Source organism: Triticum aestivum, chromosome 7B (assembly GCF_018294505.1).
Source record: "Triticum aestivum cultivar Chinese Spring chromosome 7B, IWGSC CS RefSeq v2.1, whole genome shotgun sequence".
Lineage (NCBI taxonomy): Eukaryota > Viridiplantae > Streptophyta > Magnoliopsida > Poales > Poaceae > Triticum > Triticum aestivum.
The window spans coordinates 235,600,400-235,672,488 of NC_057813.1; the positions used below are offsets into that span (position 1 = coordinate 235,600,400).

Here is a 72,089-nt window from a genome sequence, read left to right on the forward strand (position 1 = left end):
GAACATGTTATGAAGCATTTGGTCACCAAGGCGGAACAAAAAGGGTGCCACGGCGGCGAAACAAAAATGGTGCCACGGCAACATATCGGTTCCGGTAGCTCATGGAGATACCGGTGCAAAAAGAAGTGAGCGTGAGCGAGTCATGCAAGATGGTGGGGTGCTCCCGGCTTCCGGGTTCCCACGGGACGGTGGCACGGCAAAAGAGGGGCATCGCAAGGACGATTCGATCACGATGCAAAACTCGAGCATCTCATCGCGGTCGTCGTCTCGGGGTTATACCTTTGAAGCGTGCATTCGGGGCGGAACGCGTTCGTAGTGGAAGTAGTCGTTCACGGAGCGGTCATCGTCGGAAGTAGAGAAGTAGTCGTTCAAGCGTCCGATGGTAATAGTACTCGGTCGTTTTGAAGAGGTACTTGGGGTCATTCGAACTTGCCGATCTCGTCATCTCGAAGGGGTACTTGACGTTCTTAGCGATTCCGAAGACGAGGTAGAGGTACACTTGTTGTAGGGGTACTTGTCGGATCCACGGCGACGGTAGAGGTACAAATGTTCTCGCGGTACTTGTCGGTCCAGTCTTGGTGTAGATGTACATCGCAAACGTAGTGGTACTCGCGGACTTCGGCGCCGGTAGTCGTACACGGTTCGTAGGGGTACTTGGCGTTCTTGGTGATTCCGAAGAAGGCGGTAGATGTACTCGGCGAATCCACAAGGCGTGCACGGGTCGAAGTGGAACTCTTGACAAAATCCACGGGACTGACTTGGCATGCAACGAGCACGGCGCGATGGGCATGAAGGGCGGCGCTGGTTCTCTGCTCCAACGAAGCAGAACGACGGGCGAGCGGGCGGCCGACCTGGTGTCTTAGAGCAGCGTGGAAAGGCGGTGGTGAGCGACCGGATCGGAGGCAGAGGAGGTCACGGGAAGCTGATCCGGCGGGATCCGGGCGAAGGAGGGCCGACCTGGGCGCAGGTCGCCGGATCGGGAGGCGATGGGCCTCGGCAGACCCGAGCAGAGCCAGGAGGAGGAGGTCGCGGGCGACGAGAGGGTGCAGTAGTTGCTGTTGCTGTCAGTGGCGACGAACTTGGAGGCGGGGCGGCGTGCAGAGCTGCGTGAAGGAGAGGCGGGGCCATGGTAGGCCTCGTTGGCGGCGGAGCTAGGCTTCACCGGAGCAGGGGGGCCTCGGGCGTCATGGGGCAGCGCTTGGAGCTCGGGGCAGAGGAGGTGGAGAGGCGCGGGACGAGGACGAGGCAGGAGGTCGCGCGAGGTGGAGGAGGAAGGGCGAGGCCGCGGCGCTGAGGAGGTGGTGGTGCTCGCGGGCTGACGAAGCAGGGAGGCGCAATGGAGGTCGTCGACGCGGAGAAGTAGCAGGCGAGGCGCGGCCATGGCAGGACCCGACGGATCCGTACGGGGCGGCGCTGGAGGGCGACGCGAGGCAGTGAGTGGAGGGAGGAATAGACGAGGGGGACCGAGCGGGACTGCGAGCGAGAGAGGTGGGGATCGGGCGATGGGTGCGAGCGATGCGGCGCTGGAGGGAGGACGAGGGAGATGGAGATCGAGCGGAGGGGAGGCTAGGGTTAGGTAGCGGCGTGGCTGGGCCTTGGGCCTAGGGAGACTGGGCCGGCCTGGTGGGGAGGGGAATGGCCAGAGGCCTGGCTGGGTCTCTCCCTCACTCTAATGAAAAAAAACAGAACAGAGAAAAGAAAGAAAGAAAGAGAGGTTAGGGAAGAAAAAGCGCAAGGGGATATTTTTCCCGGACTCGCAAAAATGCGCTTGTTCCAAGAAAAATAGAAAGGCCACGATTGAAAGATTTAAATTCAAACTCATTTGAAATTCAAATGGGTTTGAACTAGGACTTGATGAAAGGAAGGTCCAAAAATGTTCGGATTTTTGGTGGAGCTCCGGAAAATGATGAAATAAATATTGGCAAGGTTGGAGACCAAACTTGAAGCAGAAAAGGAACGAAATTATTTTGTAAGTGTGTTTTGGTGATTCCAAAATAGTGGAATATTTAATTATAGCTCCCTAATAATATTGAGAGGCTTTAATATGTTATAAAGAGAAATCACGAGTGAATTCCCTCAATTTAAATGGATCGAAAAAAAATCCATACGATTTATTTAGTAGAGGTTTTAAAAATTAATGATATGATGGCATGACGACATGATGCAATGCACATGATGCAAGGATGAATGCAACAAATAAAACAAATCACACGACGAAACTCGGAATAGCTGGAAGTCTTCTGGAGCGTCGGTCTCGGGGCGTTACAACGGCCCACCACAGGTGCCTTGTAGGTGAGGCAGCCATGCGCCTCACAATTGTCGTGTTCACAATTATGGAGAACTTGGAGATTTTGTAGTTGATCATAAAACAACTTCAACTAATATCTACTAATTAGGTCTTCTAATCTATAATAATTAAAAAGTAAGTAGAGTTCCTTTTCCTCCTCGCAAAGACACCTTCGTCCAACTCGCCTCATGTTAAATATATGGTTTGTGCATGTATATTGTATAGCCTCGCCCACCTTCTAAGCATTATATAGTTGAGGTTGTGTCTCACCTTGTATTCCATATATACGTGCGCTATACACCGATCAATACATCGTGAAGCATTGCCAAACTCTCGTTTCAACATGGTATCATACCTAAGATCCTAACCCTAACCCTGTGCCGCCGTCGCCGCCCAACACCACCGCCGCCGCCACACCCCGCCGCCGTCGCCGCCGCGTTCCCCACGCCGCCGCGACCACCGCCCCGTGTGCGCCGCCGCCCCGCTTCCACCCCCCAACCCGCCGCGCCGCTTCCCGCGTAACGTCGCCGCCCTCGTCTCCCCATGGCCTCCCCTGGCTCCTCCGGCACCACCCGCAGCCGCCGCACCAATCCGTTCGAAGGCCCCGACCCCGTCGTCATCCGCAACCTCAACATCCTCGCTCGGGTTCCGTCATCCTCGACCACCTCACCTCCACCTACTATGCATGGAATACATACTTATCCCTTGTGTTTCGGGAGTACAACATCCGGGATCACATCAATGGCTCCATGGATTCCCGCTTCATGGAGGACGATGAGGAGTGGATGTCCATCGACGCCACCCTCATTTGTTGGTTCTACACCACCATCTCGAAGGACCTCCTCCACACGGTGGTCTCCGCCGACGATGATGCTCACGCCGTTTGGACCAAGCTCAACGGCCTCTTCACCGACGACGCGCTCCAACGCAAGGTTTTCTTGCACAGCGAGTTTTTTGGGTGCCAGCAGCTTGACTCGTCTGTCGACGATTACTGCATGCACCTCAAGAAGCTTGTTGACGAGCTCCGTGACCTTGGTGAGACGGTCTCCGACGAGCTCCTCCTCAGCACCCTCATCACCGGCCTGAACGACGATTTCGGGAACGCCGCCTCCAACATCCCCCTCATCACCAACCCGACGTTCCCCAAGATCGTCGCATATCTGAAGTTGGAGGAGAGGCGGATGCGGATGTCACGCACCCGGGCCACCCACACCGCCGGTACTCGCGGTGGTGCGCCGCCCACTGCCCCGCCGAGGCCCGCCCCGGGCCCCTTCCAGGTGCCGTCACCCGGGTTCCCCTACCCGCAGCCGCATCCGGCCCCTCCGCAGCCCCCTGCCGAGCAGCAGCAGCAGCAGCAACGCCACGGGGGCCGTCGTGGCCGCAGTGGCCGCAAACAGCAGCAGCCGTAGCTCCCACCGGCGCCCTGGCAGGCCGGCCAGAACCCCTGGACCGGGGTTGTGCACGCGTACTCCATGCCTGTACCGTGTGCCCCCGTTTTGGGCCTCTTCGGCACCCGCCCAGCCTCTCATCGGGCCCTTCACGCGACCCCTCAAGCGTACCAGCCCGTGCCGCTCTACGGCCCCTCTGCGGCCTATCGGCTGCCTCCGGCCGGTGGGTTTGTGGCGCCAACGCCTCAGCCGGCGCCGGCAGCCCCGGCTCTCCCGCCGGTGCCTTGGGACCCCGCACTCCTAGCGGCCCTCCACACCGCTGAAGGAAATATGCCCTAGAGGCAATAATAAAGTTATTATTTATTTCCTTATATCATGATAAATGTTTATTATTCATGCTAGTATGCCTCTACTTGGCTAGCTCGTTGATCAAAGATGGTTGTGTTTCCTAACCATAGACATGAGTTGTCATTTGATTAACGATATCACATCATTAGGAGAATGATGTGATTAAATTGACCCATTCCGTTAGCTTAGCACTTGATCGTTTAGTATGTTGCTATTGCTATCTTCATGACTTATACATGTTCCTACAACTATGAGATTATGCAACTCCCGTTTACCGGAGGAACACTTTGTGTGCTACCAAACGTCACAACGTAACTGGGTGATTATAAAGGTGCTCTACAGGTGTCTCCGAAGGTACATGTTGAGTTGGCGTATTTTGAGATTAGGATTTCTCACTCCGATCGTCGGAGAGGTATCTCTGGGCCCTCTCGGTAATGTACATCACTATAAGCCTTGCAAGCAATGTAGCTAATGAGTTAGTTGCGGGATGATGCATTACATAACGAGTAAAGAGACTTGCCGGTAACGAGATTGAACTAGGTATTGAGATACCGACGATCAAATCTCGGGCAAGTAACATAACGATGACAAAGGGAACAACGTATGTTGTTATGCGGTTTGACCGATAAAGATCTTCGTAGAATATGTAGGAGCCAATATGAGCATCCAGGTTCCGCTATTGGTTATTGACCGGAGACGTGTCTCGGTCATGTCTACATAGTTCTCGAACCCGTAGGGTCCGCACGCTTAAAGTTAGATGATGGTTATATTATGAGTTTATATGTTTTGATGTACCGAAGGTAGTTAGGAGTCCCGGATGTGATCACGGACATGAAGAGGAGTCTCTAAATGGTCGAGACATAAAGATTGATATATTGGACGACTATGTTCGGACACCGGAATGGTTCCGGTAAGTTTCAGACATTTATTGGAGTACCGGGGGTTATCGGAAGCCCCCCTCCCTAGGAAGCTACTGGGCCTTATGGGCCTTAGTGGAAAGGAGAGAGGGAGTCCAAGAGGTGGCGCATGGCCCCCTTGCCCCAATCCGAATTGGGAAAGGGAAGGCGACGGCGGCCCCCCTTCTCCTTCCTTCTCTCCACCTCCTCCTTCCCCCTTCTCCTACTTGGAATAGGAAAGGGGGGGCAAACCTACTTGGAGTAGGATTGCCCCCCCCCTTGGGCGCGCCTCTCCCCTTGGCCGGCTCTCTCCTCCTCCCCCCTTTATATACGGAGGGGGGGCACCCCATAGACACAACAATTGATCATTGATCTCTTAGCCGTGTGCGGTGCCCCCCTCCACCATAATCCACCTCAATAATATCATAGTGGTGCTTAGGTGAAGCCTTGCGTCGGTAGAACATCATCATCGTCACCACGCCATCGTGCAGACGGAACTCTCCCTCAAAGCTCGGCTGGATCGGAGTTTGAGGGACGTCATCGAGCTGAACGTGTGTTGAACTCAGAGGTGACGTGCGTTTACTTGATCGGTCGGATCGTGAAGACATACGACTACATCAACCATGTTGTGCTAACGCTTCTTCTTTTGGTCTACGAGGGTACGTGGACAACACTCTCCCCCCACGTTGCTATGCATCACCATGATCTTGCATGTGCGTAGGAATTTTTTTGAAATTACTACGTTCCCCAACAGTGGTATTAGAGCCAGGTTTTATGCATAGATGTTATATGCATGAGTAGAACACAAGTGAGTTGTGGGCAATACAAGTCATACTGCTTACCAGCATGTCATACTTTGGTTCGGCGGTATTGTTGGATGAAGCGGCCTGGACCGACATTACGCGTACGCTTACGCGAGATTGGTTCTACCGATGTGCTTTGCACACAGGTGGCTGGCAGGTGTCAGTTTCTCCAACTTTAGTTGAACCGAGTGTGGCTACGCCTGGTCCTTGAGAAGGTTAAAACAACACTAACTTGACGAACTATCATTGTGGTTTTGATGCATAGGTAAGAATGGTTCTTGCTCAGCCCGTAGAAGCCACGTAAAACTTGCAACAACAAAGTAGAGGACATCTAACTTGTTTTTGCAGGGCATGTTGTGATGTGATATGGTCAAGACGCGATGCTATATTTTATTGTATGATATGATCATGTTTTGTAACCGAGTTATCGGCAACTGGCAGGAGCCATATGGTTGTCGCTTTATTGTATGCAATGCAATCGCCCTGTAATTGCTTTACTTTATCACTAAGCGGTAGCGATAGTCGTAGAAGCAATAGGTAGCGAAACGACAACGATGCTACGATGGAGATCAAGGTGTCGCGCCAGTGACGATGGTGATCATGACGGTGCTCCGGAGATGGAGATCACAAGCACAAGATGATGATGGCCATATCATATCACTTATATTGATTGCATGTGATGTTTATCCTTTACGCATCTTATTTTTCTTTGATTGACGGTAGCATTATAAGATGATCTCTCATTAAATTTCAAGGTATAAGTGTTCTCCCTGAGTATGCACCGTTGCGAAAGTTCTTCGTGCTGAGACACCACGTGATGATCGGGTGTGATAGGCTCTACGTTCAAACACAACAGGTGCAAAACAGTTGCACACGCGGAATACTCAGGTTAAACTTGACGAACCTAGCATATACAGATATGGCCTCGGAACACTGAGACCGAAAGGTCGAGCGTGAATCATAGAGTAGATATGATCAACATAGTGATGTTCACCATTGAAAACTGCTCCATCTCACGTGATGATCGGACATGGTTTAGTTGATTTGGATCACGTGATCACTTAGATGATTAGAGGGATGTCTATCTAAGTGGGAGTTCTTGAGTAATATGATTAATTGAACTTAAATTTATCATGTACTTAGTACCTGATAGTATTTTGCTTGTCTATGTTTGTTGTAGATAGATGGCTCGTGTTGTTGTTCCGTTGAATTTTAATGCGTTCCTTGAGAAAGCTAAGTTGAAAGATGATGGTAGCAATTACACGGACTAAGTCCGTAACTTGAGGATTATCCTCATTGCTGCACAGAAGAATTACGTCCTGGAAGCACCGCTGGGTGCCAGGCCTGCTGCAGATGCAACTGACGATGTTAAGAACGTCTGGCAGAGCAAAGCTGATGACTACTCGATAGTTCAGTGTGCCATGCTTTACGGCTTAGAACCGGGACTTCAATGACGTTTTGAACGTCATGGAGCATATGAGATGTTCCAGGAGTTGAAGTTAATATTTCAAGCAAATGCCCGGATTGAGAGATATGAAGTCTCCAATAAGTTCTATAGCTGCAAGATGGAAGAGAATAGTTCTGTCAGTGAACATATACTCAAAATGTCTGGGTATAATAATCACTTGATTCAACTGGGAGTTAATCTTCCTGATGATAGTGTCATTGACAGAATTCTTCAATCACTACCACCAAGCTACAAGAGCTTCGTGATGAACTATAATATGCAAGGGATGAACAAGACTATTCCCGAGCTCTTCGCAATGCTAAAAGTTGCGGAGGTAGAAATCAAAAAGGAGCATCAAGTGTTGATGGTCAACAAGACCACCAGTTTCAAGAAAAAGGGTAAAGGGAAGAAGAAAGGGAACTTAAAGAAGAATGGCAAACAAGTTGCTTCTCAAGAGAAGAAACCCAAGTCTGGACCTAAGCCTGAGATTGAGTGCTTCTACTTCAAGCAGACTGGTCACTGGAAGCGGAACTGCCCCAAGTATTTGGTGGATAAGAAGGATGGCAAGATGAACAAAGGTATATGTGATATACATGTTATTGATGTGTACCTTACTAATGCTCGCAGTAGCACCTGGGTATTTGATACTAGTTCTGTTGCTAATATTTGCAACTCGAAACAGGGACTATGGATTAAGCGAAGATTGGCTAAGGACGAGATGACGATGCGCGTGGGAAATGGTTCCAAAGTCGATGTAATCGCATTCGGCACGCGACCTCTACATCTACCTTTGGGATTAGTTTTAGACCTGAATAATTGTTATTTGGTGTCGGCGTTAAGCATGAACATTACATCTGGATCTTGTTTGATGCGAGACGGTTATTCATTTAATTCAGAGAATAATGGTTGTTCTATTTATATGAGTAATATCTTTTATGGTCATGCACCCTTGAAGAGTGGTCTATTTTTATTGAATCTCGATAGTAGTGATACACATATTCATAATGTTGAAGCCAAAAGATGCAGAGTTGATAATGATAGTGCAACTTATTTGTGGCACTGTCGTTTGGGTCATATTGGTGTAAAGCGCATGAAGAAACTCCATACTGATGGACTTCTGGAATCACTTGATTATGAATCACTTGGTACTTGCGAACCGTGCCTCATGGGCAAGATGACTAAAACGCCGTTCTCCGGAACTATGGGGCGAGCAACAGATTTTTTGTAAATCATACATATTGATGTATATGGTCCAATGAACATTGAGGCTCGTGGCGGGTATCGTTATTTTCTCACCTTCACAGATGATTTGAGAAGATATGGGTATATCTACTTAATGAAACATAAGTCTGAAACATTTGAAAAGTTCAAAGAATTTCAGACTGAAGTGGAAAATCATCGTAACAAGAAAATAAAGTTTCTACGATCTGATCGTGGAGGAGAATATTTGAGTTACGAGTTTGGTTTACATTTGAAACAATGCGGAATAGTTTCACAACTCACGCCACCCGGAACACCACAACGTAATGGTGTGTCTGAACATCGTAATCGTACTTTACTAGATATGGTGCGATCTATGATGTCTCTTACTGATTTACCGCTATCGTTTTGGGGTTATGCTTTAGAGACGACCGCATTCACTTAAATAGGGCACCATCAAAATCTGTTGAGATGACGCCTTATGAACTGTGGTTTGGCAAGAAACCAAAGTTGTCATTTCTTAAAGTTTGGGGCTGCGATGCTTATGTGAAAAAACTTCAACCAGATAAGCTCGAACCCAAATCGGAGAAATGTGTCTTCATAGGATACCCAAAGGAGACTATTGGGTACACCTTATATCACAAATCTGAAGGCAAGACTTTTGTTGCTAAATTTGGATCCTTTCTAGAGAAGGAGTTTCTCTCGAAAGAAGTGAGTGGGAGGAAAGTAGAACTTGATGAGGTAACTGTACCTGCTCCCTTATTGGAAAGTAGTTCATCACAGAAACTGGTTCCTGTGACAACTACACCAATTAGTGAGGAAGCTAATGATATTGATCATGAAACTTTAGATCAAGTTACTACCGAACCTCATAGGTCAAGCAGAGTAAGATCCGCATCAGAGTGGTACGGTAATCCTATTCTAGAGGTCATGTTACTTGACCATGGCGAATCTACAAACTATGAGGAAGCGATGATGAGCCCAGATTCCGCAAAATGGCTTGAATCCATGAAATCTGAGATGGGATCCATGTATGAGAACAAAGTATGGACTTTGGTTGACTTGCCCGATGATCGGCAAGCCATCGAGAATAAATGGATCTTCAAGAAGAAGACTGACGCTGATGGTAATGTTACTGTCTACAAAGCTTGACTTGTTGCGAAAGGTTTTTGACAAGTTCAAGGGGTTGACTATGATGAGACTTTCTCACACGTAGCGATGCTTAAGTCTGTCCGAATCATGTTAGCAATTGCCGCATTTTATGATTATGAAATATGGCAAATGGATGTCAAAACTGCATTCCTGAATGGATTTCTAGAAGAAGAGTTGTATATGATGCAACCAGAAGGTTTTGCTGATCCAAAAGGTGCTAACAAAGTGTGCAAGCTCCAGCGATCCATTTATGGACTGGTGCAAGCCTCTCGGAGTTGGAATAAATGCTTTGATAGTGTGATCAAAGCATATGGTTTTATACAGACTTTTGGAGAAGCCTGTATTTACAAGAAAGTGAGTGGGAGCTCTGTAGCATTTTTGATATTATATGTAGATGACATATTGTTGATTGGAAATGATATAGAATTTCTGGATAGCATAAAAGGATACTTGAATAAAACTTTTTCAATGAAAGACCTCGGTGAAGCTGCTTATATATTGGGCATCAAGATCTATAGAGATAGATCAAGACGCTTAATTGGGCTTTCACAAAGCACATACCTTGATAAAGTTTTGAAAAAGTTCAAAATGGATCAAGCAAAGAAAGGGTTCTTGCCTGTATTACAAGGTGTGGAGTTGAGTCAGACTCAATGCCCGACCATAGTAGAAGATAGAGAGAAAATGAAAGATGTTCCCTATGCTTCAGCCATAGGCTCTATCATGTATGCAATGCTGTGTACCAGACCTGATGTATGCTTAGCAATAAGTTTAGCAGGGAGGTACCAAAGTAATCCAGGAGTGGATCACTGGACAGCGGTCAAGAATATCCTGAAATACCTGAAAAGGACTAAGGATATGTTTCTCGTTTATGGAGGTGACAAAGAGCTAGTCGTAAATGGTTACGTCGATGCAAGCTTTGACACTGATCCGGACGATTCTAAATCGCAAACCGGATACATGTTTATATTGAACGGTGGAGCTGTCAGTTGGTGCAGTTCTAAATGAAGCGTCGTGGCGGGATCTACATGTGAAGCAGAGTACATAGCTGCTCCGGAAGTAGCAAATGAAGGAGTCTAGATGAAGGAGTTCATATCCGATCTAGGTGTCATACCTAGTGCATCGGGTCCAATTAAATTTTTTTGTGACAATACTGGTGCAATTGCCTTGGCAAAGGAATCCAGATTTCACAAGAGAACCAAGCACATCAAGAGACGCTTTAATTCCATCCGGGACCAAGTCCAGGTGGGAGACATAGAAATTTGCAAGATACATACGGATCTGAATGTTGCAGACCCATTGACTAAGCCTCTTCGCAAAACATGATCAACACCAAGGCTCCATGGGTGTTAGAATCATTACTGTGTAATCTAGATTATTGACTCTAGTGCAAGTGGGAGACTCAAGGAAATATACCCTAGAGGCAATAATAAAGTTATTATTTATTTCCTTATATCATGATAAATATTTATCATTCATGCTAGAATTGTATTAACCAGAAACATAATACATGTGTGAATACATAGACAAACATAGTGTCACTAGTATGCCTCTACTTGACTAGCTCGTTGATCAAAGATGGTTGTGTTTCCTAACCATAGACATGAGTTGTCATTTGATTAACGGGATCACATCATTAGGAGAATGATGTGATTGACTTGACCCATTCCGTTAGCTTAGCACTTGATCGTTTAGTATGTTGCTATTGCTTTCTGCATGACTTATACATGTTCCTACAACTATGAGATTATGCAACTCCCGTTTACCGAAGGAACACTTTGTGTGCTACCAACCGTCACAACGTAACTGGGTGATTATAAAGGTGCTCTACAGGTGTCTCTGAAGGTACATGCTGAGTTGGGTATTTCGAGATTAGGATTTGTCACTCCGATCATCGGAGAGGTATCTCTAGGCCCTCTCGGTAATGTACATCACTATAAGCCTTGCAAGCAATGTAGCTAATGAGTTAGTTGCGGGATGATGCATTACATAACGAATAAAGAGACTTGCTGAAAGGACATGCGGTGCCCCCATGTTTGGTTTTGGTAATTGATGACAATCTCTATGGACTAATGGTTGCCTTGAGTTATATTTGAAGTTTTTGTCCATATGCTTTTCTTGAAGTCCATGTGTTGGTTTTGAGGAGTTTATGAGTTGACCAAGGTGCTATTAAGGAATTATCCAAAGATTGGTCATGTGAGTGTTGAGCTTATTGCAAGCATGTCTTGAAGAAGAAGATTCTGTGATCATTCATGTTTACCTTCAAGACATCATCCAAATGAAGAGAGTTGGAAAGATTCAAGGTTGATCAAGACTAAGTCAAGAGTGAATCAAGTTGATCAACTCACAAAGCATAGAAGATGTACCGAGAGGGATCTAGTGATCCCATGGTATGGTAAGCATTGTCAATTACGCTCTGTGTACTAATCCATGGTCTTCGTGAGAGTTCCTTGTGGGGTTAGGATGCGGTGTGCAAGTTCAAGTGATGCATCACGAAGAGATCAAGTGCTTGAAGCTTGCCGCCCATTGTGGTGACAATGGACTTGTGAAGATGAGCCGAAGAGTGGCTCACCCATAATGGACCATGGGGGAGCAATCATCTCTTCTTCATCGAGCCAACGCAATCAAGAAAGGTGGTCTAACTTGAGGGAGTCAAGATCATCATCATCTAGCTCAAGTGGACCATGTGCAAGGCAAATGTGACGCCCGGGTAATTAAGCTACAGTAACCCCCTCGTAATGATGCCACGTCACCTCGGTTACTAAGAGTAACTCGCGTTGATTAGAAACCGATTCAAATTCAAATTTAATTAAAGCCAAACATCAAAGTTTTCAAACATTAAAAATAAAATGTTCTGGTTGTGCCAAATAATGTTTAGATATTTAAGGTGAAGGAAACACACTTTTACAGAATACATAAATATTTTAAATTGAATTAAAACATAAAAGGAATAAAAAAAGAAACCCTAACAAAACTAAAGAGAAAAGGAAACAACCCCCCTCCCCCTGGCCAACTGGGCCAAGGCCCAGCCGGCCGAACCAACCGGCCCACCCCACTCCCTATACACCCCTTGCCCAAGCCCTAACTGACACCCAACACCCCACTTCCCCCCACTCGCTCGCCTCTCCCTCTCCCCCTCTCCGCTCGGTCCCATCTGGATCGGGGAGGGGCCCAACCTCGATGTGCCGACCGCAATGCCCGTCCTCCCCGCGAACCGACGCCGCACACCGTCGCCGCCTCGTCCCACCTGGACCCCGCCATTCGTCGGACTCCCTCGCCGGATCTCGACTTGGCCGCCGCCCGGAGACCTCGCCAGACTGCTTCCTCGCCGGATCTCCTCCCCTGCGTCGCTCGTCTCCGCCTCCTCCTCGACCCCTATTGCCCGTGCCCTACAGACCTGTGGTGAAGCCCCGGCCTCCTCTCTCCCTCGTCCTGCGTACTCACCGTGCGCCGTCCGCCCCGTCTCTGCTCTTGCGCCCAGCCGTGGCCATCGCCCACGCGCACCCTGGCCACGCGCCCGCGTCGACCAAGCCCCGCCTTGGCCTCCACCGCACGCGCCGGCCGCGTACCGCGCCATCGTGCACGCGCTCGCACTGGCCGCGCCCTGCGCTCCCCACTCCTGCTCGTTGCGGTGCCTCGCACCGGGCCGCACCGCACCGGCCTCAGCTGCCGCACGCCGGTGCCCCGCGAGGCCACGACATCGCCTCGTGCACCCACGGCTCCGCCTCCTGTCGTCGTCACCGGCTGTCGACGATGTCAGTCGCCCGCACGTCGGTGCCCCGCCGCGCCCCTGCATCCGGGCGACGCCCGCGCCCTGTGCATGTTTGCCCGCAACCGCACCCCTCCGCGCCGGCTTCCTTCACCGGAGACGTCCGACCGGCGAGCCCCACCGTGGCCGTCCGCGCTATGGCGCCCATACCCCCCCCCTCCCGTTGTGGCCCGGTCCGCCCCCTCGTTCGGGCGCCGCCCCGTTAACCACCCCCCATGCGCCCGCTAAGGCCTTGGGCCCATGACACGAGGGGCCCACGCCCCAGAATGTTTTAAATAAAAAAAAGAATTAAAAATAATTAATTAAAATAAAAAAATCAATCAATTAATTAATTAACTAAATAATTAACTTAATTAATTCTCTTTAAATTAACTAATTAAGATTAATTAACCTAATAACTAGTTAACCTAATTAAGTATTGTTAATTAGCTAAACAGTCCCTAATAGGTGGGACCCACCTATCAGGTTGACCAGTCAACCCCTGTTGACTGCTAATGTCAGCATGACATCATGCTAATGTCATAAAACCAATTTTGAATTAAATTAAATAATTAATTAAATTCCAGAAATTATTAAATTCTTTTGAAAATCATATCTTTTAATCTGTAACTCGGATGGAAATACTTTCTACGTGAAAGTTGCTCAGAACGACGAGACGAATCCGGATACGTAGCCCGTTTGTCCGCCACACATCCCTAACCTATCGAACTTGCAACTTTCCTCCTCTGGTTCCTCTTTCCGAAAACGCGAAACACCGGGAATAATTTCCCGGATGTTTCCCCCCTTCGCCGGTATCACCTACTACCGTGATTGGGCACACTTAGCATCACGCTTTGTCATGTCATGCATTGTCATGCATTTGTTTGCATTGTATTTATTGTTTCTTCCCCCTCTTCTCTCCGGTAGACTACGAGACTGACGCTGTTGCTAGTACCCCGATCGACTACGGTGTTGACAACCCCTCCTTGCCTGAGCAACCAGGCAAGCCCCCCCCCCTTGATCACCAGATATCGCCTATTCTCCTCTATACTGCTTGCATTAGAGTAGTGTAGCATGTTACTGCTTTCCGTTAATCCTATTCTGTTGCATAGCCTGTCATTGTTGCTACAGTCATTGATACCATACCCGCAATCCTAAATGCTTAGTATAGGATGCTAGTTTATCATCATTGGCCCTACATTCTTGTCAGTCTGCCTTGCTATACTATTGGGTCGTGATCACTCGGGAGGTGATCACGGGTATATACTATACATTTATACATACTACAGATGGTGACTAAAGTAGGGTCGGCTCGAGGAGTACCCGCGAGTGATTCATAGATTGGGGGCTGAAAGGACTTTTGTCCCGACGGCCCTCTATGTGGATCTTTGTGGTGGAGCGATAGGGCAGGTTGAGACCACCTAGGCGAGAGGTGGGCCTGGCCCTGGTCGACGTTCGCGGTTGCTTCATAATAACACGGTTAACGAGATCTTGGTATTTGATCTGAGTCTGGCCACTGGCCTATACGCACTAACCAACTACGTGGGAAAGATATGGGCACTCGACGTCGTGGTATCAGCTGAAGCCTTCGTGATGTTAGCGACTGAGCGGCGCACGCCGGGTTGGACAGCGTAACGCGACTTCCTTTGTAATGGAGGTTGCTAGGTCTGCTCACCGGCCGTGTACGCAACATGCAGGTGCACAATGAGTGATGGGCCCAGACCCCTGCGTGCATAGGATTTAGACCGGCGTGCTGACCTCTCTGTTGTGTCTAGGTGGGGCTGCGACGTGTTGATCTTCCAAGGCCGGGCATGACCCAGGAAAGTGTGTTCGGCCAAATGGGATCGAGCGTGTTGGGTTATGTGGTGCACCCCTGCAGGGAAGTTAATCTATTTGAATAGCCGTGTCCCTCGGTAAAAGGATGACCCGGAGTTGTACCTTGACCTTATGACAACTAGAACCGGATACTTAATAAAACACACCCAGATAAGTTCCACAGACAACCCGGTGATTGCTTTTCCACAGGGCGACGAGGGGAGGATCGCCGGGTAGGATTATTCTATGCGATGCTACTTGGAGGACTTCAGTCTACTCTCTTCTACATGCTGCAAGACGGAGGCTGCCAGAAGCATAGTCTTTGATAGGACTAGCTATCCCCCTCTTATTCTGGCATTCTGCAGTTCAGTCCACTCATATGGCCTCCTAACACATATACCCATGCATATGTAGTGTAGCTCCTTGCTTGCGAGTATTTTGGATGAGTACTCACGGTTGCTTTGCTCCCTCTTTTCCCCTATTTTCCTCTTCTTCTCGGATGCCGCAACCAGACGTTGGAGCCCAGGATCCAGACGCCACCGTCGACGACGTCTACTACTCTGGAGGTGCCTACTACTACGTGCAGGCCGCTGACGACGACCAGGAGTAGTTAGGAGGATCCCAGGCAGGAGGCCTGCACCTCTTTCGATTTGTATCCCAATTTGTGCTAGCCATCTTATGGCAACTTGTTTAACTTATGTCTGTACTCAGATATTGTTGCTTCCGCTGACTCGTCTATGATCGAGCACTTGTATTCGAGCCCTTGAGGCCCTTGGCTTGTATTATGATGCTTGTGTGACTTATTTATGTTTTAGAGTTGTGTTGTGATATCTTCCCGTGAGTCTCTGATCTTGATCATAAACATTTGCGTGCATGATTAGTGTACGATTGAATCGGGGGCATCACAAGTTGGTATCAGAGCCAATTGCCTATAGGAATCCCCCTTCCACACTCATTGGCCGAAGTTGAGTCTAGTCGATGAAAACAGTTTTACTAACATGGCTGTGTGGCCCATGGGCCCACGTCGCCATTGGGTGGTATTAGGATCTTTTACTCCTCGATCTTTACTACGGGACTCTAAACTCTCTTCTACTCGGGTTAAACGAATTTTGCTAACTCTGACATTAGGATCTCGTGATCACTTCCACCCGGAGAGCCCCTTATTACTGATGGTCGCCTGCTGCATCAGAAGATCCTGAAGATACTCTTCGATGTTCTCTTGAGACTTTGTCCTCGTTGCATTTGCAATTCCCTACCACCAAAACATCACTATGGATAAATGCATACACCAGTCGTTCTTACCTTTATTCTCAGTTGGACTTGTTATTACAAGATACCCCGAACTTCTCTCTATTGCTCCAAGAAAACTTTGTGATTACTGCCTTGTAGTTTCTTGTCGCCTGATTACACCTACAAATTAATCCTCACACTTACCGAGGATATGTTTCTCCCCAGTTGTTCATGTGTTTCGCAAAAGACTTCGAAATACCATTCGATCTTCCGAAAATCCTGAGCAACCTATTGCTCTTGAAATTCTTGCTTGCTTGCATTATGGTTAATCCCACAAGTACAGTAATCTTATTGTTAGCCTTTGTCACTATCATTTTGAGTCCATTGATTCAAAATGTTGCGAATGCTCACAATCCTCAATCAGATCCTAGAATTCCTCCTTCCGGCTCAGACATTTTAAACATGAGCTGGTTGTCGACCAATTAAATTGTTGTTGATTGTACCCTTAAGTCTATTCAACTTATCCGTTCTTAATGAGAGCTTTGGCTTTTGATCCCCTGATTTGGAAATGATATTTCCTTTGCAATTGAGCTTTGAAGTAGTCAGTTGTTTCTATCATCTGATCTCCTTGCATGCTTTCTTCTTCTGGTTGAGTACCGATGCTCACATTAGATCCCTTATGGACCACCAGATCCTTTGTTGAATTTTATCCGACAATGTCCTTCATATTCAATAACCTTGTGAGCCTTTCCTCGGATACATAATGCCTTTGGTAAATTGTATCCTCTGCTTTCTCAACCATGCTTTACTTTCGAGCTTAAGTCAATTACTTCTGAAGTTTGTGGTATATGTTCCTAAGATGCCCCGACGGGTGAATCTATGCCTTCCTTAATCTGTGTGAACCAGAAGAGTTTTCACGAGTCATACTATTCTGGTGTTTTGCTAGATATAATTTCAACACTACAACTTCATTGAAAGCGAGAAGTAAACGAAAGGTTATACATTGGAGAAGTGGGAGTCGACCTTGAACTTTTTGTTCATGCCCATGGAAACGATGTTGAGCTTATCATGATAGCTTCTTGTAACAATAATTATTCACTTGGCATAATTTGATCTTGTATCTGTGATTTTGTCCTTTGCAATCGTGGTTCCGACCGTGATTGTTCTTCTTTGATCCCATTCTCGGACAAGTTAAAAGTACTTGCCATCTGCAGATCATTACATCTGCCCAACCTTTATTTTGTTCTACCTTCGAGTATTACCCCCGGTATCTCGAAGATGTCTTGCCATTGCACCACATCTTACTAACTTTGTTGAAGTAATGTCTTTCCTTGTCGTAGTCACTCCACGGGTTCTGGGTTGTCGTCAACCGGGAACACCAATTAGTGAATCGAATCAACACCGTGATTCAATACTCCTAGTACTTTGTTTTTGAGACGTTTAATACTCCATCACATCACTCCTAGCCTGATCGGTTACTTCATGATCGTGCTAATTTTAACTGTGCCCCGGTCCTTCTTTCCGGAGCACAACTTTCGACGATGAGCTAAGCTTACGTCGATTTTCCTCGTCATATCATTTCTCCTTGAACACCAAGCTTGATTTTGAGTTTGTGTCATACTCATGTTTCCAATAACCTTTCGCTTCATCATTCCTTTGACTTGATGTCATCATCGGTCAAATTACATCTTCATGAAATCTCTCGACAATTGTGTCGTGATCATCATCAGTATTCTGAGCTCTTCCAGGGTATCAAGAATTCATGATGAGAAATACCATCCTTTCCCTCGATGATTTGTATTCTCATCGACCACTCTATTGCCTTCCGTTCAACACAAACTTGTCCGTGTTTTGTGTTATACCTTGAGTTCCTTGCTATCCAGCATTTGTTCTTATTTACCTTGCAGTATTACCACCTTTTTATGTCAAGGATGTTGTGAGAATTGCTCCACCTCTTAAGGATTCTTGGTATAGTGATACTTCTCACCATCACCATTCTTTCTTGTGTTGTTTCTAACCGGGATACCAACAGGTGAACGGTGTTGTTTGGATTCTACCCTTCTAGCAACCCTATTGCTTTGAAGTTAATGGTCGTCCGTTCATTCTTAGACTATTGATTATTGAATCACCATTCCAATGTTGGCCGTGCAACCCAGCCCATATTTCGGGTGCACCTTTCAACCATTGTTAAATTGTGTATGTTTTCCTCAAGCATACATCAATATATCATTTTGATCTGACAAATGTTATCTCCTTGTTCACATAATTATGGAAATCCATCCTTTGGAAATTTTGATGAAATGTCGCTGAGTTCATCAGCCACCTCCTTGTCCTCTCCTTGGGTTAATGATGAACTCTTGTTAACAGAAATCACTTCATAGTTCATTTCCCGAGAATCTTACAGTGTCATTCTGTCAATTGTGTTGCACCTTTCTTCTCAGGCATCCTGAGTCTAAGGTATCCTGACACCAATCATATTTGAATCTCGGTCAGATATGATGGTTGGAACATGTTTCCAAGAGTTATAACATTGGTCTTTTATGACCCGGTAAGGTGATGTCATTCCTGGCACACCTGGCCGAAGGACCTAGTGTTATAGTTTCCTTTTTGACAAGGTTAACCATTTTTCCATGAGGAAATTGAATGCCTTGTTTAATAAGTTTATCCTGATGGATCCTTTGTGTATCCAAAGTCCGACCCTTGATTGAAACACCATGTCATTGCTACCTCGAAGCATGACTATGATACCCCGCTCATCAACAAGAACATTGGAGGCGCGATGCTAAATGTTTCTTGGTCAGTTATCCAAACACCGTTGTATGGGTAATATCTTGATCAATACTTGGCTCTTATATGAATGGTTGGGTACTTGCTCTCCTACCTTGATGCCATGTTATGCTTGTACATGGGAAGGATATACTCCTAATAATTGTGTGTAAACACAATTTTCCTTTCCATTGTTCTGTTTAATCTGATAATCGTGTTTTCCTTTCCATTCTTTTGTTTAACCCTTCCTGAATCTGACTTAACTGAGCAGAGATAATTCCCTGCTTAGGTAGGCACCTTGTTGTACCACTCTATCTGTAAGACCCTATTACTATTGTTGATAACATTTTGGTAACCACCGATGGGTGATAACTTTGCCAATTGGTTTGCCTCGTTCAACAAGCAGGAAAAGTGCTCTCTTCGTTCCCCGTCCTTGGTACCGACATTGTTCCCAGCATAGCTGACAAGCTATTCATTGACATGCCTCCCTTTCGCGGTTGTGCAAGATGTCACACCCTTCCTACTTTCAACCCACATGGTGGGCCCATAACCCACAGGTCCACTGGATCGAAACCTGACTCTTCTTTACAACCCGGATTCTAATGTATCATGTGCACCTGGCTTCGTATGGGATTCACGAGCTAAATGCTATACCATTATTCATCCTGGAATCAAACACCATGTTATTCTCGTTGTTCAAACCCCCATTCCAGCTTCTGTCTAGTCATCGAATGATTGCCTACCCGTTTGAAACTTTGGTACAATCGTATATTGCACACAACGAATTCACAGAAATACAACTCGTGGGGTACCTTGTGTATTTTCCATTGAGTTCACCGTCAGATGCCCAGCTTTGTGGGGATGCGTTCTTTTGCAGTTTTTTCCCCTGGGTCGCATTCGTAGGACGATGGGGATACCGAAGAAAGGATGACGACTTGATCATGGTGACTTGAAGCAGAGAAATGAAGACATAAATGAAAGGGATCAACCTCTTCGAAAGGGCAGCCAAGACCGAGAAGACTCGTTAGGTTTTTCGCTACCAACACCTCCCCCCCTTAATCCACCGCTTAAATCTCAGGACGAGATTTCTTGTAGTGGAGGAGAATTGTGACGCCCCGGTAATTAAGCTACAGTAACCCCCTCGTAATGATGCCACATCACCTCGGTTACTAAGAGTAACTCGCGTTAATTAGAAACCGATTCAAATTCAAATTTAATTAAAGCCAAACATCAAAGTTTTCAAACATTAAAAATAAAATGTTGTGGTTGTGCCAAATAATGTTTAGATATTTAAGGTGAAGGAAACACACTTTTACAGAATACATAAATATTTTAAATTGAATTAAAACATAAAAGGAATAAAAAAGAAAACCTAACAAAACTAAAGAGAAAATGAAACAACCCCCCTCCCCCCTGGCCAACTGGGCCAAGGCCCAGCCGGCCGACCGAACCGGGCCACCCCACTCCCTATACACCCCTTGCCCAAACCCTAACCGACACCCAGCACCCCCACTTCCCCCCACTCGCTCGCCTCTCCCTCTCCCCCTCTCCGCTCGATCCCATCTGGATCGGGGAGGGGCCCAACCTCGATGCGCCGACCGCGCTGCCCGTCCTCCCCGCGAACCGACGCCGCACACCGTCGCCGCCTCGTCCCGCCTGGACCCCGCCATTCGCCGGACTCCCTCGCCGGATCTCGACTTCGCCGCCGCCCGGAGACCTCGCCAGACTGCTTCCTCGCCGGATCTCCTCCCCTGCTTCGCTCGTCCCCGCCTCCTCCTCGACCCCCGCTGCTCGTGCCCTACAGACCCGCGGTGAGGCCCCGGCCTCCTCTCTCCCTCGTCCTGCGTACTCACCGTGCATCGTCCGCCCCATCTCTGCTCTTGCGCCCCGCCGTGGCCATCGCCCACGCGCGCCCTGGCCACGCGCCCGCGTCGACCAAGCCCAGCCTTGGCCTCCACCGCACGCGCCGGCCGCGTCCCACGCCATCGTGCGCGCGCTCGCACTGGCCGCACCCCGCGCTCCCCACTCCTGCTCGCCGCGGTGCCTCGCACCGGGCCGCACCGCACCGGCCTCTACTGCCGCGGGCCGGTGCCCCGCGAGGCCATGACCTCGCCTCGTGCACCCACGGTTCCGTCTCCTGCTGTCATCACCGGCTGTCGCCGACGTCGGCCGCCCGCATGTCGGCGCCCCGCCATGCCCCTGCATCCGGGCGACGCCCGCGCCCTGTGCCCGTTCGCCCGCAACCGCACCCCTCCGCGCCGGCTTCCTTCGCCGGAGACGGCCGGCCGGCGAGCCCCGCCGTGGCCGTCCGCGCTATGCCGCCCGTACCCCCCCCCCTCGTTCGGGCGCTGCCCCGTTAACCACCACCCATGCACCCGCTAAGGCCTTGGGCCCATGACACGAGGAGCCCACGCCCCAGAATGTTTTAAATAAAAAAAGAATTAAAAATAGTAAATTAAAATAAAAATATCAATTAATTAACTTAATTAATTCTCTTTAAATTAACTAATTAAGATTAATTAACCTAATAACTAGTTAACCTAATTAAGTACTATTAATTAGCTAAACAGTCCCTAACAGGTGGGACCCACCTGTCAGGTTGACCAGTCAACCCCTGTTGACTGCTAATGTTAGCATGACATCATGCTAGTGTGATAAATCCAATTTCGAAGTAATTAAATAATTAATTAAATTCCAGAAATTATTAAATTCTTTTGAAAATCATATCTTTTAATCCGTAACTCGGATGGAAATACTTTCTACATGAAAGTTGCTCAGAACGACAAGACGAATCCGGTTACGCAGCCCGATTGTCCGCCACACATCCCTAACCTATCGAACTTGCAACTTTCCCCCTCTGGTTCCTTTGTCCGAAAACGCAAAACACCGGGAATACTTTCCCGGATGTTTCCCCCCTTCGCCGGTATCACCTACTACCGCGATTGGGCACACTTAGCATCACGCTTTGTCATGTCATGCATCGTCATGCATTTGTTTGCATTGTATTTATTGTTTCTTCCCCCTCTTCTCTCCGGTAGACTACGAGACTGACGCTGCTGCTGGTACCCCGATCGACTACGGTGTTGACGACCCCTCCTTGCCCGAGCAACCAGGCAAGCCCTCCCTTTATCACCAGATATCGCCTATTCTCCTCTATACTGCTTGCATTAGAGTAGTGTAGCATGTTACTGCTTTTCGTTAATCCTATTCTGTTGCATAGCCTGTCATTGTTGCTACAGTCATTGATACCATACCCGCAATCCTAAATGCTTAGTATAGGATGCTAGTTTATCATCATTGGCCCTACATTCTTGTCAGTCTGCCTTGCTATACTATTGGGCCATGATCACTCGGCAGGTGATCACGGGTATATACTATACATTTATACATACTACAGATGGTGACTAAAGTCGGGTCGGCTCGACGAGTACCCGTGAGTGATTCACGGATTGGGGGCTGAAAGGACCTTTGTCCCAACGGCCCTCTGTGTGGATGTTTGTGGCGGAGCGACAAGGCAGGTTGAGACCACCTAGGCAAGAGGTGGGCCTAGCCCTGGTCGACGTTCGCGGTTGCTTCATAATAACACGCTTAACGAGATCTTGGTATTTGATATGAGTCTGGCCACTGGCCTATACGCACTAACCAACTACGCGGGAAAGATATGGGCACTCGACGTCGTGGTATCAGCCGAAGCCTTCGTGACGTCAGCGACTGAGCGGCGTGCGCCGGGTTGGACTGCGTAACGCGACTTCCTTTGTAATGGAGGTTGCTAGGTCTGCTCACCGGCCACATACGCAACGTGCAGGTGTGCAATGGGCGATGGGCCCAGACCCCTGCGTGCATAGGATTTAGACCGGCGTGCTGACCTCTTTGTTGTGCCTAGGTGGGGCTGCGACGTGTTGATCTTCCGAGGCCGGGAGATGACCCAGGAAAGTGTGTCCAGCCAAATGGGATCGAGCGTGTTGGGTTATGTGGTGCACCCCTGCAGGGAAGTTAATCTATTCGAATAGCCGTGTCCCTCGATAAAAGGACGACCCGGAGTTGTACCTTGACCTTATGACAACTAGAACCGGATACTTAATAAAACACACGCAGATAAGTTCCACAGACAACCCGGTGATCACTTTTCCATAGGGCGACGAGGGGAGGATCGCCGGGTAGGATTATGCTATGCGATGCAACTTGGAGGACTTCAATCTACTCTCTTCTACATGCTGCAAGACGGAGGCTGCCAGAAGCATAGTCTTCGATAGGACTAGCTATCCCCCTCTTATTCTGGCATTCTGCAGTTCAGTCCACTCATATGGCCTCCTTACACATATACCCGTGCATATGTAGTGTAGCTCCTTGCTTGCGAGTACTTTGGATGAGTACTCACGGTTGCTTTGCTCCCTCTTTTCCCCTATTTTCCTCTTCTTCTCGGATGCCGCAACCAGACGTTGGAGCCCAGGATCCAGACGCCACCGTCGACGACGTCTACTACTCTGGAGGTGCCTACTACTACGTGCAGGCCGCTGACGACGACCAGGAGTAGTTAGGAGGATCCCAGGAAGGAGGCATGCGCCTCTTTCGATATGTATCCCAATTTGTGCTAGCCATCTTATGGCAACTTGTTTAACTTATGTCTGTACTCAGATATTGTTGCTTCCGCTGACTCGTCTATGATCGAGCACTTGTATTCGAGCCCTCGAGGCCCTTGGCTTGTATTATGATGCTTGTATGACTTATTTATGTTTTAGAGTTGTGTTGTGATATCTTCCCGTGAGTCCCTGATCTTGATCGTACACGTTTGCGTGCATGATTAGTGTACGATTGAATCGGGGGTGTCACAGCAAAGGTTTTCCCTTGATAGGTTTTCTATTTTACCGGTCTCGTGGTGGTAGTTGGGAGACCGGGTTATAGGATCGTTTGCCGTACTATCAAGGGGGGCTCTCAAGTTGGTAGCTTGATCGTATCATTAGTAGAGAGCTCAAACATTGCATCCTTGCATCATATTTCTTGGTTCTTGTTTGGTTCTCTTTGTGAGTCTTAGAGCTTATGGTCATCTTGATGACAAGCTTGAGTTCATCGAAAACGGAGTTCGCATGCGTCTTCTATGATGTTTTCGGTGTTGGAGGTTTTACCGGTCTTATCCGAGGAAGGGTTCTCACCATTTTATTATGGGCCTTTTCTCATTTGCTTCTTATTGATATTTTTTTCAAGATTTTGTTAGCCCTTGTCGCTAACTTTCCAACAAACTTGGTTTCATCAAATTCGGAGTCCGTTTGCAAAAGTTGTGGCAGTTTTGGCGTTTTGAAAAGGCTGCAGCAGTACTACCGCGAATTGGAGTGGATGTAATTTTTTACTACCGCTCCAGAGCGGTACTACCGCTGCTCCTACAGCGATAGTACCGCTCCGGACCAAAAACTCGTCCCAAGTCCTGCGGTGGTACGCCCGGATGTAATTTTTTAGTACCGCTCGCAAGCAGTAGTACCGCTACCCTTAGCAGTAGTACCGCTACCCCTAGCGGTAGTACCGTGAGGTCAAGCGGTAATACCGCTCCGATGGTTCTTCTGGCCTTTTTGCCTCCTCGCTGTTGTGTTTCAAAGGGGTACTACTGCCCTAGCAGTAGTACCGCTCCTTGGAGCGGTAGTACCGCTCTGTGCGGGCTGTGAGCATAACAGTTGGATTTTTCTCCACCTATAAAAGGGGGTCTTCTTCCCTATTGAACCTAATCCTTTGAGCTCGTGTTCTTCCCCCATTGTTGACCTTCCCCGAGCTTGCTATCTCTCAATCCCTCCATGGATTCTTGCTAGTTTTGGGGGGAAAAGAGAGAGGAGATCTAGATCCACGTTTCCACCAATCACTTTCTCCTCTAAGTGAGGGGAACCCCTTGGATCTAGATCTTAGAGTTCTTCGTGTTCTTGTTTCGTTCTTCCTCTCATTTTCTTCCCTAGCATTAGTTGCTTTGGTGGGATTTGGGAGAGAAGGACTTGGGCACTCCGTGTGCCCTTGCCATTGCATTTGGTGCATCGATTTGAGTTCTCCTCGGTGATACGTGGAAGTGAAGTTTGAGAAGCTTATTACTCTTGGGTGTTTGGGCACCCTAGAGCTTGTTCCTCTTGGGTGCCTTGGCGCCCTAGACGGTTGGTGGTGTTCGGAGCTCAATCATTATGGTGTAAAGCTCCGGGCAAGCGTCGGGGTCTTCAATTAGGTTGTGGAGATCGCCCCGAGCAATTTGACGAGTACCGGTGACCGCCCCCAAGGGTTGCCAAAGTGTACGGGTTCGGTGACCGCCCCCAAGGGTCGCCATTTTTACGGGTTCGGTGACCGCCCTCAAGGGTCCCTTAGTGGAATCACGGCATCTTGCATTGTGCGAGGGTGTGAGGAGATTATGGTGGCCCTAGTGGCTTATTGGGGAGCATTGTGCCTCCACACCGCTCCAAACGGAGATTAGCATCCGCAAGGGTGTGAACTTCGGGATACATAGTCGTCTCCGCGTGCCTCGGTTATCTCTTACCCGAGGCCCTTTACTTATGCACTTTACTTTGTGATAGCCATATTGTTCTTTGTCATATATCTTGCTATCACATAGTTGCTTATCTTGCTTAGCATAAGTTGTTGGTGCACATAGGTGAGCCTAGTTGGTGTAGGTTTTGTGCTTGACAAATTAACCACTAGGTTTATTCCGCATTTGTTCAAGCCTAAACCGTAATTATTTTAAAGCGCCTATTCACCCCCCCTCTAGGCGACATCCTCGATCTTTCACTTGCCGGTAATGAGATTGAACTAGGTATTGAGATACCGACGATCGAATCTCGGGCAAGTAACATACCGATGACAAAGGGAACAATGTATGTTGTTATGCGGTTTGACCGATAAAGATCTTCGTAGAATATGTAGGAGCCAATATGAGCATCCAGGTTTCGCTATTGGTTATTGACCGGAGACGTGTCTCGGTCATGTCTACATAGTTCTTGAACCCGTAGGGTCCGCATGCTTAAAGTTAGATGACAGTTATATTATGAGTTTATATGTTTTGATGTACTGAAGGTAGTTCGGAGTCCCGGATGTGATCACGGACATGACGAGGAGTCTCGAAATGGTCGAGACATAAAGATTGATATATTGGACGACTATGTTCGGACACCGGAATGGTTCCGGTAAGTTTCGGACATTTATTGGAGTACCGGGGGTTATCGGACCCCCCCCCCCCCGGGAAGCTATTGGGCCTTATGGGCCTTAGTGGAAAGGAGAGAGGGAGGCCAGGTGGTGGCGCGCGGCCCCCCTTGCCCCAATCTGAATTGGGAAAGGGAAGGGGGCGGCGGCCCCCCTTCTCCTTCCTTCTCTCCACCTCCTCCTTCCCCCTTCTCCTACTTGGAATAGGAAAGGGGGGGCAAACCTACTTGCAGTAGGATTGCCCCCCCTTGGGCGCGCCTCTCCCCTTGGCCGGCCCTCTCCTCCTCCCCCCTTATATACGGAGGAGGGGGGCACCCCATAGACACAACAATTGATCATTGATCTCTTAGCCGTGTGCGGTGCCCCCTCCACCATAATCTACCTCGATAATATCGTAGCGGTGCTTAGGTGAAGCCCTGCGTCGGTATAACATCATCATCGCCACCATGTCGTCGTGCTGACGGAACTCTCCCTCAAAGCTCGGCTGGATTGGCGTTCGAGGGACGTCATCGAGCTGAACGTGTGCTAAACTCGGAGGTGTCGTGCGTTCGGTACTTGATCGGTCGGATCGTGAAGACGTACAACTACATCAACCGCGTTGTGCTAACGCTTCCTCTTTCGGTCTACGAGGGTACGTGGACAACACTCTCCCCTCTCGTTGCTATGCATCACCATGATCTTGCGTGTGCGTAGGATTTTTTTTGAAATTACTACGTTCCCCAACAACCGCCCCCACATCGCAGCAGTACACTGGCGGTGGTGACTGGTATATGGACACCGAAGCCACGGCTCACATGGCCGCCAACCCCGGTAACCTTCTTGCCACTCACCCCGTTCACACTGCTGCTCGCATTACCATGGGTGACGGTTCTTTCATGCCTATTACTCATGTCGGCCATGCTGCTTTTCCTTCTAACTCCATGCCATTATATCTTTCTAATGTGCTTGTCTCTTCTGACATCATTAAAAATCTTGTTTCCGTTCGTTCTCTTACACGTGAAAATCTTGTTACCGTTGAATTTGACATGTTTGGCTTTTCTGTTAAGGATGCCCGTACCGGGATGGTGCTCCACCGATGTGACAGCCCCGACGAGCTCTACCCGGTCCACTCATCTACCTCCTTCGCCGTTGCACCCATGGCGCTTTCCGCCGGAGTGGACCTTTGGCACGCTCGTCTCGGTCATCCCAACATCGCAACTCTTCGTCATATTCTTCAAAGTTTTTCATTCACGTGAATAAGATCGACGATCACACTTGTCATGCTTGTCGTCTCGCCAAACATGTTTGTCTTCCTTTTAGCACTTCCTCGCATGTCACATCATACCCGTTTGAGTTAATTCATAGTGATGCTTGGACCTCTCCTGTTGCAAGTAACACGGGCTATCTTTATTATCTTGTCATACTTGATGGTTTTTCGCACTATGTGTGGACCTTCCCATTGCGGCGAAAGTCGGACTCTGTTGTTACTCTCACCGCTTTCTACTCCTATGTCTCCACACAGTTTGGACGTACCATTCATGCGTTGCAAACAGACAACGGGAAGGAGTTTGATAACCTTGTGATCCGCAACCTTCTCGCCACACACGACACGATCTTTCGTCTCACTTGCCCGTACACTTCGCAACAAAACGGCCGCGCTGAGCGTGTGCTTCGCACTCTTAATGACTGTGTTCGCACCCTCCTCTTTCACGCCAATGTGCCACCAAGTTTTTGGCCTGACGCGCTCGCCACTGCATCACTACTCATTAACATTCTTCCTTGTCGCACTTGCGGGAATTTTGCACCTCATCACCTCTTGTTTGGCACGCCACCTTCCTATGTTGAGCTCCGCATTTTCGCTTGCTTGTGCTACCCCAGCATCGCTTCCACTGCTCCTCATAAGCTCGCACCTCGGTCTGTGGCCTGCATCTTTCTCGGCTATCCCCCCAACATCAAAGGCTACCGCTGCTATGATCCTATCTCACATCGGGTGATCACTTCACGACACGTTTACTTTGATGAGATGGTTTTTCCGTTTCAGCAGGTACCTTCGGATGTTGCGGCTTTGCCCGCTCCCGGTGACGGCCGCTCACGTGCTTCTCTTGGGCCGCCTCCCGGCTTTAAGGGTGCCCCCCATGCCACGGGTCAAGTTTCTCCCCGGTTGGCTGCTCTAGGGGCCGCACCTCCCTCGGCGCCCACGACGCCCCTGGCGTCCCCGGCCCCGACCACGCCGGTGGCCTTGCCCGGCGCCTTGCCCGCGATGGCCTCGCCCGCGGCCTCGCCTGCGGCCTCGCCCGCCGCCTCACCCGCGGCGGCATCGCCTGCAGCGGCCTCGGAGGAGGCGGGCTCTTCTTCGTCGTTGCTCGTCTCCACTCCAGACCCGCTGCCCCGCCCGATGACTCGCTCTCGGGATGGCACCCTCCGCCCGAGCACACGGTACCCCAACAATGAGTACCTTCTCGCTGCTTCCGTCTATGAGCCGTCTCCTCTCCCATCGTCAGCTCGAGCCGCCCTTTGGGATCCTCATTGGCTCGCTGCGATGATGGAGGAGTTTGACGCGCTCCGGCGGAACTGTACCTGGCAACTCGTCCCTCAGCCACCCCGTGCCAACATCATCACGGGCAAGTGGGTCTTTCGGCACAAGACTCGTCTGGATGGCACTCTCGAGCGCTATAAAGCTCGCTGGGTGGTTCAGGGTCTTCGGCAACGCGCGGGCGTGGACTTCACCGACACATTTGCCCCGGTTGTTAAACCGGGCATGATCCGCGCCGTGCTCCAGCTAGTCCTATCCCGAGCTTGGCCTGTGCATCAGTTGGACATGTCCAACGCCTTCTTGCACGGCCACCTAGCTGAGCAGGTGTTCTGTGAGCAGCCCACCGGCTTCGTCAACGCCACGCATCCAGATCATGTGTGCTTGCTCTCCCATTCTCTTTATGGGTTGAAGCAGGCACCTCGGGCCTGGTACCAGCGCATCGCCGCCTTCCTGCGGACGCTCGGATTTACATCGACTCGCTCCAATGCTTCCCTCTTCGCGTATCATCACGGAGTTGACACGGCCTACTTGTTGTTGTACGTCGATGACATCATTCTGACGGCATCCACTGTCGCGCTCCTCCAGCGGCTCACTACTCGTCTTCGCGATGAGTTTGCCCTGAAGGACTTGGGTCCTCTGCATTACTTCCTTGGCATTGAGGTGGTTCGACGGCCAGACGGGTTCTTCCTGCATCAGCAGCGCTATGCCCATGAGCTTCTTGATCGAGATGGCATGCTTAACTGCAAGCCCGCTCACACGCCCGTCGACACCAAGGCCAAGGTTTCCGCTTTGGAGGGTTCGCCTACATCCGATGCAGCCTTCTATCACTCCATTGTGGGCACCTTGCAGTACCTGACCCTGACGCGCCCCAACTTGCAGTATGTTGTTCAGCAGGTCTATCTTCACATGCATGCTCCGCGCGACTCTCACTGGACTCTGGTGAAGCATATCCTCTGATACATACGCGGCACCCAGTACTTGGGACTTACGCTGACGGCCTCCGCCTCCACCGACCTCGTCGCCTACTCTGATGTGGACTGGGCCGGCTGCCCGGACACACGGCGCTCCACCTCGGGGTAACTGTGTCTACCTTGGGCCGTCCCTGATCTCTTGGTCCTCCAAGCGACAGCCCACCGTCTCCCGCTCGAGTGCCAAGGCTGAGTATCAAGCAGTGGCCAATGTCGTTGCTGAATGCTCTTGGCTCCGTCAGCTGCTCCAGGAGTTGCTTTGTGATGTTCACAAGGCCACGCTCGTCTACTGCGACAACGTCTCCGTCGTCTACCTCTCCGCCAACCCGGTCCACCATCGTCGAAGGAAGCATATTGAGCTCGATATACACTTCGTTCGTGAGCAGGTGGCTCTTGGGCGCATCCGGGCCTCCACGTCCCGACGGTGCAGCAGTTCACCGACGTCATGACGAAAGGACTGCCTACTTCTGTCTTCGAGGAGTTCAGGTCCAGTCTTTGCGTCTCCGGCGATGCTTCGACTGCGGGGGGGTGTTGAATATATGGTTTGTGCATGTATATTGTATAGCCTGGCCCACCTCCTAGTCATTGAATAGTTGAGGTTGTGGCCCACCTTGTACTCAATATATACGGGCGCTATGCACCGATCAATACATCATGAAGCATTGCCAAACTCTCGTTTCCAACACCTCATACGCTGATAACCCCTTTTCCTCCTCGCAGAGACACCTTCGTCCAACTTCCCTCATACGCTAATAACCCCTTCAATCACCAATAAATATGACTGTCATGTATAGCGAGGGAATATCAGAGTTTTCCTTTGCAATAATGGTTTGATTTTCTTTTCCTTCATAAATGCACAATAACTCTGCAGTTACTGTTACGGGATCACCCTCCTAACCAAGGTCGCTAATCAATCTCTAATATATAGTTCATTAATCAGATTTGGTGTGAAACCACCAACATATTTTTACATCCGTATCAACGCACTGACAGTTAAACTTGCCAACTTAGGTGTGAGTGCCTTGGAGTTTCCTCCTCATGGGTGATGCGAGGGAGAATGCAAGGTAGTTTTATGATGTGGTGGCTAGGATAGATGGCTCATATACGATCTCTTATCTTATCTCTGATATGCATAACTTATAGTGTGTCTCTATAGGATGGTAGTGCTTGTTGCTGCTCAAACAACATTCATCTTCTTTTGAGAATGTTGCATACTTAATATAGATCTGATGCAAGTCGGAACACAATTCTATACTCATTCTTGTTTCTACATAAATTAGTTGCAGTGGACTCTACCGATCACTATGGAGGATACTATGTAGAATTTACCAACGACGAGTAGATAGAAGGTCCCATGTGGCAGCCGGAGCCTTAGGAGGGTCGATGCTTATGTTCTAGCCTCTCATGCATATTTGATATCTTGTTTGTACTCGGACTTATTTGCTTCCGCTGAATGACATAATGTTGGATCATATGATGACTGGTTGTAATAATTACTATTTGGCCCATTTTTATTTATTTATTTAGAAAAGAAGGATGACCCCCGGCCTCTGCATCCGGACGATGCATGCGGTCACTTTATTAATTATTCTTATAAGACCTTACAAAGTCATACAACAGCAAGACTAAAGCCACCGTCTAAGCAACAACTGTCGCTACACCTATCCAATTGATGAAGGGGCGCTGATAGCTTGAGCCTAATACCAAACAGACATCGCAGCCAAACCTAAACATCTAAGACTTGAGGTCCCAACCAGGACGTCTGCCTGGTATGGGGCACCTACCAGTCCGGCGCACTCCTCAACCAGGACGCCTGCCGGGTAAGAGGCCGCCGCAGCCACCTGCCACGAGTTCATCTTCAGAGTTGTACTGTTACATCTACCGTGCCAGGTCTCTCTGCCATCGACGCCACCACGACGCGAGACAACGCCGTCCTCCTGCGTCCATCCTCCCACATCAAACTCCGAATCTGCACTGCACCACGCCGTCAAGATCCGTCGCCATCAATGTGTAGGATGAAGCACCGCTCCATCAAAGAAGTCGTCCGCTGGTCCCGCGAAGCCGAGTGCACCTCCAAAAATGCCGCACCAAAGGGGGTTATGACACATGAATGCCGCCAACATCCGATCAGCTGATCTAGGGTTTCCCCCGGAGGTATTGAGTGGAGTTGGGAGCTTCATCTCGATGATGCCTTCATGTAGAAAACGATGATAAGGGCATCATCATCACCGGCTCTGGCCATCAACCATGTGAGCTTTGTACTTTATATATCAGCTTGAGTAATCATCTAGTACCAAACATGGCACTGCACCACCCATCAATCCGCCGTCCATAACCTTCCCACCATCCAACGTTAGTGTTGTACTCTTTCCGGCAGTCTGGTGGTGTAGGCGGCGGCAGGAGGCGGAGTAGTACTCGCCGGAGCCGCGGCATGTGGAGGGGGAAGCGACCCGGTGGCCGCACTCTTCTTTTCCTTCGCCATCGCCGTCATGTTGGCCACCGCCTTGGTCATCGGCCGATGGTCCCTTTTGTCGGTCTGCTTGGCCAAGGTCAGTACGGTGGTCGCATCGGAGGGATTGCTGACCACCGTCATCGACGCTCTGCTGCCGATGAAGTTCCTCCTTTGACGCCACCTTTTTTGTGGTTGCGCCGCCGAATTCATGGCTGGCGGTGTGACACCGATGCCGTCTCATGTCTAGGCGTGCGGCGGGGGAGGGCCTACCCATTCCGTTGGTCAAAAGGGAAGGGGGTGGCCGCACCGTCCGCGGACTAAATTTTAGAGGGAGGGGGCAACTTTCAGCGGTCAAAAACTCAAATTTAATAAAGTTTTGGTTATAAGAGATTTACTAGTTGGCTCTTTTGTGTTAAAAACATCATTTTTACTCCTCAAATATGAGTTTTAGGGGGATATTGGTAGAAATGCCCTTGGAAGTTGGAACCCCGGCCAAAAAGGCATAAGCCGACGCCTAGACCAGCGGCACGCTATCCGTCGGAGGAAGCACCGTCGGCTCCGAAGAGGGCGAGCACTGCCGAAATCTGCGCGGCGGTGAGGGGACAGGAGAAGAGGTCCAGGTACTCCTGGAACGTCTCACTTTTTATCGCCATGCGCGAGCCCCAGGCGGCGAATAAGGATCCGCTGCTGCACGCTCATGGAGCCACAACTCAAGCACCTTGGCATGACCGAAGGCTGCCTTGCCAGGACAGGAGCAACCGGGGAGAGAAGCCCCTGCTTTTTTTTTCCTTGTTCTTTTTTTTTTAGAACAAGGCGGCAACCCTGCTTGCAGTAGACGCCTGAACACGCGATGAGGAAGGCCCTGCAACTGCAATGCATGGCCCTGTCCATCGAATCCGCCTAGAAACTACGTAAATGTTGCTCGTGGCATCCATTCCTGTACGTGATAGGCAGCATTTTTCCTTTCAAATCCAATCCACATTTACTACTGATTTACGAGCACGCACATAGTACGATGTACCGAGCGGGAATATCACGTCGTCCTACCTGAGTTTATTCGCTTGCCAGCTGAGCTTCCAAGCGTTTAAGCAAACAGAGCAGTTCGTCCTCTGAGATGTGTAATCCAACGTTGGCGTTAGTTACTAAATAGTGTCATGAGTCCTGGCCCATGGTAACCAGTTCCCTCCATTCCATAATGTAGTGCCTATAGATTTTTGTGAAAGTCAAACTTTGCCACCTTTGACCAAATGTATAGAGAAAACTGTCTACATCTACAATACCAAACATGTACATTCTGAAAATATAACTCACGATGTATCCAATGAGGTGTGTTTGGTATTCTAGATGTACCTACTTTTCTTTTTAAACATGGTCAAAGTTTGTAGTGTTTGACTTTTGTAAAAGTCTATAGGCACTACATTATGGAACGGATGGAGTATGAAAAGGTCAATATCATTACTGCAGATCGTCGGTAGATGTCAATTGATTATTGGTACACGGTGTAAAAATAATAATCCACACGAAGTGAGTTAACATGATTCTTTCTTTTTTTTTGCAGGACGGCACAACATCACTCTCCCGATATATAGTCTTTCCGATGGTGTTTGCCAGGATTTACAGGCTTGGTTTACGACCGAATTTGGGCTAGAAGAAAGAGCAACCCGCATGAAATGCACCGGCAGTAGAACAATGCATACCCAGAGTGCCACACATTGTACTTTTAAGTTGGTAGAAAATGAATCATACTATGGCTTGTCCCAGAGTGGCAGATCAACCACTCATCGTCCCAACTGTCTGCGGTCTGCCAAATCGAATACTCTATCTCTATGGCATTGAACAAACACCGGACAGCTAGGTATTTTTCAGTACCTGTAAGCTGTAGATGAGGGATAGCTGCTGGCTCAAGGCCAATTCTTCTGCCACAAATGACAAGTAGCAGCAGCAGACAACAGATATCAAGTGTGACAACTGACTAAAGCGTGTCAAGTACTTCATATTCCATAAATCACAATGGCACATATCCATATGTACAATCATCTTTCACCACAGGGCCGTCTACCTTACATGGAAAGATGATGGATATAACAAGAAGCAACTCCATATACAAAATTACTATGCACCATCTGCAAACACCAACCGGACGGCTTGCAAGATGATAAATAAGACCGGCGCACGCTAAAACTAACAACCGGACAAGAGAATAAACCGCATCATCATGTTGCGGGATCTCCAGAAGAAGATTAGGTTCCATTCATGCCACGAGCTTCGGACTATCAGCAAGACAAGCTGGGGGCTTATCAGAGCATGGAGCTGAGCAACTCAGACAGCGCCACAGCCTACTCTGTTTGTTTGCTGGGCGCATACTCCTGACGTGAAGGCTGCCTGCAGCAATTATCTGAAGTGCTCCTCTAACAACGCAAGCATGCCTTCGTCACTTGTGGAACGGTCCATTGCATACTGCAATGCTGATCTGCCATCTCGGTCTATGGCATGTGTGTCAGCTCCCCTGCAAAGAAATTGATTGGAAATAATAGGTGAGACATGTCTGTTTTTCGACTTGTGCCGCTCGCCAGATCATCCCTAATAATCTACACTTCGACAAACAAAAAGAACAGTGGAACAGTTCTCATATTGCATCCAATAATCCTAAAACTGGTTTGCATATTAGTTTTAATTTTTCGAAGGATGCGTTAGTTTTCTCTTTCAGGGTACTCTCCAAAACAGGCATCTTTTTTTCGGTTTGCTAGGCCACAATAGACAGAGATTCTTAAGTCCCAAATGTACAAGTTACACTTTTCACTAAAATGAAGTTGCACTTTTCTGAATTGACTGAGACTAGAGAAAAATTCTGCATACGAAAGGCAATGATCCTTTTCACGTTCTTGAGTAAGGTCTAAGAATTGGCCATAACTTATCCACAACTCAGTACACCCTTATTTTATGAAATTGAAACTATAAGCTCCCCTACTATTGTTTCCACACCATGAAGTGCTGCAGGTAACATCAAATTCATTTCCCAGTCCGCAGAAACTACATCCCAGCCCTCACCGGACAACCAGGTGGTCTTCCTAGTTGACAGACAACATATGGAGCAAGATAAAGTGATGAAGTTGTAAGCAGCTACATACCTGGAGAGCAGAAGCTTTGCATGCAGATGTCTTCCTTTCAAAATACAGTGATGAAGGGGCATCCGACCTCTTGAATCAGACACATTTACACTAGCACCATACTGCAAAAGTAATTCAACCATCCCCACATCTGCAACACGGCATGCAAGATGAAGCAAGGAGAAACCCTCATATCTATCATCCAACTCATCTACATGTGAACTTGTGCTGGGAGGAGAAAGCGACTCTCTAGGAGAAACCTTCTCATGTGAATTGCAGTCGAAAAATCTAGGGCTTCCATCAGCTGGTGAAGTTGGCTGCTCTTGTATAAGTGCTTTTCCAAGATTCAGTAACAAACCAGAAGCCATCTGCCCATAAACCAAATTTACATTGGCGTGTGATGCCACGATGAGACTGTATACTCCTTTCTTGTCATTTGCAGTTACACTGTCCCACATCTGCTGAGCTATGTGAATCTCATCGATACTATGCCTCCGTACAAATTCCTTGTCAGCATACTGGAACATTTGCACCGTAAAGAGTTCAATATATGACAATACTATACATGAAACTGAAGGATAGATATTGACTTTAAAAAATGCATTCTAAACCAGCTGACAGGCTATATAAATTCTAGTCCATGCATTATAATGCTCACTTAGCTTCATGGGCATATCAAACAAAGATCAATGTTAAGGAACTAATAATGCAATTAAAAAAACTTATCTGCAGATTCATAATTTATGAAACCACAAGCTTTCCTTTTCATTATATATGGAGTTAATGTAGCCGCAAAAATCCTGGTGAGTTTACTATTCTACATGGATAGCATCACGGAAGTCAACTTCGATAGTTCACATATAGCATCTGTAGTATAAATGAACTGCATGAAGTGAGTTTACATAACAAATCAAACGTGATGCAGTTTGTAGGCCACGGAAACTAAATAAAAGCACTTGAAGCAACTTTGTCAATGTGGATACAACCTACAGACAATTTTTCTGGAACTCTGAGGATGCAACTGTAAAGAACAACATATTTGCAAGGCCTTAAAATGATCGGTGGATCGCACAAGTACCATCTGGCAACTAATCGTGACGGGCAACAACTGTATTTAGGCTAAGAAATGTTCGAGTTATAAACTACCATGAATCATTTTTACCCAATCATTTTCCCATCGGATATCTGGAGACAACTTTGTCCTCAACACTTATTTGCTAATAATGGGAAAAGTGCAGAGAAGCAATTGCAAAAGGACAACTCGCAAGCACCTTGGCATGAATAAACTTCTCTTTGGCAGAGAAAGGATCTGAGTGTTTAGGCTTGCTGGTGGTTAAGTATTGTGCTGCCTGTGATCCATTAGTACTACAAGACAACAAAGTTGCAAGTTAATTTCTGAAAACACTAAAAAAAGACTGAAGTTTTGTAAAGAAATTCATATTACCTTGTATTATCAACAGAAGAGCCATTGTTTGATGAAGGTAATGTTTCTTCCCAAACTCTGTTCACAAACATGTTGCCTAATGATTGAAAGAGATTGATTACAGATGGCTCCCAGACTCTGACATCGAGAGTCAGAGACCTTACCTGCAAATATGATGTATTCATTTCGAAGTTATGTCAGTGACCCTAATGATACCATCAAACACAACTTGCTAATTATGTAATCAAATTTGACTGCAAAATATGCATCGAAAATAGGCAGAGTGCAGACAATTGTAGAAGTATAGGTGGCAATGTACACAGTTACACACACATATATAGGGACGCCCAAATAGAAACAATTACTTGTATCATCTTCAAAGAATGGCAGTGTCCTAAAGTTGATTCTCAGCGAGTCTCCTAAAAAGGATGATGCATGCAAGCCACTACATCAATGACTTAAATAACAGTGCATGCTATTTTCTGCCATTGTTGAGAAAGAAAAAGATAAATTTGCTCTATTAAGTCTACTGGTATCACATAAAATACTGCAAATCTATATTCACACCAAAAAGGTGTGCTGCCACATTGACTAAATTAAATTTGCATATAAATAATTCAGCATCTGAGAATATCCTTTTAAAAATAGTTAGGAAAAAAGGGCATAACTAAAGGCTTTAGAGATTCCAGGTTAGAATTTGGGTTTATATGTTGGAGTGCAATTTTTTAAATCATATGTGTAAATGATGGCTCGCAAACAAATAGCAGATGCGTAACAGTTGCAGCTATAAGAGTAGTTTCCGGTCACAAAAGCATGTGGGATCATGCACAGGCAAGACACAAGAATGCTGGACTTCAAGTTAAATGGAGATGCGGCAACCAATCTATGTGCAATAAGCATGGATATATAGTAAGTTTTCTTAAATACCTTCGATATATGCACTCCTAGATTTCTGTGTACTCCAGAACACTCTATGCACAGAAGAGCACCGAGGTTTAACGACGCCCAATCAGGTTCCGCAGCACCACAATCGGCACAAATAGTATTACCATCAACCCTCCTAAGCAAGTCAATTGGTTTTTCGGGTTTGATATGGGTCCTGTGATGATGTTGTCCATTTCCAGCATTCTTTTCCAGTGTTAAATCTTCACTTGTGGAAGTTTCCAGTTCCACTGAACTAGTATAGGAGCTACTCTCACTAGCGCTCCGATCATGACCGCAGCTCCTAGGGCTGTGCAGACACTGAAACATAACATCATGATAAATTGAACTGAAGCACATAAATAATCCAACTGGAATCATCTAATCTAGACCATAATAAACCTGTTCTGGGGATTGTGCGTTCAGCAAAGATGCAATGACACCAGTAATTTTTTCGATCCAATCCATCTGATCTAGAGCACTCTCTGCCTGTATAAATATCAGATGATGTCACTAAAGTAGCAAACGTGTATATTCAACATGAAAACAGTATTGTCTGCAATTTTGTGCATCTACCTGCAATGTGTAGATCTTCATGGGTGAAATAATTCTGAAGCAGAACCTCAGATCTGATTGTTCTGCATCGACTTTAATGGTTGATGTCAGCAAATTTACTGTATGCCGTGCAACAGATTTTTCATCATGTATACCATGGTAATGAGAAGAGAACAATCTGCTCAGCAACCCTGAACCATGTTCAGGGGTATTGTTGGTTCTTTGAACTTGAGAAACACCCTGATAAGATCACAAGTGAAAGTTGAGGAAAGGGGCCAAGCTGAATTGTATCATACATGTACAAAATCATGCTGAATGCATGAGGATTTCAAGGGAAATGTTACAAGGGGGACCTACAGCTGGCCTATTAATTTGCTTGCGATAGTAGTACAACATCCCTCGACTATCCAGAACAAAAAACCTTCTTTTCCAGTCACCTCTCAAGTTTGATGATCTCTTTGAGAGGTAACCTTGACGAATGGTCTGAACCTGAAAATCAGTACATCATAATATAAACCCCGTCCATGGAGCTATAAGATCTGCATGTATACATGAATCTTCAATTTCCAGTCGAAAAAAGAAATGTTACCTTGCCTTTTGTGGATGACTGCATCACTGCTTCAATCATTTTATGTGAACTTCTACCGATTGTTTGTATGCCATCTACATTAGGGGAATCATTTAAACCATTCCCAGATGACCGACTATCACGCTCTATCTGCTTTTTGTACTCATGCATCCTCTCTAAAAGAGAAGCTTGTTCCTTGTTTGCCCTCTCTCTTGATTGCTGCGAATAGGCCAGAACCTGCAGGACAATCCAACCACAAGTTAGTGATAAACTGTCTTCTTGACTTCATAATATGAGCAGTTTGCAGATGTAGAATTCAAAAATCAAGTAAACAAGCGAGATAACTGAAAGTAATCAAATGACAGTTACACAAATATATGCCAAAATGGGATTCGTCCTTTACCACTAAGTAGGATGTTGACCTCATCGCAAAAACAAGTGTTGGCCAGCTCTACTGATATTTTAGTTGCAAAATAATGTTTCTAGTGTCCAAAGGTGCACAGAAATACCAGGACATAACCAACTCGATTCAGTGTTGTCATCATGATTTCTCATAACCAACAGCAATACCAGCCTAGATAAGCTACCAATAAGGCACACAGGGCACAAACAAATGGGAGTGCAATGTTGCATCATGAAGATGAATGTGGGAGCACATGTGCCCCATATAGAAGACAAGGCAGAAGGATGGTGAAAGATGCTTCTTTTTACCAATAAGGCACGTGTGCCCCAACAGTAAATTTTATTGAAAGAGCATATAATTACAAGGAGAGAATGATGAATGATGTACTAGAATACTGTGTGTGTGATTGAGGGCACATATCTGAAACTGCAGGGCTTTGATGCACAGATCTGGTGTGCCGAATGAAAAAAAATATCACACTATTTGTGTGCCAGGATTATGTAACAGCTAAAAATCATTCATATACCAAAAAGACGACCTGAAGGAGAAGACCAGCAAGGGGTATTTTTTATGCGAGACCCAGGCTTTGAACCCAGGTCGGCGACCTCACTACAGGAGGCGTTATCATCGTGCTATCAACACATTCGCAATTCAAACACCAAAACAGACTAGGGAAATTGTATTAAGAAGGGAGGCATGGTTTAATAGTAACCTGATTAATATAGGGTTCCATCTGATGCAATAGTTCATACCCCTGCATGAATGGCAGCAGATAAGATTAATCATTTTGTAGCAAAATATAGCATCGCGAAGAGGGAATTAAAAGGCACTACTTGTTTAAAATATCGGAGGTGTGAATCCATTGTCGCACTAACAGCCTCCAAAAATTCAAATCTCTTCTTTGCCTCGATATGCGAAATTGCAGTTACCTGAAAATTCAAAGAGGTATAGGAAGCGATGGCATGATATGCATTTAAACATACATATGAACTCACAAGAGCAAAGTTAAGGCCAACAGTTCACATACCAGGTTAAAACGAGCTTGCTCAAATGAAGACCTAGCACTATGGAGCTCCTGGTATAGGCCAAGTGTAAGTCAGAGGGGAAACACTGAATTACCTCTGATCATACAAGATTGACAGAAAGGTATTTACTTCTTCAATGGCAGTTGTTATGTCTGCTCTTGTGCCTTTCTTCAATGATAAGTATTTCTCGCGAATCTAACAAGGCAATTAGCAAGTCAATAACATATTCTCTCAAAAAATTACATAACTAGCAAAGCAAACTACTGCAAAGGTTAAAATATGGCAGAAAATAAAGAAAGACAGAAAATCAGCCGTAAAATAACAGTAAGGTTAGCTAAGAGAAGTGCATACATAACCATTCCAACATCAATTAATTGACTAGAAACAATCAGAACAAACAAATCAGAAACAGCAAACAGGTATTATTGGCTGATGAAAACTGGAAACTTGTTATATCCAAGACAAATATTGACGGCTTAAAAAAGTCCCAAGAAAATATAAAGAAAACCTTGCATCATTCTGATCACTACAAGGCAAAGGAGAATCAGAATTGCGTTAAGAATACGAAGGCATCATAATTATTATCAAAAACATTTCCACAATAGCTTTAGAAACACACACTTCATTTTCCCTCTTTTTTTCACATTTTCGGGTAATAGATATATTGATTAACTGACCTGGTCATACACGAGGCTAGCCTTGTCAAAACGCTTCCTGGCATCCTGGTTAAATTTATGAAGCAGGAAATTATTTCAACAAATAGTTCTTGGTACAAACTTCTAAGATTCAGTGTTAGCAGAAAACAATAATGGTACCTTAACGTCATGCAAATCAACATCTACAAAGTTTAGCAATCTGTCATTTAGCATATGCTCAACCTGCCAGGAAACTGAATCAGAAATATACCACCTTAGGTACACAAAGTATGTTTGACCATGAAATGAGAGCGTTTGTATTTTCACTAATGTAGCATCAAATTTTGATATGGATTTCCAAACAAAGCATTATATATAGAAGCTTGTAATGGTTCTTGGGGGAACAAGTTCTAACATCAAAGTCATGTAAGATGAGTAGTTCTTTTCCATTAACATCATCAAGTGCATGTTGACCAAGTGATCCCTGTTTCTTTTTTTGGTAGCAATAAGGTATTATAAGTGCAGCTTATGCTGTTCACTGACCAAAACATCATAAGTACTGGAGAAAGACATCAGGCCAGCAATGTAACATCACACAAAATGAGCAGCCAATTTAAACCAAAATTCTAGTCAATTTGATAAGCAATGCATGCAGAATTGAAGAGTGAACATAATGCATTGCTTTCAAACAATGCTTATATAATACAAAAAAAGATGTGGTACCTGGGAGCGCAGGACTTCCTTATACGTTCCTATTTCTCTCAGGGCAATTGTAAATTTGTTCATGACAGGTCCTGTAAAGGAGATGAATTGTGTATTCTTAGTCAAGGGAATGTCTAAACTCAACTTCTCTCAGCCCCTATATGAGGCAAAGTTTTAAATAGCCGGCTATAGCCACGCTATAACGGTTTGAGCAGGGTGCCGCCAAATGGTATTCATGTATAATTGTCCGGTATAGTACAAAATTGCGGGCTATAGCCGTGCTATAGCTGTTTGAGCAGGGTGCCTTTGTTTAAAACTATGATATGCGGAGAGATATGCAACCACAGAATTCCAGATAAGCATTGTGTGGCCTCCTTATTCAATTTTCATTCTATCAATCATAAGGGCTTAGTTAGAACATGCTCAATTTGATACTCTCTTTGTAAAGTCAGAACTTAAATAAAATGTAAAATAAATACCACGTAGATAGAAAGAAAGGATGGCATGAGTGATAAAGACAAGAAATTGAGAGCATACAGAGAAATTTCAAAAGCAATGAAGAAAACAAAGCATAAGTGAGTGACGTTGATGAAGAAGTTTTCTCACTCATATACGCAGCTCATGCAGTATGAAGCAAAACATATCTTCAAGTACGATCTTTTTTAATAGAATAAATGACATGATTAAAGATATCAAGAGAATAACATGACTCACCGCCGAAAGCAACACTGATTGGATCATTGTGGCCTCCTCCAAATGTCTCAAGTGCACTTGCAAATGCAATATCTCCATCATAGGCTTCACCTAGCCCTTCACTGAAACAAATCACAGGTGTGTGTATTAATTTATCTACATCTGGCACAGGCTGGGGTTAAATGGGTTTAGATAGCAGCTTTATGTTATGGGGATAGTGAATTATAGTTGAAGACTTGCAGTGCTCAACCATACATGTGTCAGGTAGAGTGAACAAAAAAATGAATGAGCTCCAAATGAAAACTCACGTATACTTGCGGCAACCTTTATGAAACTTCAAGCACCTCTCTCTTAGTACTTCAGCACTTTCTTCAAGTGATTGTATCTGTTTGTCGAAAGGTCAAGAGAAGATAACGGTTGGTCGTGAATCAAGGGAAGTCAAAAGAGAGAGCGAGGTTTCGTTCATGAATGAGTAAAATTCATTCGTGAATGTGGTAAGTAAAACAACCAATAAGGCATTGGGGCATCCAGCACTCGACCTTTCATATCGATCACTTGGACCCAACGTCAAAAACATAAGCAGTTCTTACTACAAATTTCTAACGAACTGGAGGACAATCAGATCTGTGCATTTCTTTGGGGCAAAGATTTTGTTATATGCCAAAAGTATTTCGGATGTTTCTTAATACATTAACTAAATGGTAGAATATATTTATTCTTCCAATGGATTCAACAAAACTACTATAGGAAGTGGTATGGGTATATGTCAAACTAGCAAACTTTATGGGCTGACATAGACTGCACGCCTGGGAAGTAAACAAAAAACAATAAATTACAGTTATTGTTAATCTAATGATGAAATGCAATTTTCCAAATAAAAGCCGCAGCTCCACCAACAAAATCGCAACCGCGCCAAACTAGAGCCCGTCAAACTAGAGCCATATGTACTACTGAACAATCCGCAGATCAATCCTCTAGAAGTTAGGCTAACCCGAAACCATCCCCTACAGAAAAAAGAAACTGATGAACAACCTTGGAAATTCGACACAGAACAGTGAAATCGGCACACACACACACACATGCGCCAACCTGATAATCCAAACCAAATTTCCGTGCGATGAAGTAAATTTGCTTGCCCGATAGCATCAGAACGATGTCTAAGACCCACGCGCTCCACGAAATTATTCTAAGCACATGGCCGCGCATATTAAAATCAGTGAGATGCGGCGATAGAAACACACGCAGCAAAACGAGCGTCACGCGACAATACAGACATGCAGAAGCCAAATCACGGGCAAGAGAATAACTTTACTCGCGCATTCACAATAAACTGAAGGGGAAAAAACACGAAGGCCAGCACCACTCCAACAACTCAATCAAGTCAAAGATAAAGCAGGCATTCCCCCGACCCGTTCGCAGCAACGCCGAGCTGCCAATGGCATAGACATGAAACTCTCGGAGGACACACGCCACCCGGACATCCCAGAGAACGAGATCCACCCAGCCCAGCTCACCTGCGTCCGGAACATGGGCGAGTCATCGAGCCTGGCGAAATACATGGCTGCCGGCCTGCCTGCATGCAACCGCCGCTGCCGCCGTTCCCCGCCGTCCGAGCACCTCCTAGCTCCTCATCCACGCCGCCAATGCCGCTGCCTCGAACCCTAGCCTGAGCTCGGCCCTGTCGTGCGCACGCCCACCTCCTCGTAGCCGCGCCCGCCTGGCCACCGCCGGGAGCCGCCGCCGCGTCGACGCCAGGGGGGAGGAAAGAGGAGGGGAGGGGAGCGCGTGCGCCGCGAGAGTAGCCGGGATTAGCGAAATGGCGGCGATTTGGGTGGGGGGAGAGGGAGGGAGGGGAAGGGGGGGGGGGGGGGGAGGGAATTGGTCGGGTGGCTCGGCGAGAAGGGAGGGAACGAGGAGGGAATAGGAAGGGAGTGAGTGGAAATAACGGTGCGCTTTTCCTTTAAACTTTTCTTATTTTATTATTACTATTATAATCTCTTCTCTCTCTCTCTCTCCTCTCTCCTCCTTCACCAGAGAGAGAGAGAGGGGTGAGGTGGAATTCTGTTTCTTGTGATAAAATAATTGCAATAATATGATTTAGGGCCTCTTTATTTGAAATGATTTTCATGTGAATTTTGGAACCCTTAGAAAAAATATACGATTGTTTTTTCTAAGGATTCATTTGCGTTACATTTTTTCATACAAAAGTTTGTATCTACTACTCTCTTAGAAACAATCTTTTTGCTTTTTCCTAAGATGCAGTCAAACAAGCAAAAATCGTATAGTAGCCAAATAGACATAATATTACGATTTTTTTTCTATTCTTAGCTTTTAGAGTCCTGCAAATCAAATAGGCCTTGGGAATAGAATATACAACGGTTCATAAAAGGCAATTGAACGAAATTAAGGTGACATCAACTAGGAAAGGTGTTTTGCCGATTCATATTGATACGGAGAAGAGTGTGTTTAACAGACAACCAAAAACATGTATCATGACACAAGAATGTTGTAGTTTGAACGATGCGGACATTACCATACATCAGGTTGTGTTTGGTTTGAGGTTGAGCCTAAGCTAATCTACCAAGAAATTGGGTTACTAATATTTTAGATAAGGTATTGGTTGTCCATATTTTTAGCCAAATACTGGCAGAGATAAGATGATCCAAAAAATGGCATCCGTCCAAGAAAGAGCTGAAACTTGGTAGTGTCTTGTTTGTTAGCACACTGAATACTACACCAAATTGAAATGCGGATAAATATGCAATAGCTTTTGTGCAACACATGAAAGAAACAAGATTTTCATAAGAATTGGTTGCTTCTCTTAGTAGTGATCAAAAAGAAAATAGTTCAACATGTTGAAAAAATGAATATGTTCTTAATCTTACAAACATAACAAGCTATGCACGAAAAACTCTTAAGGTTTCGTTTGGATATTGATATTCAAGGCCATGGAGTTGTATTGGTCCCAGTATCAAATCTCCCTGACTTTGGTATTGACATTGATCTCGATTTTCTTAGTTTGGATGTTCATATAACTGACACTTGGAATTCGCATGAGAGATTTAATTCTTAAGCTTGTTTGGATGGTCATTCTCTACATTGGAATTGCTCATTTCTCATATTATGGACATTGTACTTTGATGTAATATTTAGAACTAAATTCTATGCAATATGTGAACATATCTGTGAGTGATTATATATCAATAGTACAACTGGTTCTGTTGGTTGCGCTTCATTTTCAGCATCTGTCATTGCATCTTCAGCGGTTGCATGATCTTTCGAGTAACTGTGCAAAATGACGCACAATTCTTCACTTCTCTGTTCTTGTAACAAGTTGCTTTCTCATTGGTATGGACACACATAGAAAGTAAATCAGATGCATGTATATATGATATAGAATAAGAATTTTTAGCATTCTTCTATCCATGAGTAACTTATTATTAACCCAGTCCCAGACAAATCCACTCTGAGATAGAATCTTGATAATCATTCTTAACGCTTGTCAAAAGTCTTGCACCTTGAACGTATTATCTCTTGTGTGATGTCCAGTCCACACTTAAAACGTACAACCTTCATAGCAACATTGTAGACATTCAACCTAATTTTTTTGGGAATTTTGGGCATGATCACCTCTGTCGTGATGTTCAACAAGGACATCCAACAATGCACTATCCATCTCATTTGTTTGTGTCAAGTAATTCTTACTAAATTTCTTTTTTTTTCTTTTGTCATGGTGCTACAAGTAAAAAATTGTAAAAATAGTTGGCAAACAAAAGAGAATATACCAATTGTTTTCTCATGATGATGATCTACAAAATATCCAAAAGTCATCATTCAATAGCTATGCAAAAAAAGAGAGCATATTATCTTGCTAAGTCGTCGTCTAGCTAGCACAAAAGAGAACACATCATCTTCCTAACTCATCATCTAGATAGCACAAAAGAGAACACATCATCTTGCTAACTCATCATCTAGTTACCTCAGAAGAGAACATGCCATCTAGCTAATCCACATGTCATACTACAGTTGAAAATCTGCATTCGTCACACGATAATTAGCGAACATGTTGTGAGATAATCGGTTCCTGAAGTTGGTCCACTGATTAGTGACGTGAACACTTACAATTGACCTAGCATCATCAACATATATCGACTAAACAGCTAGTTCCTTATCCACTTCCTGCAGCAACAGGTATCCCTAGAGGCGATAATATTGTATTATTTTATTTCCATGTTCATAATTAAGAGTTTATATTCTATGATATAACTGCTATGTTCCTCAAATATTTGATGCAGTGGAAAACTCATATGCACGTGTAGAACAATAAACGATAAAATAAGATTATATTTTCTGGATCTTAGGATATCGTTAATTGCAACAATAGTCCTAAAACAATATGAAGAGTATGACGTTATAAGAACGATCATATCAAATCAACCCAAACTTGTTTATTATGCTTTGAGATGACATTGTCACAAGTTAATTGTTATAATACAGAGTGTTAACGTGTCTTTTAGTTTCGTAGACCATGAGAGTATCTGATGCGGAGCATCCCACGTTCATCTCCATGTATACTCCGACTGCTCTCCAAGCCCCAAGAGGACATATGACGAGACCTCGAACATACGCCATTGGACACAAGGTGAGTTCACTCCTCTTCGAACCATCACTTTTCACATGTGAGACATGGCTACTACCTCATGCATGGACCTTGCATACACTCAGGTACAACCAAGATGACCATGGAGAATCCAAGGACCAAGGCCAAGCATGGAAGAAAAGACGGAAGAAAGGAGAAGAAGAAGATGGAGCGGCTGCTGGAGCCAGGCCGGACATCCGGACCGCTGTCCGGATCATCCGGGCTCAGCTGGATCATCCGAATCCTCCCCCGGGTCGTTCGGGTAACTGTGCCGAAGACACTTGAAGGCTTCCACCGAAGCCGAATCATCCGGGACTCCATCCGGATCATCCGGACCCCTGACGCCCGGATCATCTGGCCTTGCCTGCGCGCATGACTTGAGCCGAGGCCCATGTACCCCTTCGCCCCTCACTTACCCCTTCGTGGCTTAGCACTATAAATAGACCTCTTCCTCCCCATTTTGAGGGTTAGCATTGGTTTAGCTCATTTGAGATAGAGTTTTGCTCATCCATACGGATCTCCTCCTCGTGAGAGACCGCGGTCTCTTCGGAGAAGATCCACCATGGATTCAAGACCCCTTTACGGGAAGATCCATCGTGGATTCAAGACCTCCTCTCGGAGATGAGCTACCGCCACTTGTATCGTCCTTTGTTGGATTTGGACCATGAATCTCTTTGTGTTCCTTGGATATAGCACATGTGTGATCATATTCGTGTTGGTTGAGTGTTTCTCTCGTTTTCCCCCGTGATTTCCCTCGTGTTCTTCCGCGTGTTCTTCGTGTTCCTCATAGGGATCTACTCCAAACGTGAAAGATCGGCCTCTAGGGTTCGACCCTACATCATCTTGGTATCATGAGCCACGTTGATCACGTTTTTGGAGCCTCTCCCCGTGTTTTCTAGCTTGATTTTGTTGATTTCGTCCTAAATCCAAAAATCCCCACCAAAAATAGCCCCCAAAATTTTTTGTGATTTGTTGGTTTGATGATGTTTTGTTGATTTTGATCCGTGGATTTGCTTGGTTTCAAGTGGATCTAGCATTTCCCCAAGTTTCCCCAAGTGGATCCACGAAATCTCGTCAACTTTGACCCCAAAATCCCCAATTTCCGCCCAAAAACTCGTCCCCGAGAGGAAATCCCGAGTAGTTTGACCTGCCCGGATCATCCGGACCTTCTCCCGGATCATCCGGACACCTCCCGGATCAGCTGGACCCTCTCCCGGATGTCCGGATAACCCACGCGCCCGAATTCCCGAACCGGAGCTGACGAACCCGGATCATCCGGAAGTACTCCCGGATCATCCGGACCTCCTCCCGGATGTCTGGCTAACCCTGAAACTAACTCCGCTGGAAAAAAAATTGTCATAACTAATTCATCCGGAGTCCGTTTTTGATGTTCTTTAGCTCGTTTTGAAGCTATTGACATCCCCCATCCCACAAAAATATCACCAACATCATTTGACTCCATCAAATTTTTGGAACTTTGGCATCTTTGCGTAGGGCCACCACCATATTATCTGCATTGCCACCACTGACTTCCGCAACCTAACCCATTTTGTCCCCATAGCATTAGTGGTTGCTTGAGTAGTGATTCGAGTCTTCTAAGGTGTTTAGGCTACTTAGGGATGGTTGCTTCTTCATCAACCACCATCACCACTTCCGCATAACCTTGCCCACCATACACTTCCGACAACCAAACTTAACCCAATTTTGTTTGAGCTTGTTTGAGTTGTGGCTTGTGTCTCCTAAGGTGTTTCGGCTACTTAGGGATGGCAACTTCAACTCCAACACGTGTATAGCCCATCATTTCACTTCCGCATTGCCAAGTGCAAACCACCACCGCCTTTCTGCTACCACTACTTGACATTTACCTTTGGAGATTTTGAGTTTGTGGTTTTTCCGTTTCCTAAGGTGTTTCGGCTAATTAGGAACGGGTCGACATCGGCAACACCGCCTCTCATCATCGCCAAGGACGGTAACCTCAACGACATCATTGTATATTCCCCTTGCAATTGCATTGATAACCCCTAGCCCATTTTGCGTTACTTGCCTATCGAGACTAGTCATTTGAGTATTGCCGGCAACGTTACTTGTGCACATTAGTGATCATCACTTCCATTGCATACATACCATATCATATTGGTATCATCTTGCTATCATAGCATCTCTTGTGTCACAAGTTTGTTCCCGCATATATACAATTGCTATCTTGGTTTGTGCATTGTGCAAAAGTGGCCATACAAAAAAAAGAATAAGCTTTTAAGCAAAGAAAAAGAGAGAGCAAAGAAGCTTGTAAGAAAGTGCCATAGCATCATACCACATTGCATAAGATTGTCATATCCGATCATCTTGGATCATCTTGAGAGAAACACCGGAAAACATACATAATAGCATACTTGGGATAGAAAGTTGCTACATTTTGCATATCATAGATTGTGCACAAGTGTCGTATCCGCCTATAGAGAAATCGTGCTAGCGTCTCTCTTGAGTTGTGCAACACGAGCGTTTTCCGTGGATTCCACATTTTGTGCTCATTCCTTGGTTGCATGACCCCATTTATCTATGTGTGTGTGTGTTTCCGTGTGCCATCCATATTTCTATTGGTCTACTTGTTTCGCTTGCGAATTTGTGAATCTCTTTCAACATTATTGACTCTTGCTAACATTTTGCATTAAATTTTTGTGCCACTATCCTCACCGAGCTCCACCATAAGCTTTATTTGTGTAGGTGTGAGAACCGACAAGAATTGGTACCAATTGTGCTATTTCCTTGTTACACATTTGAGTGATCATTGATCCATCTTCAACATTGGTCAAGGTACATTTGGTATAGTTCTTCTCTTTGTCCCACTAATATTTGCTCGAGTCTTGTGATGGATAGGCAAGGTATTTCCTCCCAGGTCTACGACAACAACGACGGCGTGAACAACTACATCAACAAAGCATCCATCTTTGATCTACAACGAAAAATTCAAGGCGCACAATCAAGGTTGCGAGAGCGCATCGAGAACATCTCCATCGACATTCGTCACTCTGAAGCATGGAAAAGGGACTACATCAACAAGAAGCTTTCCGCACATAAAGAGGAGCAAGATGCAAGGATGGAGGAGATTCGGGCCTTGATCAAGTCTTCTTCCCCTTCGTCATCTTCAAGGCGGCGACGTTCAAGCCACAAGTCTTCGGAGCGCGAAAACGATGCAAGCGCAATTCGTCCATGTCCACATCTTCGTGATGACCACCATCACGTTCGTGATCCACATTGTTATGAAGGGCAAGTCACCTCCAAGCAACATGTGCACGACGAAGAACGCAATCTACTACGAGCTCAAGCATGACAACGACATCATCATCATGAAGATGCTCCACAAGCGCAAATGCACAAGTCCCAACAAGACCTACTTCACGCCAAGTCCAAGCTTCATGAGCAAAAGAGAAGACCGCGAGACGAGCACCACCAAGACGGAGCTACGGCTACCACCACCACTTCGGCATCTTCGCCTTTGGACGTACGACATCTTCGCCTACTTCCCACGAGTACGCCTACAATGACTTCATCAAGTCCAAGGCGACCACCTACAAGCGAGGGTGACACTTCCATCTTCGGAAGCCCCTCAAGGAAGATGGCCGAGCATGGGAAATTCCCTTCGGTCATGGAGACGAGCTACGAGGTGCCACATCATATGGGCCTCCCACACCAAGATGGTAACAAGACGGTCGAGCAAGGGCCATCCCCTTCGACCACGGCGACGAGCGCGAACCTCTTCAACAACATGAAGACAACGCCCATATTGGACTCATACTCCGAGTCAAGCTACGCGACCGCGCATGGAGACATTTGCACCTACATCTCTTTGACACCCACATATGTTGAGATGCCCCAAGTGCCATGTGAGGAGAGCCACCACCCCATGAGTGAGATGAGTGACTCCACCATATATGACATTGAGAGCATTTCCTATGAGAGGATGAGTGTGACCACCACTAGCCACACACATGAGAGCATGCCACACATCCTATGTGAGGTTGAGCACCATTTGAGTGACTCCACCAACCATATGAGTGAGTGCATCCTTGAGGGAGGGAGTGAGCCACAACACTTAGAGAGTGAGGTAGTTGACACGGCATGTGAGGCCACTACGATTTCTAATGACTTAACCTCTACTCCTAGTGTGTTTTCTTCTTTGGTGCTAGGTCTCCTACATGACGACATGCCTACCCTCGACGAGTCCATCCCTCCAATGGGAAAACCGATGGCCATGGTGGACGATGATGCACCCCCCCCATGGTTCCATCAAGATGAAGATTACAATGAGTGGATCTTCAACACCTCACCTACAACACATGAGCGACTCTCCAAAGGTAACATAGGTGATGGTGCTTCTCTTATCCCACTAGTGGACTTTCTTGACATCGATTGCTCCCACGATGTTGACCCACCTATTCCTATGCTTCATGCTAGTGAGACTTCTTCATGCCTTGACTTACCTATTTATGATGAATATGATGATGAGCATGTTGAGTTGCCTAGTTGTGATGCTATGCTTCATAGGATATCATGTGCAAATTCTTTTGGTCACATCATGTTTGATAAACCATTAAACTTGTCATATGCTATGAGTGAGATCTCCCATATTGCATCATTTCAATCTCAACATAGTAACTATGCATGCCCCATTAAAATAAATCCCATTTGCACTTATGGCATAGATGACGAGATGATGGTCAATGGCTTTTGTTTTTCATGTGATGATATTGCCATGCTTCCTTTACATGATTTGCGCAATTCATCTACTATGCCATGCCATGATCACATTGTTCCAAATATGCATTGTTTTGGATGTTGTCAATATTCTCGATGTGATGTTTCCATTAATGCTCATGAGGAGACCCCCATAGTTTCCTCATACATATTAGGAGATTTTGATGCATTCCATACTTTGCATGATTCCCATAATTGCGTGCACCATATGCATTCCATGAATAACCATGCTCTAGATATTTCTCATGATGCATTACATCCTTTGAGTCTCCATTATGCCATGCATAATAACAAACCTCTCATGATGGACGACATGTTTCTATATCGCGCATCTCATTTATTTGAGCATTGGATATTTTGTGCTAACCGGCACATGCATGTGCGCATCATGATGGATGATGTGTACATATACCATGCACACACAATTTGTCCTTTGTCTTTGTTTTGTGTAGGTACTCACGTATACTCGTCAACCTCTCAATCCCAAGAGTTGATGAAACGAGCTCTTGAGAGCAACGATGACTTGGGATCTCGTGGACTATCCTTACCACCGTTCCCTTCACGCAAGGACTACGCGCATCTCTTTTACTTGGCTCTCACACGGCTATGGGCTATATATCACTTGTCCCTTTATGCCCATACTATCGTGTTCACTTTGCATGTTATGCCTCTTTACATGATTTTGCCATGCAATTGTGACCCTTGCTTGCATCTACCCATGCTTCACCATTATGATACTCCTATGTGTATTTGCATGCTTGGTGGAGATCCTTGGTGCTATTGCCATGTTTATCATGTGCCCCATGCTATTGATGCTTGTTGTGTTGGGAGAGTCTTGATGTCCAATTGCTATTCACATATGGCCTCTCGCCAATACATTGATGATATTTTGCTCATATCTTGCTTTCATGCTTGTGCTATGCCATGTGAATTATTCATGCCCACTATTTGCACACATGACATGCTTGCCATGGTTCCTTCTAGCATGTTGCATCTTCGCACTACTAGCTTGCTTGACTTGATCGCTATGATTGCTTGCTATGTTGCATCACCCATGTTCCACTATTACTTGCTTTCTTGGGTTGATGACATATATGCTCATGCCTCTCACATGATATATCTTGATCATTGTCTCTTGTGTCCATTTGTTGCATCTCCCATATCACCTTGTATTGAGTGCCAACTTGCTATGCTTATTGATCTTGGAGACTTTGACACTTTACTTGTGATGCATGCTTGTTTGATTGAGCCTCTTGCATTTGGTTGTTCTTACATCATATGCCTCCATACTATGAAATGCTCCCTTGTACTTTCTTATGATGAGCATGATGCATACACTTGTTGGGTATCTTACCACACAAATGATAGGTTTTGCACTTCCGCTAACCTCATTTGTTTTTCCGAGTGTTTGTCATGTTATTTCGTTTTGAAGGATTCACAAGGTGGTACCATCATGCAACAACTTGGTTATGTGAAGGCATACATGATGTGCAACACAACCATTTTCGACATCCTCATAAAGGTGAACTCCTTCCCTTTAAGCCATCCTCAAGTACGCATATTGGATGGGCCACTCTTTCATTTTTGTTTCCTTCTTGTTGTCTACATGATACATCTCGTGAACGGAGGAGCGACATTGGAGATTGGCTCCATAGACCTTCACATTGAGGAGCGCTCGCACTTATTGGATGCATCTTTGGAATTCCACTCATGCCACGACATCGAGCATTGGTACACCAACACCTCCATATTTATTGATTGTGCTCATACATGCCATGCTCAATGGACATTTCATACTCACCACAAGTTTGCACCGTATGCATGGATTGACTCACATTATGCTTGTCTTGTTGCATATATTTCCATGTCATCCATGATATATGATCTTGTGCATTTCCTTAGCAAATTTGTTGTGATCTACCTTGATGGCATATTCATACATCATGATCATATTGCCCACCATCAATTGCATGATACCATACACATATTGAGCATCCATTGCCATATTCATGCTATTGATGAACCGTCTCTCTATGACATCATTTTGCACAATGGTAGAATTTGTCGCTTTGTGCACCATGCTATTTACCCCATGAATGCTTTACGTATCATTTTACATCTTTTGGATAAGCATCACGTGTCTTGCCATGCACAATCTTGCCGCACTGACTCATACTTACTTCATGGACACTTTGTGTGCGCTAACCATTGTATTTCCAAGTGTACTTTGTGTTTGCTCATTTTGCATGTACCACATGCCGGAGACACCTTGGAGTACTTGGATTGCGCAATGCCTTCATCTACGTCCAACTACGAGTCCGTCCACGGCAACTGTTTCCATGGTGATGAGGATCATGATCCGAGGTCGGATCTTTCCCAAGGGGGGGGGGAGATGATGCGGAGCATCCCACGTTCATCCCCATGTACACTCCGACTACTCTTCAAGCCCCAAGAGGACATATGACGAGACCTCAAACATACGCCATTGGACACAAGGTGAATTCACTCCTCTTTGAACCGTCACTTTCCGCATGTGAGACATGGCTACTACCTCATGCATGGACCTTGCATACACTCAGGTACAACCAAGATGACCATGGAGAATCCAAGGACCAAGGCCAATTATGGAAGAGAAGACGGAAGAAAGGCGAATAAGAAGATGGAGCGACTGCTGGAGCTAGGCCGGACATCCGAATCGCCGTCAGGATCATCCGAGCTCAGGTGGATCATCCAGATCCTCTCTCGGATCGTCTGGGTAACTGCGCCAAAGACACCCGAAGGCTTCCACCGAAGCCGGATCATCCAGGACTCCATCCGGATCATCCGGACCCCTGACGCCCGGATCATCCGGGACCCCGTCCGGATCATCCGGCCTTGCCTGCGCGCATGACTTGGGCCGAGGCCCGTGTACCCCTTCGCCCCTCACTTACCCCTTCGTGGCTTAGCACTATAAATAGACCTCCTCCTCCCCGTTTTGAGGTTTAACATTGGTTTAGCTCATTTGAGATAGAGCTTTGCTCATCCATACGGATCTCCTCCTCGTGAGAGACCGCGGCCTCTTCGAAGAAGATCCACCATGGATTCAAGACCCCTTTATGGGAAGATCCCTCGTGGATTCAAGACCTCCTCTTGGAGATGAGCTACCACCACTTGTATCGTCCTTTGTTAGATTTAGACCGTGAATCTCTTTGTGTTCCTTGGATCTAGCACATGTGTGATCATATTCATGTTGGTTGAGTGTTTCTCTCGTTTCCCCCGTGATTTCCCTCGTGTTCTTCCGCGCGTTCTTTGTGTTCCTTGTAGGGATCTGCTCCAAACGTGAAAGATCGGCCTCTAGGGTTCCACCCTACATCAATATCGTAGTCACTTCTTACCGTGATGAGCTTTGGGGCTGCTCAAACATCATCCGTAACACGGTGATCATAACGACAACTTACAGGTCCATCGAAAAGTCTGACAAAGGACTAGATAGCTTGAGAGTGGACTTTGCTCCTCCGACGATGGAGAGACATCCATCATCGCCTGGCCAGACACAAGTGACTAACGGGGATGCTGGAACACGTCAATGAAAAAGAAGAACAAAACCGACAACGAGGAGACCGGTATAGTGAGCCTCTGTATGACTCAAGATGATACGACCACATCTCACCTCGATTTTGTAAACTATCATGAAGCAAAGGGAACATCACATTATAACCAAAGGCACTCGAATGCCATTCATGTACTCATAGCGATCGATATGGAAGTCCATGGTTCCGCTATCGGTCACTGAACAAAGGGGTTTTGTTCATCTCTATGTTTTATCGAACCTACAAGGCCACAAGCTTAAGGTAATCACAATATGATGAGTATTAGTAGGACGAGAGTAACAAGGAAATATTTGTGAAATAGATTCATTCATATTCGAAATATTTTCGAGAGGAACTGGAAGCGTTTCGGGGTCACCAGAAGGGTTTCGGAGTTTGTCGGGCAATATCGAGTATTACCGATAAATAATATATATAGGTGGAAAATGTTTTCGGAGATGTTAAATTAATAATAAAATGCTCTAATATACTTACTCCCTCCTTCCACTTATACAGGGCCTAATACATTTTTCGAGGTTACCTTTGACCATGAGTTAGCACAATGATATATGACATGCATGTTACACAAAGCATACCATCAAATTTGTATGTGAAAGAAGTTTCGGATGATATGATTTTTATATCATACATCTCATATACTAATAATTTTATCATTGGTCCAAGGCTACCTCAAAATACGTATTGGCCCTATATATATGTGGAAGGAGGGAGTAGGAGGCTTTTATATTTAATTTAATATCAACGAGCCTTAAAAAGCCAGGTGGTGGAAAGCTACTTGGGGCACTTGGGCCCAAGTAGAGGTGACGCCCCCCTTTCCCACTTGGGAAGGGAGGGTCCTAATTGGAGGGGGCCCCCTCCTCTTGGCTGACCAAGGAGAGGAATCCTTTCCTCCATGTGGCGCCCCTTCCTCTCCCCTCCAACCTATATATACTAGAGGGTGTTGGCACTTTTAGACAAGCAAGTTTTAAAGCCTCCTCTAGTTCTCTAGTTCTAGTTCTAGTTGGTCCTAGTTGATCATTTAGAGCTTGACCTAGATCCTCTAATCCTCATAATTATAAGTCCAGTGTGATTCTAATCTCCTCCCTCTAATTCTCCGGCGATGATTAGCTCTGGACGGCGAAGCGCTGCCCGATCATGAAGACCATATGCTTGCAATCTATGGAGAGGTCGTGCTTTCGATCTTACGTTTGAGGGGTCATTCGTGGGATATTCGCGGGATCGTTCATCTATGGTTCGAGGGACTCCAAGTATGATCTACACCGACTCATCTACTTCCGCTGCTACACGGAGTCGATAATGATTGTAATCCTAACTGTTAATGCATCTTCATATCGTTTCATGGGTGATCGTGGGGCGAAAAAAATTGTTTTCTTCTACGTTTCCCAATAATCGTAACCCTAGAGAGAGTGTTCTCTCTCCCTTCCCTCTCGCAACCAGCCTCACAACCGTATTCCTCTCTCAATATCTCCCCTTTTCCTTCTAGCGGTGTCCACCTCCACTCCAACACCACACCTCCTTGCCCTTGTCCACCACACCCTGATATGTCTCCAATGTATCTATAGTTTTTTATTGTTCCATGCTGTTATATTATCATTCTTGGACGTTTTACAATCATTTTATAGTCATTTTATACCATTTTTTGGTATTAACCTATTGACATAGTGCCAACTGTCAGTTGCTGTTTTCTGCATGTTTTTTACATTGAAGGAAACCAATATCAGATGGAGTACAAATGCCACGCCACTTTACGATGATTTTTTATGGACCAAAAGGAAGAAGTTGGGCCCTGGTTGCACCTGGGGGGAGTCTCGAGGAGGGGACAACCCACCAGGGCGCACCAGGAGGCCCAGGCGTGCCCTAGTGGGTTGTGCCCACCTCAGGTGCCCCCTAGACGGCCTCTTTGCTCTATAAATACCCCCCAGAAATCCTAAGGGAGTCAACAAAATATTCATCCTGCCGCCGCAGAGTCCAGAACCACCAGATCCAATCTAGACACCATCACGGAGGGGTTCACCACTTCCATTGGTGCTTCTCCGATGATGCGTGAGTAGTTCTTTGTAGACCTACAGGTCCGTAGTTAGTAGCTAGATGGCCTCTTCTCTCTCTCTCTCTCTTGATTATCAATACAATGGTCTCTTGGAGATCCATATGATGTAAGTCTTTTGGCGGTGTGTTTCACTGGTACGCATCGGTGTTGTACAAACGGTTTTAAACCCCTTTCCGCAACGACATTTGGAACCGTCGCCAAGTGAGTATGGGCGATAGGAGGGCCCTTCCCACACGACCAAGAAACCATCGGGGATATGCCCTCCTGGCACACACGCTCGGCAAAATAAGGTCGTGTGCAACCGGCGAGCGAGCAAATACGGTTATACGTACAGTAGTGCTAAAAACAATTATACATGAGAAATCGTTTTCGGTCGTAAGTACATCCCAGACAGTTAGCCCCCGCTAAACGTTTCCATTCGTATGTACATTCCACACAGTCCATCCAAGGAATACGTTTCCGTTAGTATGTACAACCCACACAGTTAATCCAAGAAGTACCAAATGTTTGTGATGCGCACAACATCACAAACAGTCAATAATTTTGAAGCGTGTGTGATAAGGTGACTATCACAAACATTTAATAAGAAAGAACTATGTGCGATGCTATTGTTAATCGCACATGTTTTTTCTTTGCTGATCGTGTGTGCAGTGGAGATTGATCGCACATGTTTTTCCTGGCCGATCGTGTGTGCGGTGGAGATTGATCGCACACACAGTGGATCCTAGAAACGTGTCTGATCTCCATGTCTATCGCAGACATTTCGCTTTTGCAAACCGTGTGCAGTGTAATCCCTAATTAATCCCTAATTTAAAAATTACCTTTTTGAATTTGAAAGTAGGCAATCACTTATTTCATATCCAACCAGGTTTATTACAAATATGGGTTCAACTACAAATGCATAATTTGATGCATAGGTACATATACCGAAGAACTACAGAAGCACCAAGTAAAGAATGATGAACCATAGTTGTACTAAAGACTGTAAAGAGAGAGGCGAAAGACATTCTGGTTGCTGGAGAAGTTGAAGCGGAATGCCCATATTATGCCCTCCTCCATGCGTAATGCGCGCACGACTCTAGGCCAACCCTTTGTGATGGCTGTCCGTCCATCCTTCACTGTCTTCATTACGACTTCTCGATGCTCATTGTAGTCTGGATGAAATACTTTAACCTTCATTGCGTGTCCACCAATCATGTACTTTGCGAGGTAATCTTGAGTGAACTGCTTCAAGAACCACTACGAACGAAAAAGATTCAGACATTGTTGTGTAACAACTCATTATGCGCACTAAAAAGAGAAGGCCGCGGAGTTTGTAGGTACCATCCTATAGCTCACTGTTGTGTTGGATAGAGCATAAACAAATAATTTGCTTGCCACCATTCGTATCTTTTTGCTAATAATCCTTATCAGTTTCCTCACTTGATTCTTGTTCATGAATATCTCATTGCCCCATATGCAAAAAGGGTCGATGTGTGGATCCTTGCCAAGGGCATATGTACCTACAAGCAACAAGTCAATATTAGAAGCTAACAAGTGTCCAGGCCTGGATCTATATGCACTACATTATGGAACGACGGGGGAGTACAAGCCGAGGGATGAAGCTAACCTCGGCAGAAAATGGTGGCCACTCCCGTTGTTGTCCTGCATAAGTAGTGGAAAGGCATGATAAGTACGACAACCTTAACATTAAACAAATATAGCAAAGGTAAACAATATCATCTCCAAATGATAGCTTGAATGTGTTGGTTTCAGCATGCTGTTAAGGCATATATAAAATGGAAGGCAATGTTACCGACAACAGGCTTAACAACCATCAAATATTGCAATTCAAAATGGTATTGTTGAAAATGAATAGAATGTAGGTAATGCTTAAACATCACTGGATAAATGTGTAAAACTAAAATAAAGGGCATGTGTTAACTACACTAGGCATAATTGGAACCAAATATAGCCGTTCAAACTGGTATTGATGCGATCAAGCAGCACAGTTCCGACTTGCACATAATGAACAACACATTGTGAATGACTGAAATAAACAAGGCATAATGATCAGTATAACAACCAAATATAGCCATTGAAAACTGGACAGAGTCTCACTGGAACCAACCTAACAAGCAAATATTGATAAACAGGGCATATGCTTAAAACTGGACAAATGCTCACTTCAACCAACCTAACAAGCAAATACAGATAAATAAGGCATCTGCTTGAAAACTGGACAAATCCTAAAAAAAGCAACCTAACAACCTAATACAGATAAACAAGGCATCTGCTTGATAACTGGACAAATGCTCACTGCAACCAAACTAAGACAAAATACATATAGACAAGGCATCAGCTCAATAACTGAAAAAATGCTCACTGCAACCAACCTAACAACCTAACACAGATAAACAAGGCATCTACTCACTATAAACAACCATAGCCATTCGTGAAACTGAAGTGGACAATTCATACTTAAACATCACATAGCCCTATTGAACAATACATTTTTGCATAACTGAAATAATTAAACACGACACAGTTATAGCACCGCATGGCAAATGCTACTACAACAAAGGGTACGGGTTGACAAGCTAGAAAAGGTGAGATTTGCTAATAGGATGTTGACTCACATTTCATGAACCGGATCCTTCCAGTTGGAAGAGCACAGACCCATGGTGGAAGAACCTTTGTGGGTGCCCTCCTCATGGTCGTGGTCGTGATCGATGAGATCTGACTTGGCAATTGAGGATTCCAAGCCACCGTCGTAGAACGTGTCCTTCAGAAATGACAAAATGGGCTCGATGGCGTATAAGGACGCAAATTCTTGACTGCTTGGCGGAGGAGATCAGCGGCAGGGCCGTCGAAGAGATCGACGGTGGTTGAACCAGAGGGGTTGGGATGGACCACGTAACCCGTGACATGGCCCGCGTGAAGCCGTCGCTGTCGACAAGCTTGATATCGTAGCCAGCTTTCCCGAGATACAGTAATACGGAAGCCCGCTGACATGAAGCCTTCGACATGGCAACGTAGTCAACGTCTTCGCCGGCTTCCATGATGACGTGTTGCTCCGGGATCGATAGGTCGGGGTGAACGGTGACCACCTCGCCAACGCCCACCGGAGAGGCCATGATAAACCACTTCTTGGCCGAACGCTTGTCAGGCTCCCTGGGATACATGGTCGAGCTTAGGCTACGACATTCTGGAGCAGGGAATGTGGATCTGGCAGGGAGGGACACCGTAGGCCTCATCTAAAAACTCAGGGGAGTGGGGCAACGGTGTGGGAATCATTGGGTAACCTGAACTTTATTATCTAAGCTAGGAGGAACGGGCAGACCGACATGGGTTGGCGGCGGAGCCGGTGGCGTCTGCGAGATAGGGTTGCAGGGGGTGGGATGCGGGTGGGGGGACTATGGTGGGGGGTTGTGGTGTTTGAGGATACGCCGCGGCTACTGAAATTTTTAGTAATGGTGGGTGGAGATGGTGGTGAACGAGGGAGGGCGATGGTTCAAATGCCTCGGCTACTGCAATTTTACTATAAGGTCGGTGCTGGAGGAGTGTGGGCGATAGTTGAAGTACGACGGCTACTAAAATTGGGTAAAGGAATTGATGCGGGGCGGGAGTGGCCAAGATCGCGCACGGTCCAATAAGAATATGTGTGTATGATAATAACGAAAAGTGGTGGAACCATCGATTTTGCAACACTCAAGGCGGGTAGTTTGTTTTTATATTTCTAGCTAGCTGGTCTATCGCACATGGTTCGTCCTAATTTCTAAATAAACTCACCCACCTTTAGCTTGCGCAGTCGTGGTGATTTTACAGCGCACTTGCATCGCACACAGTTAAGCCAGTACCTGCACCATTTTGCTAGCGCTTGCGCAGTCGTGGTGATTTTACACTGCACTTGCATCGCACGTAGTTAAACCAGTACCTCCATCATTTGCTCGTGCTTGCGCAGTCGTGGTGATTTCATAGCGCACTTGCATCGCACATGGTTAAACCAGTACCTCCACCATTTGCTCGCGCTTGCGCAGTTGTGCTGATTTTACAGCGCACTTTCATCGCACATGGTTAAGCCAGTACCTGCACCATTTTGCACACGCTGGTCACTCTATGGGACCTACCCCCTCCTATCATGCACATTTGTTCTTTTAGAAACTGTGTGTGATGGCTGGTGTGTCGCCGCCTAGCCTTCAATGAGCACTAACACTGGTAGCGGGAAATCGATGGGAGAAGAGGCGGGAAACCGATGAGAGGAGTGGCGGGAAATGGTAGCCTGTTTAGAAAATGTACAAGAGAAGGAAGCGTGAGCTAGATGACTCATGCGCACAATGCTTACCCATGTACTGCATGTGCTATCGAAAGGGCTGAAGGTTGCCGTTCGATCTGGTAGCATCCAACGATGCAGACGTATGATCCATGGGGTTTGGGTTCTGGCCAATCAGAACGCATGACTCAGATCGCGGGCGGCATCGGCCATGGTTTGGTAGGCACACGGCTTTCGTTTGGCCTTTTTATACACTAATTGAGTTTCCTAGGCATTTAATGTCCATAATTCAAATCTGAAGTTCAAATACATGCTCCAGTTCATCAAAATGACTAGAAAAATTATACATGAAAGTTGGCATGGTGTCACGTCATGAAAGTTGGCCTGGTGTCACGTCATGGCGCATATATGTCATGGTAAAAACATTGTCCAATTTGGGCCAAGCTTTATTACAAACCTCAAATGAACTCTGAAAAGGTTGAAAGTTGGCATGGTATCATCATTTCACCCACATAGCATGTTCTAAAAAGTTGAGAGGGTTACGGCAAAAACTAGATGCACTTCGTGTGCAAAATGGACAATCTCTTTCCAAGTACCAGGGTTTCGAATGAAAACTCATCTGTTACAAAGGGATTTCACCTTTTTCAACATATTTGAACTGTAGACTTTTTGTGTGTTCAAAATGCACCATTCAAAGCCACATCATCAATGTTCAACCCTTCCTGACTTCATTTGGTATTTTTCATGCATTTACTGATTTTTTGAGCTAAATGAACCTGAAATTGAAAAGCACTTCAAATGAACTCTGAAATGGTTGAAAGTTGGCATGGTATCATCATTTCACCCACATAGAATGTTCTAAAAAGTTGAGAGGGTTAAGGCAAAAACTGGATGCACTTCGTGTGCAAAATGGACAACCTCTTTTGAAGGCATGGTGTCACGTCATGGCACATAGGTAAAAACATTGTCCAATTTGGGCCAAGCTTTATTACAAACCTCTTACAAATCGGAGCTTCTCTCAACAAGATGCCTTGTGGTTCCGATAGGGAAACGTGTTCCCCTTGTTGTCGAAACATAATCACGACCTCTTTTCGCCTTGTATTTTCTTCTACAGGCAACATGGAACTACATGATATCCATGCTGAAATTTAAACTTATTCAGAGTTCGTTTGGCCTTTTTATACACTAATTGAGTTTCCTAGACATTTAATGTCCATAATTCAAATCTGAACTACAAATACATGCTCAAGTTCACCAAAATGGCTAGAAAAATTGTACATGCATATGTCCTTGGGTGCATGTTTAATTAGGTCCCATGCCAGGAATGGGAATGAATTACAACCGTACCAGCGTCCTGGCTCATCCTCAAACATTTGGAATCTTGGGTTTTAAATCCCCATAAAATCCAAAACTCACCAGAAAGTCATCAAAGGTGGCATGGTGTCACGTCATGGCACATATATGTCGTGGTAAAAACATTGCCAGTTTGGGCCAAGCTTTTTTATGAACCTCTTACAAATCGGAGCTTCTCTCAACAAGAAGCCTTGTGGTTCCAATAGGGAAACATGTTCCCCTTGTCATCGAAACATAATCACAGCCTCTTTTCGCCTTGTATTTTCTTCTAAGGGCAACATGGAACTACATGATATCCATGCTGAAATTTAAACTTATTCAGGGTTCGTTTGGCCTTTTTATACACTAATTGAGTTTCCTAGGCATTTAATGTCCATAATTCAAATCTAAACTACAAATACATGCTCAAGTTCATCAAAATGTCTAGAAAAATTGTACATGCATGTGTCCTTGGGTGCATGTTTAATTAGGTCCCATGCTAGGAATGGGAACGAATTACGTACAACTGTACTGGCGTCTTGGCTCGTCCTCAAACATTTGGAATCTCGGTTTTAAATCCCCATAAATCCAAAACTCACCAGAAAGTCATTAAAGGTGGCATGGTGTCACGTCATGGCACATATATGTCGTGGTAAAAACATTGCCAATTTGGGCCAAGCTTTATTACAAACCTCTTACAAACCAGAGCTTCTCTCAAGGAAGCCTGATGGTTCCGATAGGGAAACACGTTCCCCTTGTGGCGAAACATAGTCGCTCCCTCTTTTTGCCTTGTATTTTCTTCTATGGACAAGATGGAACGACATGATATCCATGCTAAAATTTAAACTTATTCAGGGTTCGTTTGGCCTTTTTATACACTAATTGAGTTTCCTAGGCATTTAATGTCCATAATTCAAATCTGAAGTACAAATACATGCTCCGATTCACCAAAATGGCTAGAAACATACATGCATGTGTCCTTGGGTGCGTGTTTAGGTCCCATGCAAGGATTGGGAACGAACTACAACCTGACCGACGTCTTGGCTCGTCCTCAAACATTTGGAATCTCGGTTTTAAATCCCCATAAATCCAAAACTCACCAAAAAGTCATTAAAGGTGGCATGGTGTCACGTCATGGCACATATATGTCATGGTAAAAACATTGCCAATTTGGGCCAAGCTTTATTACAAACCTTTTACAAACCGGAGCCTATTGCAAGAACCCTCGTGGTTTTGGTAGGGAAACATGTCCCCTTGTGGGCCAAACGATAATTGCTCCCTCTTCTAGCCTCGTATCTTTTTTCTACACACAACATGTACAGAACAACGGGAGATTCGCGCTGAACTTTGAAATTATTCAGGGTTCGTTTGACCCTTTTTATTCATTAATTGAATTTTCTAGGCATTTAATGTCCATAATTCAAATCCGAACTACAAATACATGCTCCAGTGCACCAAAATGGCTAGAAAAAATGTACATGTGTCCTTGGGGTGCATGTTTAGGGTTCGTTTGGCCATTGTATATATTACTAATTAAGTTTTCTATGCATTAAATGTAGTCCATAATTCAAATTTGAACTACAAGCACAAAATGAGTGGGAAATCGTACATGTGTCATTGGGTGCATGTTTAGGTCTTATTTAAGGAATGGGAATGAATTACAAACTTGTCGTCGTCCTGAAACATTGAGAATCTCGGTTTTTAAATCCTAGTAAATCAAAAACTCACCCAAAAAACATGAAACTTGGCATGGTTTCATGACATGGCACATATATGTCGTGGTAAAAAAATGATCCATTTTGAGAAGAGTCACACACATTAGTAGCCAACGAAGTCCTTTTTGAAACAGTAAGCTGACACGTTAATATCACAAACGGTTGTATCATATGAACCGTGTCAATATATAACCATACTTAGTGGCGTGCGTGCAACTGTTTGATTAGACGGGACAAGCACGAGAAGTCCGCCGTGCAGGCTCGACGGGACGCGTGTGAGCAGTCCGCCGCGCAGGCTCGATGGGACACATGCATCCTGTCCACCTCGCAGGCTCGACGGGACACGTGCAAGCAGCAAGGCCGCCCATGCTCACCGGAAGCAAGCTCTTTGACCTCCATGCACCAGCCGCAACCCGCCTCGCTCAAAACTTTGTCATTAATGGGTTAATTAAAGCGCCTGGACGGAGGTTGTTTTTAGGGGTGGACGGAGGGTGTTTGTTTGTGATCTGATGGCATCATTTGCTTTGTTCGTGTTTTCAACTCGTATTTCGGCCTAATTTAAATTGCCACATATGGCAACGGATAATACGACAACAAATAAAATGGCAATGGATAGTACGCCGATAAATTTACAATGGTGCAAATAATAATTGTCTTACATATTCCGGATAATTTTAAATGCCACATGCGGCAAAGTTCGGAAGACACGGGGGCAAGAGAAGAAGGAAATCATAGACAACGATCTAGATCGCTACTGTATCTACTCTTCGATGGATCGCTGGGCGATGACATCCTCCAGCTCCTTCCTCATTTCCTCACGGCTTTGCTTGAAAGCAGCCACGGATTCCTCCACCTCCTGCTCGTGCTCGATCCGGATCTTTCTCAAGTCACCCATTAGTTCCTCGACGACTGCTGTCAGCGTCATCCCCGAGGCACTGCTCTGCTCATGCAGCATCTTCTAGCCGGCGACCTCATCCTCCTTCTCGATGAGCGCCTTGAGGAGCTTCACATTGTCACCCATGAGTTGCTCGACGAGGTCGGTCGCCTTGTCAACCGAGGCATCGCTGATCTCGAGCAGCTTCATGAAGCCGTCGACCAGCTCCTACTGCTTAATGAGGCCAGCGAGAATGTCATCGTCGCTGGCCAAGGACTTCAGCAACACCAGCTCGTCGCGATCGCCGATGCGGTGAGTGCACTTGTGAGAGCCCTCGCATGCCCGTGAGAGCTCGTTCGAGGGCTCCGTGGCGCGCCGGGACATCTTTGTTGCGGCTGCCGCTTTGTGGCGGGACCTCTCTAGTGCTTCAGCGGCCTTGGTCTTTGCTGCCTGGTTATATGCCCACCCGAAACTCCTCCTACCGGTCATGGCGGAATGACTTGACAGGAAAGACCAGTTTTGTAGGTGATGAGGAGAGGAACTGTGAAGTAATTTTTGAGTGGGTAGCTTTTATAGCCCGATGCTAAGTGTGAACACATATTAGTTTGATCTGTGTGAACAGATTTGCAATTACTTATTGCGTTGTAATCTGCAATGTGAGGAGAAACAAAGTCAAAATTTATTGATGGTTCTGGGCCCACAAAGCCCCGTTTTGTTGTTCTGTCTCATCGCAAACAGTTCTCATCGCAAAGCCCGAAACGTGGGCCCTTGTTCTCGGATGTACGTGTAAGTGTCTGCCCACTATCACACAGTCATGATATCACCATCGTGTCCTATGGATGCGCCGTCGCGTCTCCCACGGGGTGCCAGAAGGTTGACCACGTGGTTGCTCGCCGTGGCATCCCTGCTTTTCTTCTTTTTTTTGCGGGTCCGTGGCGTCCCTGCGCGCTCTGCTCGCTATTGAGGCAAATTTACAATGGAAATGGTTAATAATTGTCTTACATAATTCAAGATAATTCAAAATGCCACATGCGGCAAGGCACAAAACACTCACGACCTACTTATGCATACCATTATAATAAAATATAGGCTAAAAAACTGAGCCGACAGCCTTCCGACGACGGTCTTCTCGGACTCCATGATCAGCATATCACCCTTGCGGCTGTTCATTATGTGTAACTTACTAATCATCGCACATGAGTACTCGCAAACGCATCGTGCGATACTCCTAGCCACCGCAAGCAACTAGTTTGCATTTTTTTCAAAGGTTTTTGTACGAACAGAATCACACACGAACTTACTATAGTAACCGTCTGTGTTATAATTCCTCATCCCAAACAGTTCATCCGAGTGGGTTGTTTGCTGCGTATCACACACATCTGGTTTACACGAATTGTTTGTGTTCGTTTGGCTGATCGCAAATGCCGCATATCACACACATCTTGTTAAGATGAACCGTTTCCATTCTCTTGCCTAATCAAAAACAGTTTTTCCGAGTGAACCGTATGTCGTATATCACACACACCTTGATCTGGTTGACCGTTTCTTTGCATTCCCTAATAGCACACAGTTCATCAGAGGGAACTGTATGCCGTATATTGCACATAGATTGATATGGCTGCCCGTTTCTGTTGTTGTTCCTCATCGCAAACAGTTCTGCTGAATCAACTGTATGCCCTGCATCGCACACGCAACTAAAATCTGAACCATGTTTGATGCGTCCGTCATTGCAAACGTTTTGGACATTTTTGACGGTTCTCAGACACCACCGTTTGCGATTATTGCATCACATACGGTTTCTTGAAGGGTCTCTGATTGTAGTGTCGCATTAGCAGCATCATGCAGTAGTGTTTGTTGGGATTCGATGAACTTTGAGTTTATGATCAGATCTATGTTTTTATCCATGAAAGTTATTTGAGTCTTCTTTGATCTCTTATATGCATGATTGCTTATAGCTTCGTATTTCTTCTCCGATATTTCGGTTTTGTTTGGCCAACTTGATCTATTTATCTTGCAATTGGAAGAGGTGCTTTGTAGTGGGTGAGGGAGTCCTGGATAAGGGGGTATCCGGACTGCCGGACTATATACTTTGGCCGGACTGTTGGACCGCGAAGATACAAGACTCAAGACTCCGTCCCGTGTCCGGATGGGACTCTCCTTTGCGTGGAAGACAAGCTTGGCGATCTGGATGTTAGATCTCCTTCTTTGTAACCGACTCTGTGTAACCCTAGCCTCCTCCGGTGTCTATATAAACCAAAGGGTTTAGTCCGTAGGACAAGAACAATCAAAATCATAGGCTAGCTTCTAGGGTTTAGCCTCTACGATCTCGTGGTAGATCTACTCTTGTAATACTCATATCATCAAGATCAATCAAGCAGGAAGTAGGGTATTACCTCCATCGAGAGGGCCCGAACCTGGGTAAAACATCGTGTCCCCTGCCTCCTATTACTATTAGCCTTAGACGCACAGTTCGGGACCCCCTACACGAGATCCGCCGGTTTTGACACCGACATTGGTGCCTTCATTGAGAGTTCCTCTGTGTCGTCGCTGCGAGGCTCGATGGCTCCTTCAATCATCAACCACAACGCTGTCCAGGGTGAGACTTTTCTCCCCGGACAGATCTTCGTGTTCGGCGGCTTCGCACTGCGGGCCAATTCGCTTAGCCACCTGGAGTAGATCGACAGCTATGCCCCTGGCCATTAGGTAAGGTTCGGAAACTTGAACTACATGACCGATATCCGCAGAGACTTGATCTTCGATGGATTCGGGCCTACGCCAGGAGCGCCGAACAGTCACGACGAGCACGGCTTAGACCTGTTGTCAGGCAATACTCGGGATATCGCACCTGCAAGAGCTCCAGACCTAAATCCGGGGCAGATCCCGTCGTCAGAGGACGGGTGGATGGACCCCGCCTCGGAGGCTGCATACTCATCGGCGGTAGAGACGGACACGGACTCCACCCCCAAGGAAGTCTGTGTCACTGGACCCCCGGACTTGTGTCCGGCCGTAGGTTCCAGACCACGCGCCCCCGAGCCCGCCGAATCTGGTTGGGCTCCGGTAATGGAGTTCACCGCTGCGGATATCTTCCAGCACTCGCCCTTTGGCGACATGCCGAATTCATTAAGGTCTCTCTCTTTGTCAGGGGACTCTTGGCCGAACTATGTCCGGCTCGAGTGGGAAGCAGGCGACGAGGAAATTAGTTGTCCACCCACCACCCACTTCATAGCCACCATCGATGACGTAACAGACATGCTTGACTTCGACTCTGACGACACTGACGGTATGGACGTCGGCGCAGGGGACGATTTGGAACCACCGCCCACGGGGCGTTGGACGGCCACCCCATCATATGATATATACATGGTGGACACACCTAAGGAGGACAGTGCCGACAAAAAGGACACAACGGAGGATAAACCCCCTGGGCAAAAGCCAAAACTACGGCGTAGACGCTGCTCTAAGTCCAGCCACAGTAAAAATAGCGATAACAGCGCTAAAAAAATCGACACCCCAGTCAACTCCAAAGGCAACAACGACCATATGGACCCAGCGATGGAGCAGGAAGAGCCAGGTCACGCCGAACACAATCCGGAGCAGACGCCCGATCACAACGATCCCGAGGGCCGAACTCATCAACCTGCCTCGGGAGAAGAGCACAGTCCAGACGACAATGCATTCATCATCCCGGAAAAACGTCTGGAACAAGATAACCTCCACAGAAGGCTTATGGCCACTGCGAGAAGCCTAAAGAAGCAGAAGCAAAGGCTTAAGGCCACGCAGGAATCGCTCAATCGCAGATGGAATAAAGTTCTAGACACTGAAGAAAGATATGGCGACGATCTCCACATGAAGAGCTACCCAAAGCACAAGCTGCTGCCAGAATTCAATGATGAGGCCATTCCGCCAAAGAACAATACGGCCAGTAGGCCGGACCAACCATTCCATGACCGCAATAGAGCAGGTACTGATGCCGCACACAATTTACGTGAGCTCCTGGACAAAAAGGTCGGCGCAACCAGGTCCATATATGGATCTAGAGGACATGCTCCGGCGCAGGATTATGGTCACCAAAACGATCAAACTGATCGAATACCAGTTCAGAATCAACACCGGACACAACAACAGTCGACAGCATGCCACAACACGTCCAGATACAAAGGGGCTATGCACCCTCTGTGCTTCACCGAAGAGGTATTGGATCATGAATTTCCACAGGGATTCAAACCCGTGAACATAGAGGCATACGACGGAACGACAGACCCCGGGGTCTGGATTGAGGATTTTATACTTCATATCCACATGGCTCGTGGGGACGACCTCCACGCCATCAAATACCTTCCCCTCAAGTTGAAGGGACCAGCTCGGCACTGGTTGAAAAGCCTCCCTGAAAATTTGATCGGAAGTTGGGAGGAACTTGAGGACGCTTTCAGGGCCAACTTTCAAGGGACCAATGTCCGACCTCCGGACACTGACGATTTAAGTCACATAATACAACAACCCGGAGAGTCCGCCCGCAAGCTTTGGAATAGATTCCTCACTAAGAAGAATCAAATTGTCGATTGTCCGGATGCTGAAGTTCTAGCGGCCTTCAAGCACAGTATCCGAGACGAGTGGCTCGCCAGACAGCTCGGCCAAGAAAAGCCGAGGACAATGGCAGCCTTAACAAGCCTTATGACCCGCTTCTGTGCGGGTGAAGACAACTGGTTAGCCCGCAAAGGCACTAGCGACCCGAGCACATCCGAAATCAGGGATGGCAACGGGAAGCCACAGTGCAATAAAAACAAGCATCGAAACAAGGAAGAAAGTCCGGACAACACGGCGGTCAATGCCAGATTCAGGGGCTCTCGACCCAGTTAACAAAAGAAGCCATTTAAAGGAAGCAAAGAGGGACCGTCCGGCCTGAACAAAGTCCTGGATAGACTGTGCCAAATTCATGGCACCCCCGAAAAACCTGCGAACCACACTCACAGAGAATGCTGGGTCTTTAAGTAGGCCGGCAAATTAAATGCCGAACACAAGGGATGGGAAACACCAAGTGAAGACGAGGATGAGCCTCGCCAGCCGAACACTGGGGGACAGAAAAAATTCCCACCAGAGGTAAAAACAGTAAACATGATCTACGCGACTCACATACCAAAGAGAAGGCGCAAATGCGCGCTCAGAGATGCATACGTTGTAGAGCTCGTCGCCCCCAAACTCAACCCCTTGTTGGCCTGTCCGATCACTTTTGACCACAAGGACCACCCGACTGGTATGCGGCATGGAGGATCGGCTACCTTGGTGGTCGACCCAATAATTGACGAATACCATCTCACTCGTGTCCTCATGGACGGCGGCAGTAGTCTCAATCTAATATATCAGGACACTATCCACAGGATGGGGATAGACCCACCCAGAATCAGCCAAAGTAACACCACCTTTAAAGGGGTGATACCAGGAGTTGAGGCCCGCTGCAGGGGCTCCCTCGTATTAGAGGTGACATTCGGTTCTCCAGACAACTTCAGAAGCGAAGAATTACTCTTCACCATCGCTCCCATCCGAAGTGGTTATCATGCATTGCTCGGAAGAACAACCTTCGCTTGTTTCAATGCAGTACCGCACTACGCCTACCTTAAACTCAAGATGCTCGGTCCACGTGGCGTCATCGCCGTCAGCGGAAATACAGAGCGTTCCTTACATGCGGAAGAGTATGCGGCGGCTCTAGCAGCTGGACACTAAGCGGCCTCTCCTATCAGAACGCATGATCGGTCGTTAAGACCACAGACACAGTTAGACAAGTCTGGCAAACCACCCTCGATAACAGCCTAGATAAACCTGAGCTGGGTGCTATACATGTAACCCCATAGAGGGCATCAGGGGCTGCAAACATGCAATAAAGCCCACCTTTTTGCTTGACCTTACTAACAGGCCAATGCCTTACACCCCTACTATCCATTGATAATAATCAACTCTTCGCACGATTATGCCGTACTCTTTTACATGAGTTTTCCTGTTTACAAACACCATTCGTGCGACACCCTACCAGGACACAGCACAACGGAGACAAAGGCGCGGACGTGCAGCAGGGCCCCGCTCAAAGGTTTCTCTTTAGATTAAGCCCCTGTGTAAACTTTCTTTATTGTCTCTTGTTGCTTGACATCCCATGGGTATTCTATACACCCATAGGGGATACTGGCATGATTGGCATTTCGCCACGACAGACTACCACACATACATGGAAATACAGGGTTCATAATCAAGGGCGTTACTCAGCCCAGTATATGTTATAAAGTCCGAATACCGTCTAGAGTGTTCGGCGTCGCGAGTTTGGCCTTATATGCATCAGCTCTGAATCATGTCTTTTGTCAAATGTTGGGTTTGCCCGGCTCCTGGGTTTGCTGCCTTACATTCCGTTTCTATCGGCTAAGGTGGCCAAAGGAGAACTACTGCTATTGTGCCCTGGTTATTCCGGATGAGCGCCTCAGTAGAGAAAGCCGAAAACTGACTATCATGATATAGCGAGAGACTGGTCAACCACTCGAGGACTCATCGGAATCTTTAGGATTCCTCCGCATCAACGAAGGGCCGTTCCCCAGTCATGTACACACGCGCCCGTATCCAAATGCACGCGAAGGTACCAGGGGCTACATAGTAGCGCCTGTTGGGGAACGTAGTAATTTCAAAAAAAATCCTACGCACACGCAAGATCATGG

General features: G+C 46.3%; 1 protein-coding gene across 1 annotated transcript; it reads right to left on the minus strand.

Annotated features, from left to right (window-relative positions):
• Positions 1 to 34,127: 34,127 nt before the first annotated feature.
• LOC123156558 (ADP-ribosylation factor GTPase-activating protein AGD3) lies at positions 34,128 to 44,036 on the minus strand. The gene is made up of 19 exons (XM_044574710.1): positions 43,714 to 44,036; positions 42,508 to 42,584; positions 42,221 to 42,321; positions 41,528 to 41,598; positions 40,985 to 41,047; positions 40,847 to 40,891; positions 40,299 to 40,364; positions 40,172 to 40,219; positions 39,978 to 40,073; positions 39,857 to 39,898; positions 38,763 to 38,978; positions 38,531 to 38,662; positions 38,195 to 38,413; positions 38,021 to 38,107; positions 37,625 to 37,939; positions 36,719 to 36,861; positions 36,546 to 36,639; positions 35,296 to 35,792; positions 34,128 to 34,673 (listed from the first exon to the last, which is right to left on the minus strand). Exons 1-19 carry the CDS (start codon positions 43,756 to 43,758, stop codon positions 34,559 to 34,561), a joined length of 2,472 nt encoding a protein of 823 aa, XP_044430645.1. The 5' UTR covers positions 43,759 to 44,036; the 3' UTR covers positions 34,128 to 34,558.
• Positions 44,037 to 72,089: the final 28,053 nt, after the last annotated feature.

Bases quoted from the DNA above. Each gene is read 5' to 3' on its own strand.
- LOC123156558 (XM_044574710.1), bottom strand. From the start codon at position 43,758: ATGTATTTCGCCAGGCTCGATGACTCGCCCATGTTCCGGACGCAG. The intron at 35,793-36,545 runs GTGCTTGCGAGT...CAAATGTTCCAG, and splicing joins AGAAGTTTATTCATGCCAAG to TATGCTGACAAGGAATTTGT. The intron at 34,674-35,295 runs GTATGTAGCTGC...ATTTCTTTGCAG, and splicing joins GCAAAGCTTCTGCTCTCCAG to GGGAGCTGACACACATGCCA.